At 31.0% G+C, this 71,037-nt stretch overlaps 3 protein-coding genes and 2 non-coding genes across 5 annotated transcripts; 2 read left to right on the forward strand and 3 right to left on the reverse strand.

Annotated features, from left to right (window-relative positions):
• Positions 1-24,053: 24,053 nt before the first annotated feature.
• On the reverse strand, positions 24,054-24,127 carry TRNAN-GUU. The gene has a single exon. It is a non-coding gene; the product is annotated as a tRNA-Asn (tRNA).
• A 7,044-nt stretch (positions 24,128-31,171) lies between these two features.
• On the reverse strand, positions 31,172-31,245 carry TRNAN-GUU. Its single transcript has one exon. It is a non-coding gene; the product is annotated as a tRNA-Asn (tRNA).
• A 1,208-nt stretch (positions 31,246-32,453) lies between these two features.
• Positions 32,454-32,999, reverse strand: LOC124915940 (putative invertase inhibitor). Its single transcript, XM_047456681.1, has one exon. It carries the CDS (start codon positions 32,997-32,999, stop codon positions 32,454-32,456), a length of 546 nt encoding a protein of 181 aa, XP_047312637.1.
• A 16,275-nt stretch (positions 33,000-49,274) lies between these two features.
• Positions 49,275-60,269, forward strand: LOC124915942 (protein ARABIDILLO 1-like). The gene is made up of 14 exons (XM_047456682.1): positions 49,275-50,543; positions 50,614-50,790; positions 50,870-50,950; positions 51,112-51,243; positions 51,464-51,591; positions 51,863-51,950; positions 53,756-53,850; positions 53,943-54,006; positions 54,101-54,303; positions 54,375-54,536; positions 54,625-54,709; positions 54,771-54,920; positions 58,210-58,403; positions 59,864-60,269. Exons 1-14 carry the CDS (start codon positions 49,275-49,277, stop codon positions 60,267-60,269), a joined length of 3,234 nt encoding a protein of 1,077 aa, XP_047312638.1.
• A 3,264-nt stretch (positions 60,270-63,533) lies between these two features.
• Positions 63,534-64,620, forward strand: LOC124915943 (leucine-rich repeat protein 1-like). Its single transcript, XM_047456683.1, has 6 exons — positions 63,534-63,748; positions 63,832-63,903; positions 64,026-64,169; positions 64,258-64,329; positions 64,423-64,494; positions 64,584-64,620. The coding sequence occupies exons 1-6, from the start codon at positions 63,534-63,536 to the stop codon at positions 64,618-64,620; spliced, it is 612 nt and encodes a 203-aa protein (XP_047312639.1).
• The last annotated feature ends 6,417 nt before the right edge of the window (positions 64,621-71,037 follow it).

The raw sequence follows: 71,037 nt of genomic DNA on the forward strand, positions 1-71,037 counted from the left end.
AAAAGTGACCTCGTTGTTATACAAGGGACGAAGTCTTTTTTGTATAACAGTGATGTCACTTTTGTATAACAACGATGTCACTTTCGCTGCACTAGTCGCTCCCCAAAGTAGTACCCCCTGTCATTTCTCAAAAAAAAAAATATAAGAAAGAGAAAAATATTTTCTCTTTTTACCCAATCAAATAAATGACCTATAATTTAAATGACCTATAACAAAAATTTAATATAAACATAATAAATTTAGTAGGGATAGTACATAATTCAAACTAGAACAAGTGAGATCTTAAAACAATCTAAATTATTAGGTGAGAAGGCTAAATCAAATATTATTGCATAAATAAATATAAAATAGGATTTCAATATTTTAAATTTATTTGTGATTGAGATTAATGAACTTGAACTTAACTGCCGGCTTCCAGAGAAGATGGGCAGGGCATAAATTCTTAATTTCTTATCATATTAATTTTTATTCATTCTTATATATAAAAAAGAAATATGGGTCCCATTTATTTAATCTAATTAACTCAATTTTAAACCATCTGTCATCACTTTAAATTAAATGAGTTAATTATATACAAGTTTGTGATACGTCACTTACTATTATTTAATCATCATTTACAAATACAAGCACATGAAATTATTATATTGTGCAAAGTCAGATTTCAATTATGATTAAGCATGTTTGTTAAGTTAAGCAACATATTTATAAATCTTTTGCGCTCTTTATATGTGTTTAATTATAACTAGGGTAAATTAAAAGTAGCACGTTATAACATCTAATTATATTGGATCATAATTTATAAACAAAATATAATATATAAATATATATATATTTATATAAATATTTCATGTATATTAAAATATGATTAAAATCATTTAAACACAACGATAAAAATATTACATAAGAAAATAAAATAAAAATCACACAACATAAAAATAAGAAAAATATAATAATAATAATATTATAAATGATATGCATCTAACAACTATGATCATTGAAAGTTCGACGGTATAATCGACCAAAAAATAATCGAGATCATTGAAAGCTCGATGGCATAATTGACTAGAAAATAATCGAAATAATTACCAAAATATGTAAATATGTCATATTAGTTGTCTCAATACAAACTCTTCAAACAACTAGCCAAGTACTGAGGCCATCGTCTAATTAATCTCAGTCATGATCCAAAAAAAATACTTATATACCAGTAACCCGACAATACAAAAGTAGGCGAGTCATATCCTTATGACACATATGTGCTTGAACGAAAAAATAAGAATGGAATGAAAAACATTTATATATTTGAAAATATTTCAAATATTGATTTAAATTAAATAATATTATGAAAAATTATACAAACATCTATATATCTAGTAACGATTTTTTCTTTTAAAATCAAATGATTCCAGCGGATAGTTGAAAGGTGTGGCTAAGGGCTATGTGGAGAAGCTTAACTTTTGGTAATGATAATATCACCATGTTCTTCTAATATATGTATTATTTATTAATCCATGACCAATAAATTAATGATAATGTGTTATATATATATAATGAAGAATCTAAGTGTTAGATTGGACCCTATCTAGCTAGCTTTCAAAAGCAAAACCTATAGAAAAAATAATAGAACCCTAGCTAGCTAATCAAATTCATATCTTTAAGCTTCAAAATTTTCAGCCAAGTGCAAAGAATGAAGGATGGGTGGAGAAAGAGAAAGTAGATAAAAAAAACTAAAAGTTTTTTAAGCTTTTGATCAATTAATGTATATGGGAGTGTTCTTCTTTTTGGGACATTAACTTAATTACTATGACCTAAGTCTTTAATACTCTTTCCCTACCCCATGAATTTTCATCTATCTATTTTGTTCCTTTCTATTCTTTATACTCTTAGATGGTCACCATGATTTGGGCATGAAATTGCAATAAATTTGTTTTGAAATGATAACACTCAATTAATCTATTTAATCACTAATATTACAATCAATTGGTAAAACTCATCGAAAATCGAAAAACAGTTAACTAAAAGTTATGACAATCGAAAAACAGTTAAGTAAAAGTTATGACACAATTTATCATAAGTTAATCAAGAAAACTAAACATTAATAAAACATTTACCAATATTTGTGATCACACAACATAAGACCATCTCCAACTGATATCAATACCCAAACTCAAAACTTCTTTTTTTCTCCAATCATACCCATATTTAAACCCAAAATGAGTTTTTTCCATTTTTTTCTCTCCTGCAAACGCATATAATGTTCATGGAACTGAATTTTTTTGGGTTTTTTAAATTTAACCCCTAGACTTATTCTATAGGTTCATTTTGTACATTAAACTTAATTTTACAATTTATTATTTTAATTTATATATATAATTTCATTCATTTATATAATATTTTTTATATAACATAAATTTATAATAATGTTAAAAAAATTATAATATAATATTTGAAAATTTATCTTCTTTTTATTTGTAAGATTAACTTTTAATTTAGTTTTTGTATAGTAATTTTTAAATTTTTAATGAATTTTTATAATTAATTTATAATTAAATTTAAAATAATAGGGTATATTAAAATATTGTGTTGTAATTTATAATATTTAAAAATATATAGGGTGATAATAAAAGGTTATAAAAGTTAATGTATGGAAGAATATTATAAGAATATATTTTTGGATTTAAGAATGAGTTTTTCGGTTGAAATATAATTACGGTTTGATTTTGATGTGACATTTACACCAAAATGAGTTTGAAAATGAGTTTTTCGATTAAAAATTGTATAAAATCAATTTATAAACTCAAGAAACATCATTTTCAATTCCAAAGAACTCAAAAAGCCGATGAGGCAGGGGAGTCTATGACGGTATTCCTATTGTTTCGTCTTTTTAGAGCATAATAACATTTCAGTCAAGTTTATATGTTCCCTATCAACACGGGATCAATATTTTGCAATGTATTTGATCTGTTTACAATGTATTTATTCTGAAACTTTCAGATTAAGCCTTGTAAGCATATCTTTCAAAGTAAGAAGAAAATAATTACAATAAAAAATAAATAAAGAAGGAAAATAATTTATTATATGAGACCATATACATTAATTAATTAACTATTTGAGAGATAATTATTATGAGAAGGTTTATGAGTTTGAAACAAACATATACCTTATTTACAGTGAATTATTATTATCTTCCCATTTCAAAATATCAAGTATGCAATTTTGTTTCGATAAAAAAATACTTCTCATTAAATAAACTAGCATGGATATAAAAAATATTATTTATATATAAATATTTTAAATAAAAATAATATTATTCAAAATTTTGAATTTGTTTTATTTTATAAAAAGTTTAGGTATATTTTTAAATTCATAAGTATATAAAGTTTGAAAATCATCTAAAAAAATATAATGCATACGTATCAATCATATAAATTCACAATATTAATTAGGTGAGAAAAAATAATTTAGATTTCTTTTATCAAACATTAATTTTGGAAACTGTTGAATATTAATTGTTATTATACAAAAAAAAAAAAAAAAAAAAATCTTGCTACATGGTCACTATTAGTTTCTCTCCTTCTAAATTTTCTATTAATAGATTTGATATATGGTTACTCGAGACTTTTGATAGAAACTGCACTATCTCAAATGTTTGTCTTAACAATAGTTTTAAGGTGAAATCTATAGAAGAATATAAACCACCATTTGTTTGATAAAGTGTATCAACATAGTCTAAATGATGTTTGAGACTATTTTAATTGCAAGAATGATGAGGGTGTTTACCCAACTAAAACTTCTCCAAGAGTGCGTTGGACACCACAGAACACTAGCTGGATAAAGATCAACTATGATTCCTCTTTTCTTATAGACGGATCCAAAGCGTCTTCTAAAATCATTATTTAGGATTATTGTCAAAGTCTTTGACCATAATTTCAGATGTGTTAGATTCGAGTAACCATGTAAACTAATAACATTAGAGAAAGCAAGAGAAAAAAATACAAAATATAACGAGGTTCGGCCAAATTTACTACGTCCTCGGGAGTTTCATCAAATATTATTATTTAACTCTTAGGGTTAAACCCTACATTACATGGTATTTATAAAGTAGTAATTAGGTCACAAAGACTAAACTACGTACTCTAGAACAATTCTATTAACTCTAAAATTAATTAACATGTGTATATATAACCCACATATACAATAATCTCCACCTTGATGAATATTCCATCTCATAGAAGATAAATCATATACATCCACCTTCGAGAAATTCAAGCCTTCTTAGAAGATAATATTATAGAGTTTTAGACACCCTAAGTGGGCTGGCCTACCACCATTCTTTAGTTACTTGAGACATTCAACAAGCCCAAACAATGTATGAACTTGTCGGTAGTAACTGACTTCGTCAACATATCAACTGCATTTTCACTAGTACGAACCTTCTATTACAATATCTCACCAGATGCGATCAACTCCCTGATCTTGCGAAATATCACATCAATATGCTTCGTTCTAGTATGGTACACCAGATTCTTCGCCATAAAGTAAAGTAACTGTCATAAAGTAATTGAACTCCACCTTGCTCAATACCTAGTTCCTTTAATAGACCATTAGGCCACAATGTTTCTTTAGCAAATTCAACTATTGCCATGTATTCTACTTCAGTTGTTGATAGTGCCACAATACACTGAAGTGTTGATTTCCAACATATAGGGCCCCACAAAGAGTAAACAAAAACCCGGTTGTAGACCTTATACCATCCATATCACCATCATTGTCTGAATCCACACATCCAATAACTACATAATCAACTCGTTGAACATAAAAAACAATACCAGAACTTGAAATGCCCTTCAGATACCTGAAGATCCATTTGATTGCTTCACAATGTTGCTTACCCAATTTTTTCATAAACGTACTAACTTGACTCACAACTTGAGCTAAATCTGGCTATGTACAAACCATCATATACATCAAACAACCATCTACACTTACATATGAAACATTTGTCATGTCTTCAATATCCTTGCTCATCTTCGGATATACATCCGGTCTCTCATAAACGTGCACTTCCCTTATGCATCCAGTCGCTTCACTATTGTTTAGAAGAAAACTTAAAATGATTTTCCAAAGGAGTGGACACTGGCTTTAAATTGCTCATCCCAAATCTGTCTAGTACTTTCTCAACATAGTCCTATTGAGATAATCATAGTTTTCTTGAGCTTCTATCCCAGTGAATTTCAATTCCAAGAATTATTTTCACAGCACCTAAGTCTTTCATATCAAACTCCCGGCCCAACAAGCTTTCAAGCTAACAATATCATGCATATGTTGTGCAACAATTAACATATCATCCACATAAAGTAACAGAAAAATAAAAGACCCATCATCAAGGTTTTTGACATAAACAAAACAATCATACTAGCATCTCCTATAACTAGTTTTAATCACGTAGGAGTCAAATTGTTTGTACCACTGTCTTGGAGACTGTTATAACCCATATAACGATTACTTAAGACCTAGTATATCTAGAATTTTTTCGCTATTTTCTTAAACATGAAACCTTAAGGTCATGAGAAGGTTTCTATTATCTCAAACTTTGTGTTTATAAGTAGGCTTTCATTATTTTGGATTAAATGAAATATTGACAACCTAAACCAAATTCTCATCTCAGCGTGAATCCCGGTCAGCATGCCTAGGCCTTCACCTTTGTCAACGACGTAATTCTTCAGTCATCACGACTAAGTAGTCAACAAAACATAAGGTGTACTTACGATCAATGCATTACAAGTTTATTATTGATTGTCATTACAGGCTGTACTCCTCAAAAAGTACACCTCAAATTCATTGAACAAGTAAAATTATCAAGAGACACTACCTTACAAATACTCACGGAATTTCTACATGCAAAAATAATTATTGAATGACATTTTGTTATAATCCTTAGAGGGATTCAAACAAAAATTGGTTCTTCTATTCAATTTACGATGTTATGCTTACATGTGTTATTGTTCCTAGAGGTATTTTGCAGGAATGAGACATCATCATACGATGCCTCAGGCATATGGTATCAAGTAAGAAAGGCAAAGTTGAAATACAAATCTCAAGATTGTATCTTCTCTCTCTTGGCATTATAATTTATGTTTTAACAAATTAGGTGTCTAAGAGGGGCATTCTATAGACACCACATATTTGCACCCTTAAAATTAAAATAAATATGCCCGTTAGTACGATGGTCATATTTGATTGCTAAGCCGGGTGACCAAAAATAGAAGCACTATTTCAAAATCAGCCTAGTTTGCCCTTTTGAACTTGGTCTAAATGCAAATGTTTGAAAATACTCAAGATTTGGATGAATCATTACTGTCTAATTGACTAGTTCAGAGATCATAAATTTTGAGTATAATATTGATATTTGACAAAATGTAAATAACAACTATTTTAATGCTTGTTTTCCCCCCAAAATTTCATTTTTTATAAATAGTTAGCATTCACTTAATACGTTTAAATCAACGGGTTTGAAAAATTATAAATTTTGAGTGTAATGTTGTTATTGACAATTTTGTACAGAAGGTGTTCAAAGAGCCAAAATATCAAAAACTAAGTCAAATTGGATGGTTTGAGGCTTGGTCAATGCAAGTCAACCATGCCAAGAACATTCAAACATGCGAAGATGAAATCATCATGACGTCAGCGGAAGATATATTTGAAAGACCCATATGTGTTCTTCACATTATATGCTCCTACTGAAGGAAGAACAACCATGATCCTTAACTTCTAAAAATTGTCCACACCTCAATACTTGATGGTTTTGGATGGTTTTGGATGTTTTGGAAAGCTTGAAGAGTCCTTTACAAAGTTTATTTAGCTCGATCTTGGGTTGGAGCTCTTGATCGTGAGGAATCATCGATACAAGACAATGTGTCCAAAATATGATCAAAGTAGACATACTTTCGATTTAAAATTCATAAATTGAGCCAAATAGCCTAAAAAATTGATTCTACCTACAGTTAGAAAGCTGAGACATGTCCTAATCAAATGCAATCGGTCTTAGGCTGACATTTAACGTTCAAAAAGGTTAACACATCTGCACAAGTCAATGCAAGTGCATTATATTTATTCTAAGGGCGATCTGAAGCTAAATGCGACTTCAAAAATTCAAATCTTTGATTTACTCAAAAATTTAGTGCAAATGATATATAATTAGAAATATCTTTGAGTTAAGTTTCCAAAGACACAAAGAAGCGTTCACGATTCAACCTATAGCCCAAGGTAGGTTTCATGTAAGCCATCATGTTCAATTTGGGGTCAATAACGTTTTATCGGGTAATGAATGGACCTATGACATGTATTAACATTGATAAGCAACATGAGAGTTATAGCTAACTGACTCACCTTTCTAACAAACCCAAGCTCAGCTATTGGCATGGTTTGAGTCGTCCAAGATGGCTCGACAAAGTTTATATTTTCACAAAGTGATGGTAAACGAAACTTCACAAAAGGCTAACTTTGAAAAATAACAACTTGGGCTACAAGGCATGAAACCGGGTGATTAAAGTTGGAGATTGAAGCTTGACATATCACATACACAGGCCACTCGACTAAAACTCACCCCAAGGCCTAAGTCAACTGCCTAGTCGACTCGCTGAGTCGGTATCCAATGAAATTGACTTACCTAAAATGCCGAAGGGTATTTAAAGGTCATGGGTTTCACAAATTAAGGGAGGTGGATCATTTTTGTAGAATCCAGTGAAAGAATACTTGAGATCTTCTCCATTGAGAGCGAAAGGCCAAGGTAGCACCGAACATGCGATTTCCGTTGAACAAGTTCGTCTTCTCTCTAGACTTATGCCGCAAGTGATCTGAGGTCTCAGTTGTCTCTTCTGTTGAGAAAAACACTGACAGAAACACAAAAGAAGAAAACAACCGAAAGAACACACTAACAAAATTTGATAACGAAGTTCGGCCAAAATGTTGCACATGTCTCCGAGCACCAAGGCTATCAATTAATAAGAAGAAAATATACAAATATTGGGTGCAATAAACCAAAGAGGGGAGAGTTTCTTTTATATACTAAGAAACTTCCCCAACTCCCATCATTTTCCGATGTGGGATTTATTCTAATTGTGAATATAATTTCTTTTATATACTAAGAAACTTCAAGGAACGGTCATATTCTTAATCAAATTCAACCTTTTGTGCAGGAAAAAAAAGAACGGTCATATTCTTAATTGGCCGGTCAAATCGTTGACCGATCTCCTTAGAAGACCGGCTCGGCTCAATTCAATATCTTCCTTTGATTGGTCGTTATTCTTCAGTAGGACCGGTCAACCGATGATGTCCGGTTGGTTCAATCTCGTGAAAATTCTAAGCCAACGTACATTTCCAACGGGCAGATTATTCAAAGACAAAATCAAAAATATGCAAATATTGGCAGTTGACATTTTGGTGCAAATAGATCTCTTTGGGAATGTGCAGAAGGAATATCTTAAAGGTTCAGACTGTGCCATTTCCATTTTGATACAAGTCTGTTGTTCAAACTGCAGGTATCAGAAGACTGTCAAGTGTGTAGTTATCCATTTTGGTATAAGTCCAAAAGCAAATTTCTAGGAGCAGGTAACTATCAAAACCCCAAGAATGATAAAGTCAAGTAAAGACAAATCAGGCTGACTGTCTCATTCCTTGGGAAGCTTCAACCTCATTTAATGCAATGCTGCTCCTTTTGACTAACAAATCAGAGAGAGAAATATGATCGTTGTCATATTTCAACTATAAAATGAGAAGTTAAAGAAAGCAGCAAAACAGTTACTTGACTTTTAAAAATCAAGTTACAGAGCTATCAAGTGAGAAACCAATTAACTCTTTCAGAAGTGTTGAGTGTTATTTGCATACTTTTCAGTGTATTACAATTCTTATTCTGTGTGAAGAATTGTAAGTCAAATATCAAGTAGTAAATAAGCCTTGATCATTTGACAGATTGTACTGTGTTTAAATATTCCTAGTGAATATCATTCTCGTTGATAGAGAAGAAAGGGTGACGTATGAGCTTTATCTCTGAACATCCATAAAATCCTTATGTTGTGTTCTTTCCTTCTTTTCGGTCATTTCATTATTCGAACCGACTTCCATTTATTCCGGACCGATCCTTCTCCATTCTTATTTCTATCTGATCTATGTGTGTTACTTCAAGCTGAAACAAACTACTTCCGCACTTGAACCCGGTTCAAGAGTTTGTGACAGTTTGTGTAGTGTTGAAACCAGTGTTAATTTCTAACCGGATTAGTACCAACCGTTGTGAGTTTGTAAGCGTTCTCCTTTAGCTGAACCCCGGTCCCCTATCGACAATTCCGATACTAACAATAATCAAGGTGCTTAAGCCCTTCGTAGAGAGAATGAGAAATAACCTAGTAGACCCTTTCGATTTTTCTGCTAATAAACAAAACAGACGATTGAGTTTTTTATTTTATTTTTCTAGATATGTGTGAAGATTCTGTTTGTCTATTATAAATAAATATAATGATGAATATTAACCTTACCTAATTACCACTTTATTGCAAATCATATATTATTATTGAATATTAGTCTTACCTAGCTACTACTGTACTTAATTTTGCAAAAAAAATAATATTATTATTGAAATTTTATAAGACCTTTGAGAGCGGATAAATTAAAAAAAAAAATTATTTAGTTAAAAGGAAAAAAGCTTAATATATAAAGATAAAATAATAGAGATAATTTTATTTTATTAAAATTGAGATAATTTTAATAAATATTGCCCTCATGCTTCTTGATATTCTCTAGACTAATTAAGTTACCGCCGTTAAGAGTGAGGTAATTTTATTTTATTAAAATAGAGATAATTTTAATAAATATTGCCCTCATGATTCTTGATATTCCCTAGACTAATTAAGTTATCGCCTTAAGAGTGGAGGTTAATTTTAATAAATATTGCCCTCATGCTTCTTGATATTCTCTAGACTAATTAAGTTACCGCCATTGGTGGAGGTTCGATATATAAGCTCACAATATTGCTTCTTTCTTATATCTATTTTTAATTAATTTCTTTTTTCATTTCTCTCTATTTATCTATATATATTTTTTTTCTTAATTATATTTTTTTTATTTTATCTCTTTATAATTTTTTTTTTATAAAATTATTAGTTATTGTATTATTAATGTTAAAATTATTATATATTTAATTTATTAATTAATTAATTCTCTCTTAATATATATATATATATTTTTAAAATATATAATTAAAATTATATTTATAAAATTATTAATTATTGTTTAGGGGAGAGGAGAGGAGAGGAGAGGAGAGGAGAGGGAGAGAAAGAAGTGAGGTTTTTTATTTATCTTAATTTTACCAGAATAATAATATTTTGTTGGGTGGTTTGTTTTTTTTGTTGTGCGATTATTTATTTTATATTTTATAAAATTAATTTATAATTATAAATTCAAAAATATATATCATTCATCATAGACTATAACAATAAGAGTTGAATATTTACCCTAATATACTTTATCGTACTTTTATTTTAGTAAAACTTGATTTCAGTATTGATTTCGGCATTATAGCCTTTGATACTATAAAAAAAATATTACTTACTCAATATATTTTTATATTTTTTTTTAGAGATTAACAAAAATAAAAATAAAATTTAATTACAAAAATTAGAGTTTACATTACTATAACACTAACTAAGATATAATGCATTGCACGGATTTAGTTATTCTTGCTAGAAACTAATGTCAATCAAGTCAGTATCACCACATCTTCTTACTAATGAAAAATAATCATTAAAATCATTAGCTAATCAACTTTCCTTCATTATTTAGATTCACTAGTCAAAGAAAATGTCTATAAATGTCTCATCATAATCTAAATAAACAATCTTATAAATTCAGTGCAGTAGATGGTGAACATAATAAGCTGAAATTGAAATGAAATTCTTTGACAGGATTATGATTTTAAAGACAAAGCTTTTGTAAACAGAAACCAATTGCTTAATCTGAAACAGATGCAAATTCTATAAGCTAATAGTATTATCAATGACTTTATTTCAAGGTTTTCCTATGCTAAACAAATCCAGCTTCTCTATTTTCAAATAAGGATTCATTAATGTAAGCTATATTTACAATAAATTTTTTAAGGAGTTTGAACTTTGTTATCCACTCCATTTCATAAGTAATGATAGAAGTTTCTTATTTTTGGTCAAAAGAAAAGTTAATATCATTTCTGTCAAAGATACCTAGCAAACTTACACAAACAAATGACATGTAGAAAGACATAAACATTACCAAAACAATAGAATCACTAAACGACTTAAGTTTCCGTAAATATAAGTTTATACGACGGATTCACAAAGTAAAACTCACAATCGTTATCATATACAAGATTTGATAGCTCGGATCACAGACAAATGAAACAAATATTATTAGATTTTGAGAAAAACTGAAATAGAAAACTTACCTTGCTGGACAAGATGAATAGTCAGAGAGCTGAGACGATTGAGAAATTAAAATAGTAAAAAATAGATGATAATGGTGAAAATGAAAAGTGAAATTAATTATACCCAAACTTTTCACATAATCAAGGTGCTTAAGCCCTTCGTAGAGAGAATGAGAAATAACCTAGCAGACCCTTTCGACTTTTCTGTTAATAAATGAAACAGACGATTGAGTTTTTTTATTTTTTTTTCTAGATATGTGTGAAGATTCTGTTTGTCTATTATAAATAAATATAATGATGAATATTAACCTTACCTAATTACCACTTTATTGCAACATAAATATTATTATTGAATATTAGTCTTACCTAGCTACTACTGTACTTTATTTTCCAAAAATAAAATATTATTATTGAAATTTTATAAGACCTTTGAGAGAGGATAAATTAAAAAAAAAAATATATATATATATATATATATAGTATTGAGTAATGATAGAAAACGCGAATCTGGGGCTGCGAAAGTGCACGGAAATAGAATATTCATTTTTAAACACGGAATATTCTCTCTCCTCTAACTAATTATTTTTTTTATACTTCTACCGATTAATTTATCCTTATTATCACGATTAATTATTTCATTAATTTTTTCTCTCGTTTAACTGGTAAAATAACTCAACACTTTACAATAAACTCACACATTAAATATTTTAATAATATATTTAAATAATAATAATGTGTTGGATTTATTAATTATTTTCTTTTTTCACTAAACCCTAATCTCTAAATCCTAAATTCTAAACCCTAAATCTTAAACCCTAAATCCTAATTAATATCATTGTTTAGTTAAATTATGAATTTATCTATTTTTTTTTATATATTTTTATGACTTTTCAATTCATTTATTTATCAAATATTTTTTATTTATTCTTTATGCACATTTTTTTCTTATTATCTTTTAATTGACTTATTAATTATTTTCTCTCCACACAGGTGACTAATTATTAATAAATTAATTTTTTTTCACTCATCTTTGATAAATTCATAATTCAACTAAACTAACTTTAATATTAATTAATATTAATAGAGATATTAATTAGGGTTTAAAATTTAGAGTTTATGATTTAAATAAATTAATTAGTGAGATAAATTAATTGATTAGTGAGAGAGAAAGAGAGATAAATTAATTAATTCGTAGAAGAGATAAATTAATTAATAAGAGGGAAGAGAATATTCCGTGTCGGACTTTCGCGTCCCCAGGTTCTCGTTCCCTATCATTACTCATATATATATGCATCATTGTTAATTTGGATATATATGAGAGTAAATGGATACTTGAGTAGGATTGTGGGTTGACCCGCCCATAAACTTAAAACGGTTAAAAATAAAATTAAAAACGCTATATAGGTATGGTTCGAACTTGCAACATAACAAAACAAGTACAACCTTTTAACCAACTAAGCTATTAACACTTTATATTTTAAATTCAACCCAAAATTTGATAAACGCATGACATTTTAACAGTTCAACTTTTTAATTAACTAATATATATATATATATATATATAATGATACTTAATTTTTAAAGTGTCCGGATTGTCGGGTTGAGAGCTGTGGTTAATTTGGATATATGTGAGAGTAAATAGATACTTGGATCGGATTGTGGGTTGACCCGCCTATAAAAATATTATCGTAATATTTTTTTCACGATTTTTTATATTATTACTCGTGCAAATGCACGGGATACATGCTAGTTTAGTTAAAAGAAAAAAAAGCTTAATATATAAAGAATAGAGATAATTTTATTTTATTAAAATAGAGATAATTTTAATAAATATTATTCGGGCAAATTACTTGGGGGTGACCCTCTAATTACTCTGATCGCTCACTTTTAGCCTTCAAATTACTTTTTGAAATAAATCGCCCTTCAACTTTCAGAAAGGTCACTAAATGACCATTCCGTCAACTTTTTGGTTAAACATAACTACTTAATCTTAAAATATTATTTTTTATATATTATCTTTAATATTATTTTTTATATTTGAATTAATAAACCGCTTATATATAATATTATATATATTAGTATTAATTTTTATATTTATATAATTATTAAATATTTTATATAATATATAGATAATATATATTATTTATTTTTATCTATATTTATATAAAATAAAGTTTAAAATAATTTATATAATATATATATATAATTTATATACATTATCTTTAATCATTAATTTATATATAATATATATTTTAAAAATAATTTAAGGGTTAAAAATATTTGAGTAATGGGAAGATTATCATTACTTTTAACTCTCAAATTATTTTTTTAAATATATATTATATAAATATATATAATTAATAATTAAAGATAATATATATATATATATAAATTATTTTTAAACTTTGTTTTATAAATATAAAAATATATATGTATTATATATATATATAAATAAATAATATATATAAGAGATTTAATAATGATATAAATATAAAAATTAATGATAATATATATATATAATATTATATATTTAAGATATTTAATAATTATATATATAAATATAAAAATAAGATTAAAGATGATATATAAAAAAAAATATTTTAAGTTTAAACGGTTATGTTTAACCAAAAAGTTGAGGAATGGCCATCGATGATCATTCTAAAAATTGAAGGGATAATTTGTTTCAAAAATTAATTTAAGGACTAAAAATGAGTCATTGAATTAATTAAAATTCGCTCAGATCTCATATTATCCTCATGCTTGTTGATATTCTCTGGACTAATTAAGTTACCACCATTAAGAGTGGAGGTAATTTTATTTTATTAAGATAGAGATAATTTTAATAAATATTGCCCTTATGCTTTTTAATATTCCCTACAGGAGAGGGAGAGATATAGAGAGAGATGAGGTTTTTTATTTATCTTAATTTTGCCAGAATAATAATATTTTGCTGGATGGTTTGTTTTTTTTCTTGTGTAGCCATGTAACGTAGTAACATTGTACGATTATTTATTTTATATTTTATAAAATAAATTTATAATTATAAATTCAAAAATATATATCATTCATCGTAGACTATAACAATAAGAGGAATATTTACCCTAATATACTAATTTCGAACCAGTCAGACGACAAATTCTGTGTGTTGCGCACTACATATTTAATATGTTATCTTATTGTTTTTATAATATATGTTTAATTTCAATATTTATTATTAATTTTTAATTAATTTAAATTAATTATATATATATAAATAATAATAGTATTCTACCATTTATTTAAAATAAACTATTGAATTTAATGTAGGAAATAATTTTAAATAAACATATTTAAAATTTTGATTTAACTTTTCAAATTATATGATTCTAAATGAGCCTAATGAATAGGGTCATAATTTTTTCTCCCGGGTCAAAAATTTCGGTACAAAAAAAAATACATACTTTATCTTACTTTTATTTTAGTAAAACTTGATTTTAGTATGATTTCATCATTATACTGTTTGATACTATAAAAAAAAAATACTTAATATTTTTTTATATTTTTTTTTAGAGATTAACAAAAAAAATAAAAATAAAATTTAGTTACAAAAATTAGAGTTTACATTAATAAACACTAACTAAGATATCATGCGTTGCACGGTTATATTTATAAAATAAAGATAAAGAAGATAAAAATAAAACATAAATTTTATCACAATAAAAATAGAAACAACTAAAAACACACACACATTTCACATGCTTTAGAATGTATCTTTCACAATACTTTCTTTTTAAATGTAGAAAGTTAATACAATTTCCATAATCACAATACATTTCAATTTAAGATATTTTTAATGAAAATCGAACAGGTAACATTTGATGTCTTAACTCAATTCTTAACATTTGAGCTATCATAATTAATTTAACTAGGTAGTGACTCAAGCTTTAAGGTGAGTATTGACCGAGTGTCCTGTGTAGATAACAGATCCAACTACATTATCCAACTTGAATCATTCCAAATCATTGAGTGTGGACGAAGTTATAATTTTCAAAGTCAAGCCTTTTTCAGTCTCATTTTCAGTCACTTTGTGAAAACATAAACTTTGTCGAGCTCTAGCAAATAACTCAGACCACCATTGAGGTTGAGCTCTGTGGTTCAAGTTATGAATTTTAATCCGAAGGTATGTCTGATTTGACCCTATTTTGGACACCTTATCTTGCATCGACAATTCCTCATGATAAAGAGCTTCAATCCAAGATCGGGTTAAACAAACTTTGTAGAGGACTTTTAAACTTTTTTAAAACATCCAAAGCCATCAAGTATTGAGGCCTGGGCGATTTTTACAAGTTTGGTAGTTTTGTTGATTTTCCTTTAACCGAATATCGCCAATTGAAGAACATACTTGGGTAATATCAAATAAGATTTTTGCTGACGTCACGATGACATCGTCTCCGCATGTTTGAATGGTCTTTGGCGCGATTAATTTGCGTTGACCAAACATTAAACCGCCCAGTTTGACTCGGTTTTCATCTTTTGACTCTTTGGACACCGTCTATACAAAATTGTCAACATCAATATTATACTCAAAATTAATAATTTTTCGAACTGGTTGATCTAAACGTATCAAGTCTCCCAAATTCCAACTATTTATGAAAAATGGCTTTTGGAGCATAGAACATGCATTAAAATAGTTGTTCTGTACATTATGTCAAATAAAAATTTTATACTAAAAATTAATGATTTTCCGAACTAGTCAATTTGAAGGTATCAATTCATCCATATTTTGAACATTTTCAGAAATCAACATTTGGACCAAGTTCAAAGGGAAAACCAGGCCAGTTTTGAAATGATGTTTTGTTTTTGGTCTCTTGATATAGTAATCAAGTATGATCACCATATTAGACCGTGTAGATTTATTTTAATTTTACGGGTGTAAAAATGAGGTATTTATACTTTGTAATTCAATTGTGGAAATAAATACAATTCATCTTCTTCTTGCTTGATTATTAGTTCATTTGTGTAATTGAGCGAATCTTGAGTGTATTATTATTCTGTAGTTGATACTTGAGTGATTAATTGTATTCAATAAATGTTCGTATGATAATAGAATTTTTGAAAATTTTGGCATGAAAATTTTATTAACGAATGACCGCCCCGCCGTTCTTAAGCTCGGTGTCAAGGACGACATCTCTAATACAAACTAAATAGCCCTCTAACTCACCTAGACAAAGTTAAGTTCATCTTAGACCTGGTTTTCTTTGGATTTTTTAAAAAACCCATCCAAAATCAATTTTCCAATCAATCACTTCTTAACAATCACATTACTCATTTCATTAACCAAAATACTAAAATACCTTCTATTTTAATTTTTATTTTTATTTTATTCATATATATATATATAAATACCCTTTAAGTCTTTTTACTAAAAATAATCATCATCTCCTCAAAATTATCATCAATCATTACTTTTTTCCCTTTCTAAGTTTTTCCGAACAAGGCCTTAATGCTTGAATTGTTTTATATAACATTTTGTTAATATAATCATATAGTCATTTGTCTTCTTCGATTGAATCTGATTCATAAACTAGATCATGAGGATTCTAATGATAGCTAGGTTCCTCAAAGGAAGGCTTAGTTTATGTACCCTCTTGTCGAGCATTCCTGTGTACTTAATTTGAAGAAAAACAATTTGTGGTCATTCCCATGGCCTAGATCTAAATTAATCCCCAAGTCTATATATAAATATTTCTCTTTTGATAATTAAATAATGGCTTATGTGTCAGTCAAATAATTAACATGTCAGGTCAATTCCATTATGTGATCCACGTAGTCTAATCATCCCATGACCCAAATCTCTCTCTATAAAACGGTATGGTCACATTCCGTCCCGGTTCACCAATAAAATAAACAAGACCTTGTTCGTTTGTTCGTCTGGGGTTATTTAACCCAACCCACTTCAACATCTTTTCACTCATTTTTTATCAATCACATCATTCAATTCATTACTCAAAATACTAAAATACCTTTTATTTTAAATTACTATTTATTATTTTCAATAACATTTAAATAATTTTACTAAAAATATTCTCACTATCTCAAAATCATCTCTAATCATTATTTATTTTCCCCCTCTAAGTTATTAGAATAACCCCAATCCAAACAAGGCCCAAGTGTCTTGGTTTATTTTAAAACCTTAGGACCTATTTGTCTTGGATCATTTTATTTTTTTTTATAATAATTTAAGTTATTTTTATACTTTTCAAGTTTCATTTAATTTTCTAAAAGTCTGAAAAAATAGAAGATGATTTAGAATAATTTTCTTTACCAAAATAAATATTTTCACTATTCTATGTCTTGTTTGTGATATTTTTTTCAAATTATGGGAGCTCGGATTTTGAGTTCTCCAATTCCAAATTTTTTGACTTGTAATAGGTAATTAACACGTCTAACGCTTTTACTTCCATTCTCGTCTAATACTCTAGTCTAATACTCTATATATCTAGACGTATATTTAGGAATGGAACATGTATAGTCCCTTAGACGTAGATTAAAATTTTAAACACATTATTATGTTTTGATCTCTTTTAAATTGTAATAAATTTTCAAATTTTAAAAGGCCAATTGTTTCAGAATACTGTCATTTTGGACAAACGTCTGGGCTATAGCGTCAAACCTCTTTTTCATATATCACCAAGTACCGAACCATCAAACGAATTTCAGAAAATTATTTTATTTTATAATTTGTAGATAGTAAACTAGATGGTGACTCTTAAAAGTCAAAAATCAATCTAATTCAACTATTTTCGAATAATGAGCATATTAGATAGTCTAGGAAATAAACTCGAGTGTAGTTTACAATTTTAGTCCCTCATCCACACGAGATTTGAGCGAAAAGTTAGTGTAAACACTAAAAATCTACATCCCAATTTATAATATCAAAATACTTATTTTAACTTATTTTTAAATAAATAAAATCAAAATAATTAACCTCAATGCCAAAAACCAATTAAAACAATTAATTAGGCTAAATAGTGAGATAATTAAAGTATAATTAATTAAGAAAAATGGTCAAAATAATAATAATAAAATTATTTGAGATTAATGTTGTATTAATTTATTTAAAAATAATTTTAGAAAAATTAAGGGACAAAAATAAATAATTTAGAATGAATGGTTGTATCCATTTCATCTAAAATAATTATTTATTTAACCATAAAATATAAAAAATAAAATAATTTGTTAAAAATTTGTCATATTTATTTTAATATTTTGTGTATTTAAAAGAGATAAAAATTAAAGCCAAAATGATGAAAGAAAAATCAATTTTAAACAAAACCTTAAGGTTTTAAAATAAAATTAAATCTGTAATCGGGTGTAGCCGAAAATAGAAGAAAAGATTGCAGGAGGAGCCGCGACCATCAGATGGACACTAGATTCTCATCCAACGCATCAAAGCGCTCCATGTTACCGGTTATAACCAAGGAGAAGCGAGTGCGCGAGCCTGTAGATTGGCTAACGCCTGTTAGCTAAAACGATAACAGAACGCCCATACGCAATGACGCTTGTACGGAACGCCAACGGAACGCTCAAACACGCTCAAAACGACGTCGTTCTGAGCGCCACATTCGTCTCCAACTCGACGCCAAAGGGATAAGGACGAAGACCCGTCTTAAATTTCTTCATTTTGGAACTCCCTCGTTAGTCAATCATTTTGGTTTATTTAAAACCTAAAATGACCACCCTATAATGTGATTATTTCTCCCTATCAAAATAGGGATGATTCATCTCTATTCCGTCGACTTAAGCCAAGAACAATCAAAAGCCATTAATGGTTTTTTTGGCCGATTCGGGTCACTAGAATCCTCCACCGACTCAGGGCATCTATAAATAGACCCTTGAGTCGTTCCCAAGCAAGAGAACACAAATTCCACTCTCAAATCACAATTTACAGTTAATTTGCCATTAAAGCTCAAAGCTTCTAGATTTTTCAAAAAATATGTTTGAAGCCTTTAAAGCTTCGATCTGAGCATCACTAAAGCTTTCCTAAGGTCTAAAAGTGTTCTCCAATCGTTGGTAAGGATTCAATCACATTCTAATTCATATTCACAGTTTGAATTTGAAATTTTTATATTTCAAATTGCATAAGTTTGTATGCTTGCTGTTTATGGTGTTTTATGGATAGAAACCGATCTTAGGATCATTTAGAATATATATGTATAGGATATAACTGATCAATCGATCTAAAAAACAAAAACTCAAATTTGAATTTTCAAAATAAAAACGGGTTTGCTGTTCTTGGGTTAATTTTGTTGAATCATAGCCATAAAGCTTCCTAAAACGATTGTAATGATATAGGGCAACTATTTGAATCATGTTTTTATCAAAATTATTTTTTTTTTCAAAATAATTGAAATATTTGAGTTCTTAATTTGGCCAAAACAAACCGATATTATTCTTGTTTTGGTACCAATCAAGTATATGTAGTATAAGAAAGCTATTAGATAGCTCCTTACACTTTAAAACACCTTTAAAATCAAAAACCCGATTTTTGATCACAAACTGTTTTGTACAAATTGATCATCATTCTGGTCAATTGGTACCTTGAGATGATGATCAACATTTCCTGGGAGCTTTGTGAAACTATCCAAACTCTTAGATCAAAGAATTAGAGCTAAACAAATATGAATTTAGAAACTATCTGTATATGATAGAACTGATCAATCGATCTAAATAACAAAAACTCAAATTTAAAATTTCAAAATAAAAATGGGTTTGCTGTTCTTGGGTTAATTTTATTGAATCACAGCCAAAAAACTTCTCAACATGATTGTAATGATGTTAGACAACTATTTGAATAAGGTTTTATCAAATTCAAAATTTTCAAAATAATTGAAAATTTTGTGTTCTTGATTTGGTAAAAATAATCATCCATTGATCTTGTTTTGGTACCAATTAAGTATATATATAATAAGGAAGCTATTAAATAGCTCCTTACACTTCAAAATATCTTTAAAATAAACCCCGATTTTTTATCACAAACTATTTTGAAAATGATCATCATCCCGGTTGATTGATACCTTGAGATGATGATCAACATTTCCTGAGAGTTTTTTGAAACTACCCAAGCTCTGAGATCAAAGAATCAGAGCTAAAAAAATATGAATCTAGAAACTATCTGTGTAGGATAGAACTGATCAACCGATCTAAATAACAAAAACTCAAATTTAAATTTTCAAAATAAAAATGGGTTTTATGTTCTTGGGTTAATTTTTTTGAATCATAGCCATAAAGCTTCCCAAAATTATTGTAATGATGTTGAGAAACTATTTTAATCATGTTTTATCAAAATCAAAATTTCAAAATAATTGAAATTTTTTAGTTTTTGATTTGGTCAAAACAAACTGCCAATATTCTTGTTTTGGTACCAATAAAGTATATGTAGTATAAGGAATCTATTAGATAGCTCCTTACACTTCAAAACAACTTTAAAAATATAAAACTCAATTTTTGATCACAAACTGTTTTGAACAAATTGATCATCATCTCGGTCGATTGATACCTTGAGATGATGATCAACATGTTTCTAGGAGCTTTGTGAAGCTACCCAAGCTCTTAGATCAAATAATCAAAGCTAAAAAATGAATTTTAAAACATGCACTTTTATGTTCTTGAGGACCGAGGCTTGTTAGCCTAGGACCGAGAGGTCCGACCGATGTTCTTGAGCTAGGACCGAGAGATCCAACGAGGATTCTCACTTAGGACCGAGAGGTCCGACCTTGGGACTGAGAATCCCAAACCTAGCACTAAGTGGTCTAAGTCTGGGACCGGGACTCCTGAATCTTAGGATCGAGAGGTATAACCTTGGGACCGAGAATCCCAAGCTTGGGACTAAGATTCCCAAACATGGGTCTGAGAGCTCCCGAGCCCAAGACCGAGAGACTTAGACAAGAGCTTGCCAAAGACCGAGAGGTTTATACACCTCAACCGAGAAACTTAGCCAATGGCTAACCCATGACCGATATGTTTATACACCTAGATTGGTAAATCTCAGCCAAGGACCGAGAGTCCTTAACACCTTGACCGAGGGTCCCCAGACCTCGACCGATAAAAATAAACCCGAGACTTAAGACTCAAGTCCTAAGGCCGGTTTGGTTCCCGTTTTCAAAATTCAAAATTATTTTTATAATTTTGGGATTCCAAATCATTTTCTAATATCCCGAAAAATTAGAAAATGCATTTAAATTATTTTGACTAAAGCCTATTTTGTGTTTATTTCTAAACCTTAACACCCTTAAAATGACTAATGTTCTTCAGGTATAATCCTCCATAGTTATCATCGACAACATGTACCAACATTTAAATATTGTTGTTTCAATATTTTAAATAACGTGAAAACCTAGAAGCATGACTAGGACCGGAAGAATAATTGGTTAAAACTCAAATGTTATAAAACTGATTTTCTAAATCCAACTTTATAAGTAGAGACCGTTTTTAAAATGGGTATGGAAGATGAAGCGCAAAAGCCCTTTCTCGAGTATCATCAAACTACGAACTAAAAAAAACTTTGGTCAATACATTTGTATATGTATGCTAACTTTTATTGATTTAAAAAAAATCAATTGACGACTCTCTTTTAAAATAAATAATCTTTTAAATTAATTATGTTTAACTAATTTAAACCAAAAGATTTCTAAAAAACAAATTGTGAGTTAACTATTGTAAATCCTTAGATTATTTAAAATTAAACCCCAAAATTAATTATTTTTAATTAATTTCAAAAGTTGTCAGGAATCATTGAAATCTTTTAAAAAAATATTTTACTTTAAAATAAAATTCCTGACACGTAAACCGATGTTGAATTTCTCGAACCTCGAGTTTTTCACGAAAACCTAATACAAAGGGTTTTTCCGGGGTTACAATTAGGCATTGAACTAATAATTGCTCAACGAGCCGATTTCCGGACATATCAAATCGATCGGGACTATACGGGCCAATTCTAATTTTTTAAACACCATTATTTAAACTTGCTCTTAAGTTACCTTTTATCTAGTCTTTAATTCTATGTCTCTCTTCATTTGTGAAGAGTTATAGAGGGAGGAAAGAACCTGACTTTCTTTATAATCATAATTAGCTAGAAAATACTAGAGTAACTTATGGTGCTTGTTAAACTTCAAGACATGTTTGGTTGGAGCAATATCACAACGTGTGCTCATCTTTTTTATTAGTCATGGATATGTCTTAAACAAATAAATCAAGTGAAACGAGAAGAGACAAATCGAAAGCTTGTCACAAAAGAAGGAAGAATGAGAGACAATAGACCTTTAATACAAATATACATAATTTAAGTTTTTACTAAAGGATAATATATGTTTCCAAGCAATTTTTCTGAACAAAGTGAAAATAATTTTTTATATATTTTGTGTGGACAAGAGACGCTCATTAAATAGATAAGAACACAAAACCTATAGTATCATACAAGAAAAAATGTATGGTAAGTATAAGAGCTTAGATCTCATGCTAGACCTACAAATATATAATAACGAATGTGGAATGTCAATCATTATAACAAGATACTCATTATGTGAGTAAGTTGTTAGTGTGAGACGAGTGTAAGGACGAAGAATAAAATTTATTCACTAGGATAGAATATCAAGACCCCACTATCATATTCGTCAACTTCAATCATCGCGTTCTTAAAATTAAGTATAATTCACTTGGAATAGACTATCAAGACTCCACTATCATATTCGTCAACTTCAAATATCATTACATTATTAATAAGAATCGAGTTAGTAATGTTTAAAATGGACAAAATAACCTTCTTAAAATTTAGAATAATTCACCTGAAATAGGCTATTAAGACTCCACTATCATATTCGTCAACTTCAAATATCATTGCATTCTTAATAAGAATCGAGTTAGTAATGTTGAAAATAGATAAAATAACTCTCTATTAATCGTCAACGATAATTCTCATATCAGTTCATTGTAGATATAATTTGATGATCTAAAATCTTAGATAAAGATCTAACGAAACTAACCAACAGAGATATTCCAGCTCATGCTAGACAAAACTAACATATTATAATTCAAAGAGATAAACTCATCTCCTACAAATATATAATAACGACTATGGAATGTCTATAATTACAACATCATACTAAATATGTATATATGAGTAAATTGTTAGTTTGAGACGAGTGTAAGGACGTAAAACAAAATTTAGTCACTAGGATAGACTATCAAGACCCAATATCATATTCGTTAACTTCAATCATTGTGTTCTTAAAATTAATTATAATTCACTTGGGATAGGATATCAAAACTCCACTATCATATTCATCAACTTCAAATATCATCGAGTTAGTAATGTTGAAAATGGACAAAATAACCCTCTTAAAATTAAGTATAATTCACCTGGGATAAGCTATCAAGACTCCACTATCATATTCGTCAACTTTAAATATCATTGCATTCTTTATAAGAATCGAGTTATTAATTTTGAAAATGGACAAAATAACTCTCTTTATTATTTTTCAATGTTAATTCTCATATCAGTTCATAGTAGATATAATATGATGATCTGAAATCCTAGATAACAATTTAACGAAACAAAAAAGAAGTTAAATGCTAGAAGGAGGGCTTAAACCTCCAACCTTGTGCTTAACAGCCACACACTCTAACCAAATGAGCTATTCCAGCTAATGTTAAATAAAACAAACATATTTTATTTCTAAGAGATAAACTTATCTCCTACAAATATATAATAACGAATGTGGAATGTCGATCTTTACAACATCATACTAAATGTGTATATATGAGTAAGTTGTTAGTTTAAGAAGAGTGTAAGAACGTAAAACAAAATTTAGTCACTAGGATAGACTATCAAGACCCCACTATTATATTCGTCAACTTCAATCATTGTGTTCTTAGAATCATGTATAATTCACTTGGTATAGGCTATCAAGACTCCACTATGTTAGAAAAATTAAGTAAGTTAATTTTAAACCGGCCAACGATTACAAGTTTAAATAATTATTATAAATAATCAAAAAGGGAAAAATTGTTAGAAAAAAATTGTTAGAACTTATTAAAAGTTTAATGAATAGATCAAACTAAGTCCAAATATATATGTTAAAACACTAAGTTATATCAAGTATATTTATTGGTTTAAATATAAAAGAAGGTGCTGTAGCGTAATGGTAAACACTCTTGCTTGTCACACAGGTGACCAGGGATTGTATCTCACCGGCTGCAAATAATATTTAAATTTTTGTTATCTCAGGGAAGCTGAGCAAAATACCGAAATTTCCATGTAGGCGATATCGGCTCGGTAGATGATATCGGTTTGGTAGATTGACCAGTAGTCCAACTTCGGTTCGGAAATGGAGATCGGTCAAACCGACTCGGTCAAATTGGCTCGGTCAACCGGCACTTAATGAAGCATGGCGGGTCATAAATGAGTTCCGGTTATTAAATGAGCTGCTCCGGTCATAAATGAGTTCCGGTTATTAAATGAGCTGCTTCGGTCATAAATAAGTTCCGATCATTTAATTGCCCTCAGCTCCGACTAATAAATACCTTCAGCATTCTCAGGTTTGAGATGAAATCTGGACAGGTTCAACCTTTGTGCAAAAATCCGAACGGTTCAAGTTCAGGACCGGTTGAGTTGCAAACCGAAAGTGTCTGGCTAGTTCAACCCATCGAAAATCCTAAGAGCTAACGTACATCTTCAACGGGCAGATTATTCAAAAGATGTGAATATCTTGAAGATAACGTGTTAAGACAAACAAAATATTCCTTGTGAATATGTAAAAGAAGAAACCAGGTATGGGGCAAGATAATGATTACCTGACCTTACCCAAGATCACAAGAAATCTTCTGAAACAGGCAGCTGCTTAGTGCATGTCTTCCATGTGTCCAAAATGGCAAGGCGTGAACGCCACCTTATCTGAACCGACACGGCTTCAGATGACCAATCCCTTGGAGAGAGAAAAGTATGACCGTTGTCATATTTCTCATATAAATAGAAGTCCAAGACAACGAAGAACATAAAGATTTCTACAGATTCACAACCAGATAAATTTTTCGCGCGACCCTGAATATTGATTGAAATCCTTAAAATTATTTGAAATCTGATTTTGAGAAACTTTTTGTATTTTACCTTGTGTAAAAGTATTACATCATTGTGTGAGTGGTGTAACCGACGAGCGGTAAATAAGACTTGATCGGAGTGTGTTTGTTGAATATTCCATAAGTGAATATCCTTCTCACTGTTTGAGAAGAAGGTTGACGTAGGAGATTCAACTCCGAACATCCATAAAAACCTGTCTTGTGTTCTTCATTTTATTTTCCGGCTTATTTACTCTAATCAACCGAACCGAAATATACATTATCTCAACCAAAATAACTTATACTCTCCTCAGCCAAATTGGCTTTCCCCTCATTCAAACCGATTTCTTCTAATACCTTCCAAACCGAACTGTGTGAGTTGCTTCAGATTGAAACAAACATTTCCGCACTTGAACTCGGTTCAAGAGTCTGTGACAATCTGTGTAGTGTTAAGAGCGGTTCTAATCTTTAACCGGATTAGTTCCAATTGTTGTGTGTTTTGATGTGTAAGCGATCCAACCTTCAGCCGAACCCCGGTCCCCTATCGGCGATCCCGATCCTAACACACTATTATATTCGTTAACTTCAAATATCATTGGATTCTTAATAAGAATCAAGTTAGTAATGTTGAAAATGGATAAAGTAACCTTATCTATTAATTGTCAATGCTAATTCTCATATCAGTTCATAATAGGTATAATATGATGATCTAAAATCTTAGACAAAGATCTAACGAAACAAAAAAGAAGTAAAACACTAGAAATAGGGGCTTGAACAGACTTTGTGGTTAACAGGCACATGCTCAGACCAACAGAGCTATTCCATTTCATGCTAGACAAAACTAACATATAATAATTCGAAGAGATAAACTCATCCCCAACAAATATATAATAAGGACTGTGGAATGAATTTAGTCACTAGGATAGACTATCAAGACCCCACTATCATATTCGTTAACGTCAATCATTGTGTTCTTAAAATTAAGTATAATTCACTTGGGATAGGATATCAAGACTCCACTATCATATTCGTCAACTTCAAATATCATTACATTTTAAAAAAGAATCGAGTAAGTAATGTTGAAAATTGACAAAATAACTCTCTTAAAATTAAGTATAATTCACTTGGGATAGGCTATCAAGACTCCACTATCATATTCGTCAACTTTAAATATCATTGCATTCTCAATAAGAATCGAGTTAGTTATGTTGAAAATTGACAAAATAACTCCCTTTATTAATCGTCAATGTTAATTCTCATATTTAGAAGGAGGGCTTCAACCTCCAAACTTGTGGTTAACAGTCACACGCTCTAACCAACTGAGATATTCCAGCTAATGCTAAATTAATCAAAAATATTTTATTTCAAAGAGTTAAACTCATCTCCTACAAATATATAATAACGAATGTGGAAGGTCGATCATTAAAACATCATACTAAATATGTAAATATGAGTAAGTTGTTAGTTTGAGATGAATGTAAAGACGTAAAACAAAATTTAGTCCCTAGGATAGACTATCAAGACCTCACTATTATATTCATCAACTTTAATCATTCTGTTCTTAGAATCATGTATAATTTACTTGGGATAGGCTATCAAGACTCCACTATCATATTTTCCAACTTCAAATATCATTGGAATCTTAAAATGAATCGAGTTAGTAATGTTGAAAATGGATAAAATAACTCTTTTTATTAATCGTCAATGCTAATTCTCATATTAGTTCATAGTAGATATAATTTGATTTTCTGAAATCCTAGATAACAATCTTATGAATCAAAAAAGAAGTTAAACGTTAGAAGGATGGATTAAACCTTCGACCTTGTGGTTAACAACCACACGTACTAACAAAGCTATTCCAGTTAATGCTAAACAAAATTAACATAATTTTAATTTGAAGAGATAAACTCATCTCCTACAAATATATAATAACGAATGTGGAATGTCGTTTATAACAACATCATACTAAATATGTATATATGATTAAGTTTTTAGTTTGAGACGAGTGTAAGGACGTAAAAGAAATTTTTTTCACTAGGATAGACTATCAAGACCATGTTAGAATCTTTTGTCTAAATATTTATTGATTAAATCTATATTCTTAATACTCTATATCTATAAAATTAAGAAAACATAAGTTGTGGAAATATAACTAAATCTGAAATGAAGAACGGTTCATTAAGTCGTTCTTTGTTATTCTTCAGATCTTCTCTTGATCTTGGATCTTCTTATTCTGGATATGGACTTGGATTAGAATGTATAATGTGGGTGGGGTTTAAGTCTTTAAACCCTCTATTGATATCCCTTGAGTGTTCTTGAGAGATGAACAACCTCTTCTTTTTGTCTGATGAGAGAAACATAATAGGTATGCTATATATATGGGTTGGGACTTAGTCCTAATATACTAATTTATAATTCGGCCAATCAACGAAATAATAAATGATATTTCTGCTTCCATACAAATATGTCCCCTTATTTATTATAGAGGTCTAAATAAGCCCATAATCTTTATACTTTAATATATCACTTTAAAAGGGGCTTTAATCTTTATATATATATATATATATATATATATTGAATAAAGGAGAACTGGCATGACACCCCACAACCATGGCCCCCTTCTAAAACTCAAAGCGCTTTCATATGAAAACGAATCCGTGATGTTTTGGTCTCTTAAACCGAATCTTACCACTGAACTACCTTGGTGGGATGGACTTTTATCTTTATACGATAATAATTAATACACAATTATTAAATAATATATGTACCCAAATATTGAAAATAATTCCAACAGACCCCACTATAATATTCATAAACTTCAATCATTGTGTTCTTAGAATCAAGTATAATTCACTTGGGATAGGCTATCAAGACTCCACTATCATATTCGTCAACTTCAAATATCATTGCATTCTAAATAATAATCGAGTTAGTAATGTTGAAAATGGATAAAATAACCCTTTTTATTAATTGTCAATGCTAATTCTCATATCAATTCATAGTAGATATAATTTGATGATCTAAAATCCTAGATAACAATCTAACGAAACAAAAAAGATGTAAAACTCTAGAAGGAGGGCTTGAATGTGGAATGTCGATCAATACAAGATCATACTAAATATGTTATATATGAGTAAATTGTTAATGTGAGATGAGTGTAAGGACGTAAAACAAAATTTATTCACTATGACTATGACAGACTATCAAGACCCCATTATTATATTCGTCAACTTCAATTATTGTGGTCTTACAATCAAGTTCTTACAATCAAGTATAATTCACTTGGGATTGGATATCAAGACTCCACTATCATATTCATCAACTTCAAATATCATTGAATTCTTAATAAGAATCGAGTTAGTAATGTTGAAAATGGATAAAATAACCCTCTTTATTAATCGTCAATGCTAATTCTCATATCAGTTCATAGGAAGGTTAGAGTTTTTAGTTTACCCTGTTCTATAATAGTTAGAGTTTCTAGTGTACCGTATTCTGTTATTTCTCTATTTTATTGTTGTGTTATTCTATTCATCAAAATGGGAAGAAATAAAAGCAATAAGAATACGGAATTCATAAAATTTGTGATGGAAGGAGTAAGGGAGGTAGCTGAAAAAGAAATCGATAGGATTGCTGAAGATATTATCCATGAAAAGTAGGAATGCAGCAAAAGTAAAGAACCAATTACTGATATAAATTATGAAGAATGTGTAGCAGGAAAACAGGGGGAAAATGAAGGAAAATGGAATGTTGGGTATAATGAAAGAGCAAACCTCTTTGGACTTAAAAATCAAATCACAAAGCTATTGATGCATGCAAAAAAATGAGAGATTGTTCTCAACAAAGAGAAAATACAGCAAATAACCGTCCAATTAAATATACATTATCTTAAAGATTGGAACCTACTGAAGAAGGAAAAATACGAAAAGATAATAAACTAGGCAGTGAAAACAATGAGGGATCTAATGAAGTCCCCCAAATCAAAGAGCTATACTATTAGGAGCAATTCCAACTTGAAGGTAAATGAAGTCTGAAAAAAGAATGCAGAAAAGAAAGCAAAAGATCATGCATACAAATGTCAAATCTACTTGGGTGAGTTTAAAACAAAAGTTGATATTCTCAACTCCCCTTTTGAATTTAAATTGCCCACTAAAGTGGAGGAGAAATACGTCAAAGAATTGGAAAATGTAGTTGTTGGGAACTACATAGGAAAGAACCGTGTATCTTTCCCAGACACTAAGGAATCACTAATGAAACAATGGGAGCAGAAAAGACTGGAGAAGGTTTCTACAAACATTAATGATCTCTATTTTCTACAATTCAAAAAGGGAACGAACTTGGATGATATTATGAAAATTGGGCATACTTATATTGGATCAAACTTTATGAAAGTTGAGAGATGGTTTGAAGAATTGAGCCTTCTAAGCAAGCCAAAGGAAACAGCCCAAATATGGTTCAAACTTAGGAACATCCCAACACACATGTATAATGCAGAAGCTCTAAGTCACTTTGCTAGTCTATTAGGGAAAAAATTATATATGAACCCAATTATAGAGAAAGGAGAACACCTTACTTTTGATAGAATAAGCAATGAAGTACATCCTATAAGTACACTGCAAAAGAACATGACAATTGTTGATAAGAAGGGAAAACCCACAATAATAAAAATCTCATATGAATGGAGGCCAAACAGGTGTGCTTTCTGCAATACTTTCCAACATGTTAGTACTAAATATGTAAAAGAAATTGAGGAAGAACAGAAAATAATGAAAGCCATGAAGAAAAAAAACAGGAAAATGAAACGGAAGAATCAAGAATGGAAGAGCATATTGTGGAAGTCAAGGATAGTGATAAAAAAGACAAAAATGAGGAAAATATAGAGGAGGAAAGTAAGAAGGATTTTGAGAAAAATGAAATTAGTGAAGGAAAGAAAGTAAAGGGAATTAAGGTGAAGAGATAAAGGAAATTTTCTATAATGCGAAAGATCAGAATGGAAATGGAAGATGAATCTCGAGTTGTTGTTGAGTAAACTCAAGAGGAAGATACCCAAAATTTTAAAGCTGAAAAAGAGAATTCTAAAGTCGATAAACAAGATTCCAAAACCAATGTAGAGTCTGAAGCTGAAGTCGAGGATAATGAAGACAAGAACACATAAATTCAAGTTGAAAATAACAAAGATAAAAGCCCTGAAACTCTTAGAAATAATTCTTTCTATCAAATCAAAATGGGCTCATACAAAGAGAGAATTCAAAATGAGAAACAACAATATTCATCTCCATCTTCAATACAACCTCCTTTCATCGTTAGAGGAACGGGAAAAGAAAGAGGAAGGGGAAGAAGGCCTCTCAAGGAAAACGGATGGTATGGGAAAATGCTAGGCTGTGATAATTAAGTTTGAATGTCGTCTTTTCTGTTTGTAATCTTTATTTTTATAGAATGTATGAATGTTATCAATTAGTTTTTTTAGGGTTTTTTGATTGTAATCCTTAATCATAACTAGGGTTTGTGTAGTTTGATTTCTAACACTCCCACTCTAGGGATTTTAATGAAATGGTTCTAACCATTTTCCAAAAAAAGATATAATATGATGATCTGAAATCCTAGATAACAATTTAACGAAACAAAAAAGAAGTTAAACGCTAGAAGGAGGGCTTGAACCTCCGACCTTGTGGTTAACAGCCACACGCTCTAACCAACTGAGCTATTCCAGCTAATGTTAAATTTAACAATATTTAAATATGAGTAAGTTGTTAGTATGAGACGAGTGTAAGGACGTAAAACAAAATTTAGTCACTAGAATAGACCAAGACCATGTTAGAATCTTTTGTCTAAATCTTTATTAATTAAGTATATATTTTTAATACTGTATGTCGATAAATTGAGACAAACATAAGTTGTGGAAACATACCTGAATCTGAAATGAAGAACAATTCATTAAGTCGTTCTTCATTTTTCTTCGGATCTTCTCCTAATCTTGGATTTTTTGTTCTGGATCTGTACATAGATTAGAATGTCTGATGTGGGTGGGGTTTAAGTATTTCAACCCTCTATCGATAGCCCTGAAATGTTCTTGAGAGATAAATCACCTCTACTTTTTATCCGATGAGAGAAACATAAAAGGTGGACTATCTATATGGGTTGGGGACCTAGCCCTAATATACCCATTTATTATTCGTCCCATCAACGAAATAATAAATGGTATTTCTAGTTCTATAAAAATATGTCCCATATTTATTATAGATGTCCATATAAGCCTATAATATTTATACTTTAATATATCATTTTGATTTGGTACACAATTACTAAACAATATATGTACCCAAATATTGGAAATAATTCCAATAGACCCCACTATCATATTCGGAAACTTCATTCATTGTGTGCTTAGAATCAAGTATAATTACTTGGGTTAAACTATCAAAACTCCACTATCATATTCGTCAATTTCAAATATCATTAAATTCTTAAAATGAATCGAGTTAGTAATGTTGAAAATGGATAAAATAACCCTCTTTATTAATATTATATAAACATTATTTATATTATATTGATTCTTAATAAACAAAAACAAACATGTTATTAAAATATAGTGCAGATTGATAAAGTTTAATAATCTAAAGTGACTGTTCATCAACTCAAAATATTAATTAAAAAAAAACAATAACCACAACTCAAATAAAATTTTCGATTACAAAACTTGATCTCATACATATCAATAAAATAAAACAAAATTTATTTAAAATAAACTAATTTATTAAGTTTCTAAATGATCTAATCAAATCCAAAATTGAGAATGGATTTATTCAATATTCAAATCAATGAATCAAGCTTATAGTGTGATCATTCGATCCACATTTATTAACCTAATCTCTTCAATCCATCCAAAGGTGGGAGGGATAACAAAAATAGACGTTTGCGATCAACGCTTGATGCCATTAACCAAATCGTTGATGGCGATCGCATTGCCATAAAGCTGTAGAAGAACTTCATTCCTAGATTTCAACGGAGAGACTGTACCTGGAACAAGTGTAAATTTATCCTCACAAATCTTAGGATCCGCCATTGCCGCCAACAAATTACCCTTAACCTCACCATATGATTTCTTCTCGCAAACTGTTAACGCCTTCTCCGTGTAAAGTACAGCATCGGTGTAACTATTGCTGCAATCGAATACAGTTTGACTCATGAATCCTGATTTCATCGTTGCATGAATCTTCTTAGCGTAAGCCTGTGTATCGGTAAGATTTTTATATACAGCATTCACTGCTACACATAGTACTCCTCCTAGATCAGTTGAAACGCTCTTCCCGGCGGCGCTGTTAAGAGATTCAATACATAGAGTGTTGTGTGGAGCGCCGGAGCATGCCTTTTGGACAACTAACTTAAAGTCGTCGGCTTTGGATCCCTTGATTGCAAGGAAGAAGAAGATGATAGCTGTACATATCAAATTAGTCTTCATCATCATTATCGTATGATTGATTGAAATACTGTGAAGATCTGTGTTTGTTGATGCTAATAATAATAATAATGATGTGAAGTATAGAAGATCGATTGTACTTAAATAATCAATTTATCTGTGCATGAATCGCCATTGATCGATGATGAGCAAGATCAGGATGCCCTCCCCACCTCACTCTCTACGGTTATGCTATTTCTGGATGAATGAATCAAATGAATATGAATGAATGGCTTTGCAAGAAAATCTCACTTTCTAAACTAGAATACAAAATACAACACAAAAAACATAAGATTATATTAAAATATTTTGATTATTAATTTATTAGTTTAGAGGAAGTTATTTATAGAAAAATTTAACAATGTCTTAATAGTTTGAATGGTCAATATTAGAATCTTCTAACAATCCCGCTGGATTTGTGTCCTTATTTCGTCTCACCCAAATGATGTTCCTTTACTAATAAATAAATTAAATATATAACATTACTTATTTTTTATATTACTTATTTTTCATATTCTATGAGAGTTTTGAATTGATTTCTTTATAATAATATAAATTTTCAGTATTTTATAATATATATAATATAAAAAAGTTCGTTTGTATAATTTTATTAAAGAATTATTTTATTTTTTAAGAGAATATGTTTTACGATATCTCGTGGGAATTTTTCAAAACCGAAGGGGGAGGGATACATTAGGGACACATTTCTAATTCTCTTATCAACGTCGACATTCCCTTATCAAAGTCCAATATTTTTAATTATCAACGTCGATATTCCCCTAAAGTCGTCGCTAATAATCTTTGCTCTCTGGTTTTTGTCACATTTTTTATTCTCTTATATACGTCGACATTTCCTTAACGTCGTCGCTGATATTGTTAATTATCAATGATGGCGTTCCCCTAACGACGTCGCTAATAATCCTTGCTTCGGGTTTTTAGCATTTTTTTTTATTTTTATTAAACCTATTTCATATTTTGTTCTACTACTATTGACAAAAAAATCATTCATAAATAAAAATCAATTCTAAATTATAAAAATCTCAAATCATATTAATAAAAAATCTCAAATTGCATGTCAATAAATACTGATCGGGGGAGGAGGGATCATCCTAGACATAAGTGCATGTATAGACTCTTATTGTGCACGCATCTACGCCTGTAGAGCGTCATATTGTGCGCGCATCTGCCCCTCTAGAGCGTCATATTGTGCACGTATATGCACCTATAGAACGTCATGTTGTGCGCATCTACGCACTCTCGTCTCCCAGGCTCTTATTTTCCTCGTGCAATGCTTGCCTCTCTTGACGTTGTGACACCGGTGAGCTGTTGATGCTCGAGTAAAAACTTCCCTGTTGATCTGCTCTGAAATGCGTTGGACATACTCCCAATCCCATCCTAGTCACCCTCCTTGTCCCTGTGCTCCAAAAGCAGCCTCAAAGACTTCAAACAGCGATATATCATGGTTTACTTCTAGTTGCTCGCGCGTCACATTCTACAATTATTTACAACACTATTAGTAATTTTAAACGTAAACATGCCAACTAAAACAATAGAAATGATTAAAACTTACGACAACCCGTTGAACATGCGGAGAAGCCATAAGTATGTAAGAAAATTTCTGCATAACTAGGGGTGTGTACAATATCCCTCTCGTGTACAAATAACATACATACCATCTGTTAGATATTATGAAAATTTAATACTCATACTAAGACTTACCATATGTTGCTCCACTTGCAAAAATGGTTTGCTGCCGGTGTGGTGGGTGTATACGACTTTCGCTCTGTTGCCGGTGTTGGTCGTACTTTTTTTTCTTCTGTAATTATAAGATAGTTATAATTGTTAGTTAAAAGTCTATTAAAAATTTAATGAATTAAAAATGACTATTATACCTGAAATTCATTCTTGAAGTAGTGATGGTTAAAGAGATAATTCCAATCATCGTAGTCGAATTCAGGAGGAGGGTTTAATCTGATTATTTCCTCGTCGCCATTTTGTGGTTGAATGTAGTCTCTTTTGTTCGTATATCTCTACCTATCCATGTTTTCTTCACAAGTGTCATCATCCTATCTCTATAGGTGTCAATGTGACGATGTGAAGACTCAAAAGTATCTTGAAAAATAACAACATATTTTAGGATTATAAAAGCTTCAAATTATAAGATAACACGTTAAAAAAATATCAAACTCACGGAGATAAACCGCCATATATGATCTAAATTGGCATGTGAGAAATTAGACCAATTTCTTAGACAATGTGGCACCACCGTTGTATTCCAGACAATGGTGGTGCCGATATGCCTCTACGAGTAGCTGGTGTTATCACAAGTGGGCTTTCCATCCACCTCTCTAATTTCTCAGCTTTTCTTCTGCACAATTGGCAGTTTCTCGAGAACTGTGTTTTTGTTCTTCCCTCGTCCTCTCCTCCTCGATGAAGACCCTATAAAAAAATAGTGAACGATATTTGTTAAAATTTCTGTAATCATTTAAATATTACGTATAAGTTGTTATTAACTACATGTAGTCTCAAGAATAGAGGAATCCTCCTCTAGGGTGATAGACACCTCGGGAATGGTGGAATATGGATCATCCCGCCTCAACAAGAATATGCATTTGCGCCTCTATAACATTTATGCTATTGTCGTAACAATTAGGACTAGGGTCCGAATGAGCAATAAATGATGAATTCAATACCTCAAACAACAAAGAAGACCCTCTTTTTTTAGTATTTTGGTTATATCTGATAGAATCAGTACACCCATGCTCTTGCTGCAACAATCAAGATTAGAATTCGAGTGAGAAACATGTGGTAATTTCAATATCTCAACCAACAAAAGTACTTTGCTCGTTTGTATTTTGTTTTTATTTTTATCAAATCCATGAGCTTCAAAACATCTTTGTTTTTTAGAAAAATGAAATAACATTGCTCAATTTGTGGCTTCAATTCGGTCTCAATGTATTTTTTTCCTCAAAATTTCCTTTAGAAATTAACTCTTCTTAAATATTTATTAAACAAGAGATGTAATTCAAACTGATGTCTCTTAATTGAATTTTAATGAAATGATCACATTAAAATAATGATCTTGACTATACTTTTACTTGTTTCCTAAAATCCTTATTTTTTGTTTATTATAAAAGGGGTCAAAGCCTCGTTCTTAATTACAAAACATAAAAGATTTATAAATATTCGAATGAATTTGAGAACAGGTTGCCTACTATAACCCCCGGAAAACTTATGGTCCCAGAAAAGCTCGAGGTTCGAGAAAGTTTTATCCTCGGGTTGCATGTCAAGAAATCTCTCTTTAAAATAAAATATTATTTTTAAATATTTTAAACGAATACTTAAAATTTAAAATTAATTATATAAAATAATTAATTTGGGGTTCAAATTTTAAATAATCTAGGGATTTAAGATAATCAAATAAAAATTTAATTTTATGAAAAATACGTGTTTTAAATTAATTAAAATTAATTAATTTAAAAGATTATTTATTTTAAACTGAGTCGCCAATTGATTTTTTGAAATCAATAAAAGGTGTACGAGTACAAACATATTTTCACTAGAGTTTTTTTAAGTTCGTAGTTTGGTGATACTCGGAAAAGGGCTTTCACGCTTCATCCTCAGTACCTATTTTAATAACGGTCTCTACTTATAAATTTGACTTTTAAAAATCGGTTTTATAACGTTTATTTTAATCAATTATTCTTCATGTCTTAAACTTGCTTAGGTTTAAGCGTATTTAAAAATTGTAAAAACAATTATTTAAATGCTGGTACCTGTTGCTGATGATGACTAGAGAGAAAATACCTGAAGAACATCAATTTTTAAGGCTTTATGATTAAAAATAAATCATAAACGAGCCTTAATCAAATTATGTTTGGTGGAAATATTTCAAAAACATTTTAAAATCATTTTTTTTGAGATTTATAAAAATTGGTTTGAGGTTTCAAAATTAAAAAAATAAATTTTGAATTTTAAAATTGGAACCAAATAGGCCATAAGACCGGTGTCTAGGGAGGAAAGTACCTTAAGAACATCAACTTTCAAGGCTTTATGCTTAAAAATAAATCATAAATGAGCCTTAATCAAATAATGTTTTGTGGAAATATCCCAAAAATATTTTAAAATCATTTTATATTTTTTTGGAATTTATAAAAAATGATTTGAGGTTTCAAAATTAAAAAAATAATTTTTGAATTTTAAAATTGGAACCAAACAGGCCATAAGACCGGTTTCCTCGATTTTGGTTTTGTTTTATTAGTCAAGGCTAAGAGCCCTCGGTTGAATCCTTAGTCGTGGTGCTAAGGCCTCTCGATCTTTGACTAGGATTTTCGGTCAAGGTGTCAAAATCACTAGTCCTGGGTTAGCTCGGGGCTAATTTCATTGGTCCCATGTCTAAGAATTCTTTGTCTTGTGCGAGATTCCTCGGTCATAAGTTAAAATTCTTTATCGGATGTGAAAATTCTCGGTCGGACCTCTCTATTGTGTTTGGAATTTTCTCGGTCGAACCTTTCGGTCCTGGTCGAAAATTCTTGATCATGGCTTAGATTTTTTGGTCAGACCTCTTAGTCCTAATCGAAGATCCTCGGTCCTAGTCGAACCTATTGGTCCTCAAGAACATCAAAATTGCAATTTTTTTCATTTTTGATGGAGGCTTGGATTCTTTGATCCAATGGCCTAGGTAGCTTCACAAAGCTCCCAAGAACATTATGAATATCATCCCAATGTGTCAATCGACTTGGGTGATGCTCAATTCATTCAAAACAATTTGTGGACCAAAATTGGGTTTTCGTTTTTAAGTTATAATGAAGTGCATGGAGATTGTCAAAAGCTTCCTTATACTTCATATTATTGATTGGTATCAAAACATGAACATTAGTTGTTCATTTGTACCAATTCAAGAACTTGAAATTTTCATTTATTTTGATAGTCTTGGTTTTGATCAAACATGATCGGAATGGATTAAACATGATTCATATAAGTTCCTAACAGCATTAGAAATATGTTGGAAAGCTTTTTGTGTAAATATTCTTGAGGATTAGGTCAAGAACAAAAAACCCGATTTTTAATTTTTCGGAATTGAAATTTGGGATTTTCTATATAAGCTTGATTGATTCTAACTTTAACATAAAGCTTATAAATGATTCTAGTATTGATTTTCAATAAAAAATTCAAGAACTAGACATCATACAAGCGTATGAAAACTGAAATATACAAATTTCAATTTTAAACTGAAAATATGAATTAAAGGATAATTGAAAGCTTACCAAGTGTTGGAGAACACTCCTAGGACCTTAAGGAAGTTTTGGGGATGCTTGGATCCGAGCTTTAAGGCCTTACACGAAAATTCCAAAAATTCAGAAGCTTCAAGCTTAATTGGCGGATTTTCTGAAACTTGTGATTGAGGGCTTGAGATTTTATGAAACGTGTGATCAAGGAAGGGAATTTATAGCTTCCTGAAGTCAGTTTGAGGATCAAGTTAACCTAAATTAGCCAAAAAGCCATCAATGGTCGTTTGGTTGTTCTTCCGGTTAGTTGCCGATATAGGTCGTAATTACAATCCTATAAGTAGGGGAAATGATCAAAGTAGTGTGATCATTTCACTTTTTGAATCATCCTAAATGGTTAAGAAATGAAAGAGTTCGATCTTTGAAAAATAAAAAATGGTTGTTGTTCTTATCTCCCGGTGATCGTGATGAAGACCAAAGCCACAGGCAAAACAACGTCGTTTTGGGCATATTTGGTGAATGAGAAGCGTTCCGTAAGCATTCCATCAGCGCGCGGACGTTCCGTGCGTTGGAGGAGATGGCGTTGGAGCGACCGTTTGGTGTTTTGCTATTTCGCACATGCGTCTTCTTCTGCTACAACGGGCGACGCGGGCTGCTCATGGGCGTTAGATGACAATTCAACACACATTTGATGATTGTAATTCATGTTGCATCAATTCCTTTGGGTTTCGGCTGCACTTGATTATCGATTTTTTTATTTAAACCTTAAGGGTTTATTTGAAATTGATTTTCATCTATCTTTTTTGCTTGATTTTAAATCTTTAAAATATACAAAATATTTAAAATAAATATGAAAAATATTTTGCCAATATTTATTTTGTATATTTTTGGTTTAAATAAATAATTTTTAGGGATAAAATGGGTAATGATCAAGCATTGTTTTTGCACAAAACAGATCAAGGTTGTAACTTACTTTTACTTTATGTAGATGACATGATAATTATTAAGGATGACACAAATGGAATTCGCAATCTCAAGAATTTTCTACATCAACAATTTGAAATGAAAGATCTTGGACATTTAAGTTACTTCTTGGGGTTTGAAGTATCTTCCGATGAATCTGGTTATTTTTTTATCACAAGCTAAGTATGCAATTGATCTTATATCTTGAGCCGATATTACTGAAACAAAAGTTGTTAGCACACCCTTTCACACCCTTTGAATCCACGAAGCACTTATCTGCTACTGATGCTACTCCAATAAATGATGAAACACTTTATCGATAACTAGTTGGTAGTCTTATATACCTTACTATCACTCAGCTAAATATTGCATATGATGTCCATATTATGAGTAAATTTATGTAATCTACTTGTACTACTCACTTCTCTATCGTTCTTCGCATATTACGTTACATTATAAGAACTTTATTTAATGGATTATATTTTGCTCACTCTTCTCCTCTAGATTACGAGCATACTCTAATACTGATTGGGCAGAAGATCCAACTGATTTCAAGATTTTAGACCAATTTCCTGCTGCAATGTGATTTATAAAATAATTTCAAAAATCATTTCTAATTGTTTTAAAAATGTAATAGGAAAAATAATAAATCTTAATCAATCTGCATTCATCCCCGGGAGGACAATCTCTCATAATATTCTTCTAATGTAGAGCCTATTAAAAGGCTACGGGAAAAAGAAAATATCCCCGAGAGTGCTTTCAAAATAGATATCAAGAAAGCTTTCGACTCTGTTAGATGGGAAGCCATTCGAGACTTTCTGGTTGTTTCTGCTTTTTCTATGATTTTTATCGATTGGATTATGCAATGCGTTTCATCATCCTGCTTTGTTGTTAGCGTCAATGGAGTCCACAGAGGCTATTTCAAGGGTGAAACGGGGTAAGGCAAGGGGACCCTCTCTCTTCTTACCTTTTCGTAGCTATCATGATGATCTTTGAGAGCATCTTCACGATGTTCCGAAAGAATCGTCCATACATCTTTCACCCATTCTGTGGGGTAGAGGAGGTAACACATTTATGCTTTGCTGACGATTTGTTCATTCTAGCGCACGCAGACGTTGATTCCATTAAAACTATTAGGGTTGCACTAATATTCTTTTCTAAGATAACAGGTTTAACTATTAATGAAAGCAAAGTCTGGCATTTTATGGAGGCGTGAAGGACGAAACAAAACAAGACATATTCAACATCATAGGCATCAATGAAGGCAGTTTTCCCATAAGGTACTTAGGAATTCCGTTAACTGCGAAGAAGATCGAGATCTCACACTGCAAGCCGCTGATTGAAAAGGTAAAAAACACGATATCTAATTGGGCAGCAAAAAAACTTTCTTATACAGGGAGGATCGAACTTATCAAAACCGTGGTTATGGGCATAGTTGGCTACTGAGTGTAGCAAATGGTAATTCCGAAGAAGGTAATGAAGGAACTCGACACGCTGATGAGAAACTTTATATGGGGTAGTAGTGGAAGAGGAGGAAAGAAAGTCAAATGGACCGCTCTCTGTAAACCGAAGGATGATGGAGGCATCAACTTGAAGAACTATATCGAGTGGGCTTTGGAGCGTAATCAGGAGTCACTATGGATCAAATGAGTGCATACGAGGTTTATGAAACACGAAACCAGTATCTGGACCTGCAAAATTCACGAAGGTATGAGCTGGTCTTTGAAAAAGATTCTTAAACTAAGAAGCGATATTTCAGATCTTTATGACATCCGACTAGGGGACGAGAATTGCACTATATTCTGGCACGACCTCTGGTTCGAAAACCAGCCTATCATCGACAAGGAGGAGTTTCAAAATACCCGTATCAGAAGGGACTGCGCAAAAGCGAAAATCAGAGACATCAAAGACGGGAATTGGAACTTGCTCTTGAGAAGAATTCCAGAAGGGAAGAGGATACTTGATCATATAAGTAACATACAACTACACTACAAACCGGATATTCATGAATAGAAAGCTGAGGACAATAGGAAGCTGGTATTGAAGAAAATATGGGAGGTAATCCGGGAAAAAGCGCAGAAAGTAGAATGGGCTTCTCTTGTATGGTCAATGAAAATTATCCCTCGATACCAGTTCATCCTATGGCTCGCCTTCTGGGAAAGACTCAGCACTCGTGATCGTATCAGCAAGTATATAAGCATCCCGGACGCGAGCTGTCTTCTATGCATAGGAAATGAAGAAACCATAGATCACCTATTCGGGAGCTGTTGTATTGCTTTAGAGAGCTTTGGGACATATTCTATAAAAGCCTGGAGCTGATTAGTTTCCCGAGCGAATGGAAAGAAATCAAAGAAGCAGCCCTACTCAAAGCCAAGGGAAATAGATTTGCAACAAGCGTGTTCAAGTGCAACTTTGGAGTAGTGGTGTATAACATTTGGCAAGAACGAAATGCAAGGGTATATGGCAGAACCCTCAGGAGCGTTGACGAGTTATGAAAAGATATTGTATCGGATTGCAGCGCCCTTTCGAGAACGTGAAGAGGAATTCCAAGCACGGAGTAGAACTTGAATAACTGTAGGAACTGGAGTTTACCGTTTTTTAAACCCACTAGAATTGAAAGCATTGTAAATAGATAATTAATTTATGTTTTTAGCTTTTTAGCTTTTATTAAGACTGTTACGACTTCAAAATCATTCTAGGCCTGTCGAGAATGATCTCTTAAACTCATGGTTTTTTTTCCCGTTTTTGGGAATTTTTAATGAAATGACGCTAAGTCGTTTTTCCCAAAAGGATGTCAGCCACTTGTTGTTCGGTTGAGACGTACTCCAACCGGATGTGTTTCTGCTGAACATGTTCCCAGATGAAGTGGTGTCTGATATCAATATGCTTCGTTCTTAAGTGCAACACTAGATTGTATGTAATCGCTATGGCACTAGTGTTGTCACAAAAGATTGGAGATTCTTCGACATTTATTCTGAAATCCCTTAGTTGCTGTTGGATCCAGAGGAGTTGAGCACAGCAGCTTCCGGCTACTAGATACTCTGCCTCTGCTGTTGAAGTGACAACTAATGTTTGCTTTTTTCTATACCAAGAGACGAGCCGGTCTTCTAGAAATTAGCGTGTTTCGCTCGTGCTATTTCGGTCAATTTTGCAGCCTGCATAGTCTGCATCAGAGTAATTTATGAGATTGAAACTTGAGTCTTTTGGATACCATAGTCCCACGTCTTGAGTCCCTTTCAGATATTTCAGGATCCTTTTGGCCGCGATATAATGTGATTGTTTTAATTGGCTTGGAATCTTCCGCATACTCCGACCGCGAACAGAATGTCCGGTCGACTAGCTGTTAGATAGAGAAGTGATCCAATGATTCCTCGATAGGCTGTTATATCTACTATTTGACCGTCCTCGTCTTTATCCAGTTTTACTAATGAGCCCATTGGAGTAGCCGCTTCGGCACAAGTGTCCATTCCAAATTTCTTAAGTAGTTCGGCTGTGTATTTGGGTTGGCTTATGAATGTACCGGTGTCAATTTGCCGAACCTGCAGACCTAGGAAGTAACTCACTTCCCCCATCACACTCATATCAAATCTGTCAGTCATTAACTTTGAGAATTTGTTACATAATTTCGGATCGGTTGAACCAAAAATGATATCATCCACATATATTTGAACAAGTAGAATGTGTTCCTTTTTCTCAAATTTGAAAAGTGTTTTTCAACCGAGCCTATTGTAAATTTGTGATCAAACAAGAATTCAGTTAAGGTATCATACCATGCTCTTGGAGCCTGTTTTAAACCATAAAGAGATTTATCAAGCCGGTATACGTGACTTATTAGTTCAGGATTCTTAAAACCGGGAGGTTGATCAACAAATATCTCTTCACTTAGTTTGCCGTTTAGAATAGCAATTTTAACATCCATTTGAAAGACTTTAAAATTTTTTAAAGCCGCAAATGCCAAAAATATTCTAATAGCTTCAAGTCTAGCCACAAGGGCAAATGATTCTTCAAAATCAATGTCTTCTTGTTTGTATTCTTGAGCCACTAGGTGCCAGACTTTATTTCTCTCAAACTGGTTTAACTCTTCTTGCATTGCTAAAATCTAATCGAGATCTAGCAATACTTCATCCACCTTTTTCGGCTCAATTTGCGATATGAAAGCTGAGTTTTTATACTCTTCCAAATTTTGTTGCCTAGTTCGGACGGGTAAAGAGAGGTTACCTATTTCAAGTTCAAGAGGATGATTTCTATTCCTTCTGAGGTTCATTCTGGTAGTGTCTTCCAAGCGCCCGGTTAGCTGATCAAGGTTAGACGGATCGGTAGGCTGACCCGAGTCAATCCGACTGATATCCTCAGTGGACACTAAGGCGTCAACTTCCTGCGGTAAAACAACTTGATCAGGCTGAGTCTCAGCATTAACCGTTTGATCATTGACATACCGTCTATAAACCGGAACCTCATCTTCATCATCAGAATAAATATTGAAATTTTCCGTTCAGTTATGAAGATCGAAGGGTATTGCAGTATTACGTTCAACCGATTCATCAAAAACAACATGTGAAGTTTCTTCAACAGGTAATGTTCTAGTATTATAAACTCTATATGTTTTACTTACGGCTGAATAGCCCAACATTATTCCGTCATCGGATTTAACATCAAACGCGGTCAAATAACTTTTGCCGTTGATGTGAACATAACACTTACAGCCAAAGATCCTAAGATATCGGATGTTAGGAACTTTGTCATGGTATATTTCAAAAGGTGTTTTAGTAAAACGTTTGGTAATTAAAGACCGGTTTTGAGTATAACATGCAATATTAATAGCTTCAGCCTAAAACTTTTGAGCAATGCCCGAATCGGCTATCATGGACCTTGCGTCTTCCTTGAGAGTTCGGTTTCTTCTCTCAGCCAGGCCATTTTTTGAGGTGTTTTGGTACTAGAAAACCCGTGTCTAATCCCAGAATCATCAAGAAAAGTAGTTAAAGTACTATTTGTAGATGTTTCATATTCTGTTTCCGGTTAGTAGAATATCTCACCTTGAAGATTCTTAACTAAGCATGCATGTTTATGAAATTCAACCGTGTACCCTATGTCACACATTTAACTAATGCTTAATAGGTTAAAATGCAAGTTTTTCTACTAAAAGCACATTGTTTATAGACAGATTGCCATGGACAATCTTACCTTTCCCACATCTCTACCTTTTAAGTTGTCGCCGAAAGTTATCATTGCTCCGGCTTCATAGATGATATCGGCTAATAGTCTACTGTTTCCGGTCATGTGTCTTGAACACCCGATGTCCAAGTACCATTTCGAGTTTTCTAACCGCTTGCTCCTCCTGACCTACAAAAAAGAAATATTTACACATTTCTGGTACCCACATTCAGTTGGGTCCGTGGTTGATTAGTCCCTTTGAGATCTAGACTTTAATAAGTCGGATAACTTTCCTAGTAATGGTTTTAATCAATTTTCCAGTACTTGGTTTGACAACTTCTTGTTTGCCGAATAGTACCTTATGTTGTCGTGATGGTGATGGTGTATTAGTTCTATATGAACGTGTGTCGGTTTTTCTGTTTGCTGACCGGTTGGCTTTCCTTCTCTTAGGATGAAGGCATTTCTCTAATTCGGTTGGACCTACATAATTTATTTCTTTTTCTAGTTTTGAATCACGTTCTGCCTCATTGTCGGTTAAAGAGCTCTTGACAAATCTTACAAAGGGAAGATTGTCTTTTGTGAGTTTCATCCCGTTGGGAGAGTTCTGGTTGGCGGATCTGTCGTTTTTGTATCCGAGAACAAATTTGCATTTGGGATGTCTTTTATATTTACACATCTAATTCACCGCTTCACGAGATCTTTCCCAAGCAGCCGTGATATATTTTGTTCTTTCATCTTCTTCAATTATCGATTGAATTGTCTCCTTGAGCTTCTCATTCTCTAAGGATAGTTCAGCCGATTCATATACTGTGGTTTCTCTTGGCTCACCAGCGACACCATTTGACTCTCCGGTTTCATGGATTGACCGAGTCGGTATATAACCAGACAAGTTTCTGAACTCAGCGACCATGTCGTTGAGTGCAGTAACTAAATCTTCTTTAGTAAATTCTTCAGATGAGAAATCAAATACCTCTTCTTCATGTGCCATGAAGCATGTAACTCTTTCTTCGTCATTTTCGGTGTCGGAGTAAGCCCAATTGCTTCCACCGTCAGATGCTATGAGTACTTTCTAGATCTCATTCCATTCACCGGTTTTGGTTCGCTGCCGGTCATTCCTTTGATATTCATTTCTCTGGTTGTCGTTTCTTTGATAGTCATTTCTCTGGTAGTTGTTTCTATGGTAGTTGCTCACCGGTTTCCGGTCGTCTCGTCTTGGCCTTCTGCATTCCGACTTGTAATGACCAAAACCGTCATAGTTAAAACATCTTACATTGGATATGTCGGCATAATTATAGTTGAAGTTGTTGTTCGAAGGTTGATTCTTCTTCATGAATCTCCCGAATTTATGTGCTAGCATGGCCATCACGTCTTCACTGATCTGGTCAACGCTTTTGACGGGAACCGGAGCGGTTGATACAAGAACCGCTGGCTCCACCGATGTCACTAGAGCTCTGGTTGATATTGATGTTGCTGCTTCGTCTTCGATCCGAGATTTCATCTCGAATTCATAAGCTTTCAGGTCCTCAAATACATCGTGTAGTTTCATCTGCCCGAGGTTGCTTGATTCCCTCATCACCATGGTTTTTATGTCCCATGCACTTGGTAGAGATCTCAAGGCTCACAATGATCTTCCGGTTTTCATATCTCCTTCAAGTGTGTACAGCTCGTTGACCACACTGGTGAATCGGTCACTAAATTCCTTCATGTTTTCTCCTGGGTTCATCTTGATGTTCTCATACTTTTGAGTTGCCACCAAGAGTTTGTTTTCCTTAGTTCTTTCGTTTCCTTCATTAACTTGAATGATAGTTTCCCAGGCTTCCTTTGCATTTTGACAATCTTTGATTTTGTTGAACGTGTTATCGTATATAGCTTTGAAGATGTGTCTCATGCAATGGTTGTCCAGGTTATTTCTTCTTCTATCTTCAACCGTCCATGAGTTACTCTCCTTTTCAATTTTTATCGGTCCATATTTTAGGATGGTTTTCATCTCATCATCCAGTGTTATCAGATGTAGATACATCTGAGCCTTCTAGTCGCTGAATGCCTCGCTATTTAGCATCGGTGGCTTATCGTTGTGGGTCATGCTTCCCATCTTATTTTTGTTGTTTGAGTGTTAAGAACCTTGCTTTGATATCATTTGTTAGGATCGGGATGGCCGATAAGGGACCGGGGTCTGGCTAATCGGTAATCGCTTACAACACAACACAAACTAGAACTAATCCGGTTAAAGATTAGAACCGCTCTTAACACTACACAAATTGTCACAGACTCTTGAACCGAGTTCAAGTGCGGAAATGTCCGTTTCAATCTGAAGCAACTCACACAATTCGGTTTAGAAGGTATTTAGGAGATATCGGTTTAAGGAGGAAGTCGGTTCGGTTTAGGAAGTTATTAGTTATTTCGATTGAGATTTTAGATGTTTCGGTTCAGTTAGAGTAGGTAAGCCGGAATATGAAGATGAAGAACACGAGACAGGATTTTTTGGATATTCGGAGTTTAATCTCCTACGTCACCCTTCTTCTCAAACAGTGAGAAGGATATTCACTAACTGAAATATTACACAACACACTACACAATCCGAACGAGTCTTATTTACTGTTCGTCGGTTACACCACTCACACAGGGATGTAATACTTTTACACTTGGTAAAATACACAGATTTCTTCTTAGAACAATTTCACTTTAAGAACAGAGTAGCTATATGAACTCAGGATATTCTTCGGGCTTGATTATATGAGAAGCTTGCTTGATTCTTGTTCGCGCGCATTATATCGTTTTTATATGAACTTTTCGTGGTGATTTCACGCGTATGTATCTTCGGCACTATGAGCTTCTATTTATATGGAAAATATGACAACGATCATAATTTTCTCTCTCCGCTGGATTGGTCATCTGAAGCCGCGTCGGTCAGGTTCAGATTGCATGCACGCTTTGCCATTTAGGACAAATGGCAGACATGCATTAGCCGACCACCTATTTCAGAGATTTGCTTGAGATCTTGGATAATTTAATCATCATATTTTTTGTTGCATACTTCTGACTCGGATCACGGACCCTTCTTAGGTTCATCATTCAAGAGATTCATTACGTCATCTTTCACAGATTTCATCGATTTGAGTATTTTCCCGTTGGCCTTAAGATCTTCGATTTTTAAGCCAGCCGGAAATATTCTTCGTTCGCTTTTTAATTTGAGCCGATCCGGTTTAGGGAAGTAGCACCGTTTTTCTTGATTGTCCGGATCTTTTTGAGATAAGATGTCTCAACCGGTCCGGTGCGGTTACCTGCAAAAGAAACATTGAGACCGATTAAGTTCTTTTGTCCGGTTAAAGTTAACTTACTTAGTTTTTCTAACACAAGTGTATATGACAGAACCCACAGGAGCGTTGAAGAGTTATGAAAAGATATTGTATCGGATTACAGCGCCCTCGCGGGAACGAGAACAAGAATTTCAAGCACGGAGCAGAACTGGAATATCTGTAGGAACTAGAATTTACCGTTTTTTAAACTAACTAGAATTGAAAGTATTGTAATCAGATAATTCATTTACGTTTTTAGTTTTTTTAGCTTTTATTTAGAATGTTACGACTTCAAAATATTCTAGACCTGTCTAGAAAGATCTCTTAAACTCGTGTTTTTTTTCCCATTTTTGGGAATTTTTAATGAATGACGACTAAGTCTTTTTTCAAAAAAAAAAAAGAAGCTTAATTGACTATATATATTAAATTCATTTTATGTGACATTTAATTTTTTTTTTTAAATATTGCAGCTATGGCAACAATACAAGTATCAACCAGCCTTGCTAATGAAGCATATGAAGATGTAGCATATAATAAAAGCTATGTTTCAGTGTTAATGGAACAATATTTATTTCTGTAAGTTTGTCAATTATGTTGAATTTCAAATAATTAAAACTCCATGGAAATTAGTTTCTAAGAGGGTTGAAGGTTTCACGTATGAAGGAGTTTTGTGGGTCTGTCTGGTTGTGTATTCTCAATAAAATCTGTATTAAAAAAAATTATTCAATAATACCAAATTAATATAATTCATAATCAATCCTACATTTAATTCAAATATTTTTATATATTTAAAAAAATAATAAAAAACAAAGAAACTAGTTATAAGATATAATTTATTAAAGTATAAGGAAGATTATGTGTTTTTTATTTATTTATGTAATTCCATACTAAAATAAAAATATGTAAAAAAAATAATATAAAATAAAGGAAATTTAAATTAACCTGGACATCAGTTTGTTTGATTTTTAAGGTTATTTGAAAAAATATGAATTATAAATTTTAATTTAATTAAAGTGTAGACATTTAAATTAAAATATTATTTTTATTTTGAAATTTTAGTTTTGTATAAAATAAATAGAAATATTTTGATCATAACTTAATTATTAAAAACATATAATATAATGAAAGATTATTTTAAAATAATCAAATAATTCAAACTAAAAAAATAATAATATAGAAATCCAGATGTACCTACTATAGGCCATTTTGAAATTCTATAAAATTATAAAGGAAATTATATTATTACATTTACTTTTTTCCCTACATTACCTTTATTTTATTTATAATAATTACATTTCAATTATTTTTCTAATAAGTAACTTTCCTATATTATTTTTTATTTCCTAATAAATTCATTTCCTTCTTTTTCTCTTGTTTGCTAATAATTATATTTTCCTCATTTTCCCTGCTATTTCCAGTTTGACTTTATTATTTTGTTTCAAATTTTAACAATATAATTCTATGGCTCAAACAGTATAATCCAAACAAGGCCATAATTATGGTTGGATTGTTGTAATCTAGTGAGATTACAAATAAATGAAAAGATGGATTATTTGTTATTGCTACATGAACTACACAAAAACCATTTTCAGCAGAATCTAAACGGCAGTACCCATTGCTCTAATTGTGCATGATTTGGTTCAGATATGAACAAGAGAGTCCTCCGAACAATCACAAATGACAAATCTAAGGAGATTTCAACAAACAACAACGAAATTCAAGGAGATAGGAGCTGGAATTCAACCATAGACTGGACTCAACTTCCAGGTGATATAATTATTCATCTGTTTTCTCTTCTGAATTATCGCGACAGGGCGAATTTATCTTCTGTTTGCCAAAATTGGTGGTCTCTCGGTGCTTCACCATGTTTATGGTTGTCACTGGATCTTCAAGCCCACAAATTTGATATCTCCACAGCCCCCTCTCTTGCATTTAGATGTTCTTCCCTTCAGAAACTTTGTTTTGATGGAGAAGAATCTGCTGAGGCGATAATCAGTCTCAAAGTAAGGACTTTGATTGAGATAAGAGGTAACTTTTATGGGAGAGTCAACGACGTAACTTTATCTATAATTGTAGATATGAATAAGTTACTTGAAGTCATCGAATTCAATTCAGGCTACTATAATGGAATCAGTAGTGAAGGAATCAAATCAATTGCTATGTGCTGTCTTAATCTCAAGAAGCTTTGGCTTTCAGACGTGAAAGATGTTAACTCAATAGCGATTAATGCTCTAAGTAACAATTGTCGCAATTTGGTAGATATCGCATTTACGGATTGTGGAAGAGTGGACGAGATAGCACTGACAAAACTTCTATCAGTTAAATTTCTCTCAATTGCTGGAACAAAAAAGTTGGATTCAAATCTAGTTATAGAGCATTGGATTAAGTTTGCAAAGTTGTTAGCTTTGGATATTTCAAGAACACCTATTAGTGCAAATGCTATTGATAGGTTACTTTCCTATTCTCCAACTTTAAAGGTCTTATGTGCTCTTTACTGCCCGAAATTGGAAGTAGATGTGAATTTTAGCCCTAGAAATGAAATGGGTATAAAGTTGATATCCATGCTAACTTGCATACCGAAATTGTTGGATTCTCAAGATATCTTGATCATGCCATGGATTGAACAAGTTTTATCGCGTTCGCTTCTTCATTTAGCAGCAATGAATTATCTCTCCATGAATTACTTTTGGATTAAAGAAGGTCTAACTTTAATGACTAATTTCTTAAAAAGTTCAGAAGAGGATGTACAGAAAAGGGCGATTAGAGGAATTGCATTATATGTAACAACTCCTTTTGATGGAGAAGTTGATTATGCTACACATGATCAAAGAATAGAGGCAATACTAGATGGAATGGCAAGCATTTTAAATTTAGTAAAATCATCAAGTGAAGGAGTTCAATTAGAAGTGATGAAGGTATGTTTGGAATATAATGATGATTTCAATATTTATATTTTCACATGTTTTCATTATATTTGTTTTATAGGGAATAAATATGCTGTTTTCGAATGAAAATTTTGTAATTGTGACCTTCGAAGAAGGGGTTAAAGTTATAATGAAATTGCTGGAGTCTACGAATAAATCTATCATTGAGGAGGCTAGTAATGGATTAAGGTATTTGCGTGAAGGAGTGCGCGAAGAAATGTTAGAGAATGAATATAAGGTTCTATTTTCATAATAATTCTTTAGTTTGACAATTATTTTGACCGATTCTAAATTGTTTATAACATTTTTTTTTGTAGAATATTATTTACGAGTGCGGTGGTTTAGAAATATTGAAAAACCTTCTACAAAGATGGACTTCTTTAAGCGAAAATGTGTTGGTAAATTTTTCATCTTGTTCATTTATTTCACTTTATTTTATTTTATATTTTACAACTCACAAGAATCTACACTTAAACTATGGCATTCTTGGAAAGAACTAACTTGAAATAAATTTTTATTTTTTTCTTCTCTATTTTCTTATGAATGATCTTCTTTACAGGGAAATGTTGTTGGTACACTAGCATGTATGACATCAGATGAAAAAATAAGCATAGAAATTACAAGAAATGGCTGCTTAAATGCCCTTGTGACTATTACTCAAGAGTGCTTGTTTGTTGGAGTATTGGAGCTGGTAAGACAATTGATGTCTTTTTAAACTTGTTTTCTAATAAATATTAAGGTAATATAAAATTTATTTTCAAAAGAAAGAATCTCAATTAAACAATTTAACCCAAAGGCACATTTCAGGTACAAAATGATTGCATTCATAATAAACCTTAAACAAAAAAGTTAAAAAGTTTCTTAATTTGACATTGCGTGCTTATTAATTTATATATATGTTTTTTTTGTAGATTGCTTTTGTCTTTGCTAACTTGACAAGAATGGTACATACAAATGAAAAAAGTATAATAGTTGGACACAAATTATGTGTCTTTCAAGGACTCGTAGGATTCATTCGTTCACAAGATAAACATATCTGGTATGTAGTATAATCGTTTCTTTTGAACGTTACTTGGTTTAAATATTTGGAACTCTAATATATCTTTGCAATATGAAAAAGTACTCAATTAATAAGAGTGAATTCATAATTTGAAATTTGGATAACCTCGTTAAAATAATTATTATTACATATTATACAAACTCAATCTAAAAGAATTACGTACCAACAAATATAGTAAAGTCAAATGCTAAATAAATTAGTTTATAAAATCACTAACAAAGTATTATTGTAAATGTTATTCTTGATGTAGTGAAAAAACTGTTGAGGCACTTAATAACTTGTCATTTGATGAACGGAACCGGGAAGAAATTGTAGCGGTTGATGGCATTGAAGCTCTGGTAAGTATTTTCTTTTATGACGAAATGTTCATTACTTCCTGTTAAAGTTATATATATTTCTTTTCTTATTATGTTTACTAAACTTAAATAATAAAGTGTTTAATAAAAAAACATCATGAAATATATCAATTCAAGTTCTTTTGTCAATTAATTCAAAGTCACAATTTTCATTTAACCCAAAAAGTTACAAAGTGGAAAATTCTACCACTAGGCGTGGTCAATCATAAATAAGGTAAACAATTAAGTTTTCACGTTGAATTGACTACAACTAGAATAACATGATAAACCTACCAATAAATAGCTCGAAAAAACTTTAACCACAATTCCTTTTGACAAACTTAAATCATTCTTAATCAAAATGGAACAACTTTGAACAGGATGAATGGTTTAAAGATACAAAAAGGAATGAAGTCAAATTAGATTGGAATCCTTTGGTTTCAACAAAGGCCGGAAGGGAGTAGGGTGGGGCCAAAAATAATTCACGTTTAATTTTTCTTTTTTTTCTTCTAATTTCTCATTGAATTTCAACATGGGATTCTCTATATTTAATCGAGCTCAATTTATCTCAAACTCAATCCTGATCATGTCACTTCAAAGAAAAATTGGAAGAATAAAAAACCGAGTGTGAAACTTTGCTCAATTAATACTTGAAAAGTAGAATAATCCAATTAACTTTTGGGAGAATTTCTCTGTAAGGTTTTATCTAAATTCTTTTTGACAAATATAAATAACTCTCAATTCGAATAGAACAACTTTAAATAGAAAGTATGTCAATGAAATACCTTTTAGTGCTACAAATATTTTTTTCTTTTTCCTAATTTCTCCTTGCATTTCAATGCGGGTTTTCCCAAGTGTAGCCGAACTCAATTTATATCAAGCTTAGTCCTTGTCTCATCACCTCCAGAAACGACAAAACTAACTTAAGAAATATTGAAAGAATGAAAAACTAAGAGCTCACCAATTAACAACTTTTTAGAGAAATTTTCTCTATATTTTATCTGCAAACCTCAATCGGAAGACCAATGTGTATGGCCTAAATCTATCCAAAGGAATGAAGCTAGAATGGAATAGATATGATGAAATCCCCCTCGGTCTAAGCATACTTAAAGATTGTGGTGTCACAAATAATTATTTTTGCTAATTTCTCCTTACATTTCAATGTGGGTTTCTCCACGGAACACATTTTATATCAAGCTCAATCCTCGTCTCATCGTTTCTAGAAACGACAAGACAAACTCAAGAGAAAAAAAAACGATCTCTCTCCAATTAATGCATAGGCTGTAGAATAATCCAATTAGATTTTTTTGGAAAGTTCCATCTAAAGTTTTATCCATAATTCTTTATGACAAATTTAAATCGCTCTCAATTAAAAGACCTTAGTGTATGTCCTAAAAGGGGATGAAACCAAAATGGATTAAATATGATGGAATTCTCTTCGATCTTAGCATACCCAAAGATGGTGGTGCCACAAATAATTCTTTTTTATTGTTAATTTCTCATTGAATTTCAATGCGAGTTTCCCCCAAGTATAACCAATCTCGCGTTATATCAAGCTCAGTCATAATATAATTACTTCCAAAAACGACAAAAAACTCAATAGCTAGATTTGAAAATAGTCTAGGAATACCAAATTCACTTTTGTTTCCACTCTTATGAGCTGTGTCTCACTATTTAGGGTTTGTTTCTTGTTCCGTGTATTTTCTCCATTAAGGAATTAAATTAAAATAAATTTACGTATATTTATTGTCATTAGTTGTTTTTTTAATAATTTTAGTTTATACTAAAAACAAGTGTCAATTTTACAGGTTTATTTAGCAAAGGAAACTACCAATTATTCATGGAAAAAATGGAAGAGAGTTAGTGGGGTTGAGAATTTGGACGAGAGCTCAAAACCTAATAAGTAAAGTGAAAATTAAGTTGATTTCAACACTTATTTTGGGTTGAATATACTATTTTTAATTTCATTTAACAATTTAATTATTTTCATGACAGCATTGCTATAGGACAAATTAGACATTTTGGAAGTCAAGTGTCTGATGCACTCTCTATTAAGGATGTAAGTAAATATGTTAATTATTTAGAAAAAAATAATTGTATAACATTTTTAATTTGAGCTACATTTAATGAAATAATTGAATGGTTTTGCTCAGGATATACATGTGACTATAATGAGAACTCTTTGGAATCTCGTATTCAAGCCTGATATTGCTCTTCGTTTAGTTGAAAAAAAAGGGATTCAAGTTCTTGTTCGCATTTGTTTGGTTTCCGGATCTGAACTAGCACGATTCTTGGCTGTTTTAGTAATGGCTTACATTTTTCATATCCTTCCGGGAGGATGCACATACACTATAAGGTACTAGTTTAATCTTCTTTTTTATTTATTATATGTTTGCAACATTTATAATAATATGTTCTTATGTTTAGAAATCCGACTTTAAGGATTGGAATGAAGCATATTGAAGATTTTATTAACAGTTTCTTGGAAGATGAAACCCTGAAATGTGATTATTTATCTTTAAGAACCATCGATTTGAAAAGAATTGTCCAATTTGCTCGTATAAAGAATGTGTATCAATTGGAATGCAGGTATTTAATGGAACTATTATTTTCATAAAAATGCTATAATTTCAAGTTTTAACTTTATCTATTTTTTTAAATTTTTTATTTTGTTTAGTGAGGATGAAATTGCACGTTTTGTTAACATGTTAAGAAGTTCTTCTTCCCCGATTAAGTCTTGTGCTATATTCGCTCTAATGCAGGTAATTTGAGAACTACATATTTTGAATTTTTTTTTTTGCTAAATGTTTTTTTTTGTCTTAGTTTACTGCATCAGGTTACAAGAATAGAGGTTACAAGAATAGAGAGCATCATATTGATCTTATAATTAAAGACAAGGAAACGATTAGGATTTTGCGTTCAACATCAAAATGTTCTAGTGCATCTTTTGCAGCCAAAACTTTCTCCAAAATCGTACTTCGCAATTTGAAATATTATTGGTAAACAATCATCTTCCTTCCAGATCATTTCTTAGTTAATGACATGTTTTAAAGCTGATTAGTGAATCAACAATTACTTGTGCATGAACATTCAGATGCCTGTAATTTTTTTATATGGATTTTGCTGTCTAAATTGTTTTAGAATTTTAAGAATGGTCAAAACAGTTTATCTTTTCTTAAGTTATATAATATATTAGGTAAATAACTATTCATTAAATTCTCAAAAATAAAATCCTAAATTATTTATAGCTATTGATTTATTCATTTATAATTTATTTTTGTTAAAATTGTACACATTTTCAGTTTGTTCTCTGTTAGATTATTTTTTCAGCTCCTCAATTTTCTTTGCATATTAGTTTGAGTCTATATTTTGATTCCTCTAACTAATTCCCAATATTTTAATTTAAGTTCTTTCATTTTGATTCCAATTTCTCTATAGATTTTTAAATATTTCGACATAGTACATGACATTTTTAAGTCTACAATGTCTATTTAATATTCAACATTTAATAATTAATCAAAATATAGACACATACAAAAATTTACTAAGTTCACAAATATTTTAAAAAAATTTCATAGCAACCTACATCATAAACAAATAATTAACTAAACAAAGTTTTACAACATTAAATAAATAATAGAAACAAAATAAATGTCAAAATATTTGTTTACCAAAATCAGAAAAACACCATAAATCTTATTTACTGCATGCTATTTTTAGTATATTTTTTAACTTTCAGTTTTAAATCGATTTATTCATTTTCATTCTAAGTAACAATAAAAACAAGAATTAATTCAGACCATGAATTCAAAAATTGAATTCTTTTAACATTTTAACTAATAAATATGATTCATAAAAAAACATATTCATGCATCAAACTCCCAAATTAGAATGAAGGCTCATTTCTGAGTTAGACATGTAATTATTTAATAGTACGTAAATTAAAGCTAAATTCGGTAGATATTCTATTGAAATCTGAATTTGATAAATATTCTATTGAAATCCAAGTGTATATAGATTTGGCGTTAAAAATCATGACAATACCGAATATTAAATTGGTAGGCAATTTAGTGGGTAATGCCGACCACATATTTTAGCAACGAGTTTACTTATTAAATAATAACCAATTTTTTTTTTCTACGAGAAATTAATTTTTTATGAGTACTATCCCTTTTTTTATTGTAGTAAAATTAGATTAAATTTATTTTCTGGACTTTATTTGGGATTATAATTTTTCAAAGGCTTTTATTAAAATTATTTAATCCACTTTTGATAGACAACCAATTTAATTTGTTGTCCAATTAAAATTATATTTATTATTATTATATTTATTATTTTTAATATAAGATACTAGCATGATTCTCTATGGGTTTTAGACCAACTTTAATTAAGACTAGAGGTGTTCATCGGTTCGGTTTTCGGGTTATTCGAGATTTCGGTTCGGGTTCTTCAAATTTTTATTTTCTTAATCAAATTTGAAAATCGAACCGATTTAAATAAATTCGAATTCGGTTCGAATTCGGTCAGATATTCGGTTTAGACCAAATATACATCACCTACCCATAAGATAATTTTTTTAAAAAGAGTTAACAAAATAAATAATTTGTTAAAGAAATCTTATCTACTTCAATTATAAAAAAATATAAATCACGCAAACTTAGCTTATTACTAACACCAATATATATTTGATAATTGAACGACAAAAGTAATACAATGTAGACGACGACAATATATGGCGGTTGAGAGGTGTGAACAGCTAGAGAAATGGGAAAATAAATGAGGGATTATGTATTTAATGTAGGGATCTAGTAGAAGGCCTATGATAATTTATTATATAATATGTAATAAGTTATATAATATATAATAAAAATAAATAATAAAAATAAATTCGGTTTTCGGTTTGGTTTTCGAGTTGGAACCTAAACTCGAAAACTAAACTGAAATCCGTATTTGAATTCGAATCGGTTTAAAATTTAATTCGAAAACCGAGAATGTAATTCGAATTCGGTTTATTAGAATTTGGTGAATTTGAATTCGGTCTGATATTCAGTTTAGACCAAATATTGAACCCCCCTTAAGACGTTTTAAGTGAGAATCTAATTTATTTAAGTATGGTTGGTTCTATTATTTTATTTATGAAATTCTAGTAATATTTATTGTTGTCTAGGACATATTTTTTTACCATATATTAAAATTATGTCAATAATTCTAAAGTTGGATTGACCAAATCTTAATGTCATATCTTTATTCTCACTTAAGCATCCAAACTTTTTTTTTATAATATTTACTCTTTAAAATTAACATTACCCGTATATAGTCTATGCAATTTTATTTTTCATTATTTTGAATTGAAAAACTATATATATATATATATATATATATATATATATATATATATATATTACATTTTAAAGTTAAAATTGAAAAAATAATAATTTAATTGGTTAACTATTTCTTTTGGTATAGATTTATGGGAGAAACCACTCATCAAATTATAATAATTAGTTATCTCATTTCTTTTTATTTAGGCTAAATTGGTAGAGTTAAGAAATATTTTTTTTTCATTTTAGGTCTTTAATTTATGGCTTTATTCTCATTCTTCGCATATTTGTCAAACTTGTATAAAAAGGAACTTCTAGATACTATAACAAATATATAAAATTCAATCCAAACATTCTTTTTTATATAGTATTAGAGTAATAAACGATCCTCTTCTCCTTTTTTTTGTCAACACAAGATGTCGCTCTTTTTTTTGTTTTACCTATTATAGCCACTGACAACTCTTTCTCTATTAACAACTCTCATGAGCCATCAAAACCCTTTAGTTGCATCACCCTCAGTAGTGTCACCAAATTTATTCCCTCCAATTATCTCACTTGAAAACTTCAAGTTGAAGTTCTCCTCGATGGATATGATCTTCTCAAATATTCAGATGGATCTTTTCCTGCACCGGCGACAACGGTCTCCACCACCCTTGAATCTTTGGTGACAACGGTCTCCAAATCATGCTTATCAAACCTGGCGTCGACATGACTGTCTTATATACGATGCTCCCCTCACCACACTCTCCCTTGTAGTGGCATCCCTGGTATCTCAAACAAAGTCACATCATCTCTAGCTCAAACAAAGTCACATCATCTCTAGACACTTCTCCAGTGCACATATGCCAAGGCATCCCGCAACCACCTCAAGTATTTAAAGAGTGTCTCCATACAACATCCAAATGTACCCAATCCATACCAGCTACATGCATTCTATGAAGCAAGTTGCAGATCTCCTTGCCTCCTTTGGCTCTACTTTCTCCGTTGAAGACATGACTGATCATGTCTTGCGTAACCTCGACAATAATTATAGAGCTATCATTGATGGAGTCGATGCAAGGGACACTACCGTTCCATTTGATGACCTCATTGAGAAACTTCTCATTCAAGAACTCTCCCTTATTGCTATTCAACGGTGGGCTCCTGCTCCCATAACATCCTTGAATGCACAAACTTGACCCAACTATTATGACAAAACTCAGCCTAGGCAATTTTCTACATCATCCACTTCACGCCCTAACAATCGCAAACATTGCTGTCAGTGGTGCAATGTCAGGGGTCATGTTTTATCTCAATATCACACCTTCAAGAAGCAAAATCCTAGTGTCCCGCCACCTCCTCGTGATTTTTTTTCTAACCCTAGATAGGTTCAGGTCCATGCTACAACCACTGGTACATCTCAAAATAATTTTATGGTTGATAATGGCGCGACACATCATGTCACCAATATTGATGGGTAACCCTAGACTCACTATTGATGGGTAATGGTTCAAGTTTAAATATCTCTCATTTTGGAACACTTTTACGTAATTACTTATCCCTCAAATACTTTGTGTGTACCTTCAATGCAACAAAAAATATTTATATTTCCCAGCTTACCAAACAAACAAACTATGCTGTTATTTTCTAGGAAAAAAATGGAACAACGGATTAAGTATGTATCCCGTAAACACACTTAACCATTTAACCAAGCGCAGAACTTGCCGTCTGACGGGCTTAAATCCAGGAACTTAGTGTTGTATCCACCTCTTATTGTCGAAAGGCTAGAAGAGGGGATAAATATGACAACGTATTAAGTATGTAACCCACAAACACACTTAATCAATTAACCAGACATATACCGTCTAACGGGCTCAAACCCAGGATCTTAGGGTTAATATCCACCTCTTTTTACCACTAGGCTAAAAGAGGGGATTAAAAATGTGGCAACGGATTAAGTATGTAGCCCGCAAAACACTTAACCATTTAACCAGACGCATAACTTGTTGCCTGATGGGATCAAACACACTTTATGTTGTTGTTTTCTTGAAAACCTCTTTTCATGTAAAGAACTTGTAGACGAGCCAAACAACCCAAAAAGGACCGGGCCAAATTTATTTCGTCACAATATCAAATTTTTTTACACGGATAATAATGGAGAATATATTGATCTTCGTCCCTTTTTAAGCACCCATGGTATAAGCCATCATACCACTCCACCTCATACACCTAAACATAATGGAATTTCTAAACGATGGAATCGACACATTGCCGAAACCAGTCTCTCTCTTCTCCATCACTTGGGTTTGTCCCTTACATATTGGTCTCACGCCATGACAACAACCACTTATCTCATCAATCGACTCCCAATATCAATTCTTGGGTACTAGTCACTCTATTCCAAATTATTCAAAATTTCCCCGGATTATCATAATTATTTTCCTTATATTAAACCATATGCTAACCATAAACTTGCACCAAAGTCTATTATGTGTGATTTTATAGATTACTCGGCCAATCAACATGCATACATAGGTCTTGATCCAACCACTATAAGGATCTACACCTCTCGCTATGTCAAATTTGTTGAATCTGAATTCACATACAACTCCCTAGTCCCTCAAACCAGTCCGAGTATAGAGCGACGCCAAGGCCAACTTCAGCTCTCCATACTCCATCCCATAAACCAACCCATGGTCAGTACCCCCTAAATCCCCTAGAGGAGGTCTTGGCTCCCCCACCATTCTCTGGCCACTACGAGTCCCCTTCCTCACCATCCGCACAATGTTTTGTGCCACAATCTCAACCTGCTATCAACCCTCATAGGAAACCCCAACCCAATGGGGGTGGCATCATCATCCGATCTAAAAACAACATTGTTAAACCCATCAAGAAGCTTAATCTTCATGTCCAACCCTCTTTTCAACTCGAATTCAACAACATCACCCAAGCTCTCTGCGACCTTGATTGGCGCTCAACTATACAAGCTGAGTTTGACGCCTTACACCGCAACAACACTTGAGAACTTTTCATTTAGTTGTCTACTCAAAATTAGGTTGGCTGCAAATGGATTTTTCGAAACAAAAGACACCAAAATGGCTTGATTGATCGGTACAAGGCTCGACTAGTCGCCAAAGGTTTTCACCAACGCCAAAGTTGGGACTATATAGAGACATTTAGTCCGGTTGTTAAATCGGTCACCATTAGCATTGTCCTCACACTTGCAGTTCATCAAAGATGGTCCATACGCAGACTTGATGTCAACTATACATTTCTTCAAGGGACGCTCAAATAGGACGCATTAATGCTGCATCTCCTAGTTTTATAAACAAAACTTTCCATGATCATGTTTGCCTCCTCAAATAGGTAATATATGGCCTAAAGCAAGCCCCTTGTGCCTGATATACGGAGCTTCAAATGTTTCTCATGTATCTTGGCTTTGTCAATTCAACTACATATGCATTTCTCTTCATATACCAAAAATTAGGTTCCACACTCTAATTATTAGTATATGTTGATGAAATTATTGCCACTAGAAGTTCATTTATAGAGCTATCCAACCTTATTTCCAACATTGCTGCTCAGGTTTCTCTAAAGAATCTTGTATATCTTACCTATTTCTTGGGCGTCAAAGTAATTCCTTCTGTCACAGGACTCTTTCTTTCACAAAGGAAATACATCACTGATCTACTCCATAAATTCGTTATCACTAACATGAAATCAGCATCCACTCCCTTGTTTACCAATGCTCAATTACTCAAAGATTCTGGTGATCTCTTACCTTCCCCAACTGAGTATCGTGCACTTATGAGAAGTCTTCAATACTTAATTATTACTCACCTGGACATTGTCTTAAGTACCAACAAACTTGCGCAGTTCATGCACCACCCCAGAATGACAGATTGGTCTTCACTCAAATGGGTATTTCGTTATTTAGTGGGCTCTTACGACAAAGGAAATTTCATCTTGGCAACTTCTCCGCTAACCCTTCATGCTTACTGAGATGTAGATTGGGCGGGTGATAAGGATGATTGTATCTCCACCACTAGTTACTTGATGAATCTCGGTAGCACTCTCATCTCTTGGAGCTCTCGGAAACAACGTTATTTTGCTCATTCCTCAACCGAAGCCGAATACAAAGCCTTAGCTGACACAACCATTGAGCTTCTATAGGTCTTATCCTTGTTCATTAAACTTGGTCACCTGCCCACAGTCAAACCACTTATCTATTGTGACAATCTTGGTTCCACATAATTCAATGCTAATTTTGTTTTCCACTCTCGTATGAAACATATAACATAGCCTATCATTTTGTTCGTGAAAATATTCTAAAAGACAAGTTTCACATATCTTTTGTGTCTATTGATGATCAACTTGTTGATATACTCACAAAATCACTACTTTGAGCTCGGTTTGACTCCTTAATGTCCAATTTGCATCTCTCTTCCAGATCATCCTACTTGCGGAGGATATCAATTATAATAATTAGTTATCTAATTTCTTTTTATTTAGACTAAATTAGCAGAGTTAGGAAACATAATTTTCTCCTAAATTCTAAGTCCTTAATTTATGGCATTATTTTCCTTCTTCTCATATTTGTATAAATAGGGATGCAATAAATATAAAAAATTTATTCTAAACATTCTTTCTTACATCGCTCCTCAAATTAAAGTGAGTTCTTGTTGGTTTCTCTTTCTTTTATTGTTATATTTAATTTAATCTATAATTATCTTAAAAAGTTTTAAATTTCTCTAAATAGTAAGCGTTACAACTTTTAAATGCTTGGCCTTGAATTATGGTGTTTATTTAAAATTAGTATGAGTCTCATGCATGGTACAATTTCGATGTATATAACAAATAAATATTTTCGACAAAAATCTATGTAGATAAGTTTTTTATAATAAAAATACAAAAAGATCCGATAAATCAATAATTAAAAATTATACAAATACCAATATTTTATAGAATAAAATAAATATTATCAATTAACATGAATTGAGGAAATGTTTTATAACACACAAACTGTCTTTCTCAAGTGAGTGGACAAAATCTTGAGGAACATTTTCTTTTTTTAAAACGCTGAGTTACTATTCTAAAGAAGATTGAGAATATCCATTTTTTATTACCCCTAAACTAGAAGAGGAGTTGTCAACCACTTTAGGAGAAATAATCCAAATATCCAGTTTGATTTTGTCATATCTAACACTATATCTTACCTTTAGTAAAAATGTTTGATTATTTCCTTCCATACCATAAACAAAAATCTGGTATAAATTAATAATATGTGGTAAAATCCATAAATCACACAGAATAATAAACTATCATTCATTTTGTATTAATTATTTATCAAAATATCTTAAACAAAATTTTTGTACAAATTAATATCATATTGTAAGTCAATCAATCACACACAATATGAATTATAATCAATTTTATATTAATCATTTCTCAAGAAAAATATTCATTTTGTAACAATCAACTAAATATAATAGAAAAATAGATAAAAGAAAATAAACAAACCAAACCAAACATTCACAAATTTGCTAGAAAAATTATTTGAAAATATAAGACACAAAGCAACCAGTCACAACATGTTTTTCCTATATAAAGTAAGAATAACAAATCATATACAACTCCTAAACAACTAAATCACATCACTTTCATTCCTCAAACTTGATTTCTACAAATAAATTAAGGTCCGCACATTTTCGATCTTATACAATAATATGTTTACTTGACACTCATTTTTTACGACGTCCAAAATTTCGACACAATAAAGTTTTATTTTATAAAATTTATAATAGGCTCATTGCACGATACTAGAAATAAATAATTGACTCGGAAATGTGACTGCATCAACCAAATTTCAAATTAATTAAGAAAAACGAATATTTTATAAAAATCCCAAAATAAAATAACAAAATAAAATAAATAATAAATAAATAAATGTATTGAATTAATTTCTATCATGTTGTTGTTTTTTTTGTTTTTTTTAAATGTAAAAATAAACCTCATTACTTAAAGTAGCTTTATAAATGAAAAAATAAATGCAATTTTGACCAGTCAAATTGGATCTACAAATTTAAAACTTTACCCATATTTTATATTAATGCAAATAAACATATTTTAATTTTAATTTTTTTAAAAATAAATATAGATGTAAATTAACAAAATGTTATTTTATAAATATATAAATCTTCTTTCTTACTAAAGGAAAATACAGGAACAAAGAAAAAAAAAAGCCCTATATATTGTTTTCTTTCATTCTTGTCCATAAAAAAAAATTATGGATCTTTGGGTCACATTTGGATTACTTTTGCTCTTTGTCACGGTCGCGGCGGTGGAAGCTGGTACCATTTCTGGCGATCTAGATGCACTTATGGCATTTCGTCAAGGTGTTTCAGATCCACAACATGCATTGGATAGTTGGGACGCAAATCTTGTCGACCCTTGTACATGGTTCCATATTACTTGCGACAACAATAAACGAGTCATTCGCATGTATAATGCATATTTTAAAATCAATCGATCTACATAGTTTTAAATCTTTAATAAGTTATATTCTTATCACTTCTTTCTTACAGAGATCTAATGAGGCAAGGTTTATCCGGTAACGTGTCTCCTCAACTAGGAAATATTGATAGTCTAGTATACTTGTAAGTGTGTCTTCTATATAAATGTTATATTCTATTATATGTGATTAGAGTAATATTTTATAATATAATTGAGAATAATTAAGTTTAATATATTAACATAATGTATTTCAATAATTCTATAGGGAGCTTTATGGCAACAATTTCAATGGTAATATCCCTCAAGAGCTTGGCAATTTGGTGAACCTAAGGAGCTTGGATTTATACAACAACCAATTTTCAGGAAGGATTCCTTCGTCCCTCGGAAAATTAAATCTTCTTTACTTTTTGTATGTTTATAACTTTCAGATTTGTTTTTTTTATATATCGGTTACTTGAAAAATTATATTAATCCCTCCACTCGTAATGTTTTTTAAGTCGTCTCAACAATAACCAACTAACGGGATCTATTCCTGGCGAGCTTGGTGACATTCCGACACTAGTAGCTGTGTAAGTATTACGCCAAGATAATTATTCGATACTTGATTTGCTTAAATTTATTGGCAGTTAAAATATTTACACTTTATTTAAAAAATTTTATAGGGATGTGTCGAGCAACAATCTCTGTGGGCCGGTTCCTATGGGTGGTTCATTGTCGAAAATACATTCATACAAGTATGCAAATTAAAACTTAAGTGACTATATATATTAAATTCATTTTATGTGACATTTAATTTCTTTATCTCTTTCTTGAAACATTGCAGCTATGACAACAATACAAGTATCAACAAGCCTTGCTAATGAAGCATATGAGGATGCAGCTTATAATAAAAGTTATGTTTCATTGTTAATGGAACATTAGTCATTTTTGTAATTTTATCAATTATGTTGAATTTCAAATAATGAGAACTCCATGAAAACTAATTTCTAGGAGGGTTGAAAGTTTCACATATGAAAGTGACCGTGGTTGGATTTGGTTATGTATTCTCAATAAACTTGTATCGAAAATAAATCGATAATACCAAATTAAAATTATTAATAATCAATACATTTGTATGGATTTGTTGATTCGAATATAAGTTCTGTTAATCGATTAATTCAAATATTTATATTTATTTTGAAAAAATTAAAAAATAAATCTAGTTATAAGATTTTATTTATTAAAGTACAGTAAAACCTCGATAAATTAATAACCTTAGAACTGGGAAAAATTATTAATAATTGATAAATTAATAATTTATTAATTAATTGATAAATTATTAACTTATAGAGATATTAATGAATTTTAATAAATTAAATAAATTCTTGAATGTAATTAAATTAAAAATGCATGAATTTAAATAAATTATAAATGCATGAATTTAAATAAATTAAATAAATTCATGAATATTATTAAACCTAATTCATTCATGAATTTAAACTAAATTTCTGAATATAAATAATAATTAAATAAACTCATTTATGTACCTAACTCCACTATGCATTAAGAAGGATTCAAGATAAAATACAATAGATAAACTACAATGAGACATCAATTTTAAAAGGAAACAAATTATATTACAATTTTATCATAAAAGTACATCTTAGAATAAATATGTATAATTTTGATGTAATATGAAATTATTAATTTATATATTATATGGGACTTATATGCATTAATAAAATATATTATCTTATAAATTTGACGAATTATTAATTTATCTTAATTTTCACGAATTGAGACTATAAAAACTTATTAATTAATCGAAGTTTTACTGTATAGAGAAGATTATGTGTTTGTTATTTATTTATGTAATTTCATATTAAAATAAAAATATGTAAAATATATAAAGTAAACTAAAGGAAATTTAAATTAACAAATATAATTTCTTTTGAGTTGAGGTTGAGAATTATGTTAATTATGTTAATTTTCTAAATATAAAAAACCTTTCCTCAAAGTTAGAGTGCGTTCTATTTTGTTTCTTGATCTTTTTTTATTTTATTATTTTTTATATTCTAATTTAATTTATAATTTTTTAAAAGTTATAATTTTTTCTTGATAATCAGTTTGTTCTTTTCATTACAATTTTTACGCGTTTACTTTGGTAAGATTAAGTATATTTGAAAATCAGTAATATTTAATTTGTTTAAGATTGTGCTGATTTAATATTTCATTCAAAAATTATAAAGGTTTTTAATCTTTGACAATTATTTTCTCAAATATTTAAATGAGTAATGTTTTAACAAGGCTTTTGTTGTAAGATTAAGATAATAACTTTTTTTTTCTAAAAAAACGCGTATGTGAATTTGAAGTTAAAGCTGATTTTGGATTTGTTGAGAAATCAATAAATTATTTATAAATATGTTTTTTTTGTTATGCTCGGTTACTATTGTAATTTGATGATATACAAATGCATTTAAAAATAATTTTTAATATATTCTTACTTTTAAATTAAACATTTTAAATAGTCGTATTTGTTATTATTATTTAATATATATATCCATAACAAATTAAATAATAATTTGTATGAACATTTTGTTAGGTTATGTAACTCATACTAAATAAAGTATACATTTTGGTTCATATTGGAAATATATATATATATATATATATATATATATATTTAATTTTAAAGAAATAATTGTGTATATTAAATCTTATAAAATTAAAAGAAAAATTAATAAAGTTATAATAAAGGGATATGATTATCTTCTCTCAATGTTCTATCATCCTCTATTCCTTTCACATGAATAGTACAAAACAGTCGTTTAGAAAAGAATAATAATTATTGTTTTGTCCCTTCCTATAATAAGGAATTATGGAAAAAAACATTGACAACAGACAACTCCAAGTGAGAATAAAGGTCAATCATTCAATTATACTACATTATAATAATTAAATTAAATAATGAAATTTACTTTCACAATTAAAATTTAAAAAAATTAGTTATAAAACTAATTGAATAAAAAAAATTAAATGATGCGGTCTTTTTGCTTTTAATTCCAACCAATCAAAATGAAGCATAATATTATATTAGAAAATTTGAGTTGGGTTTAATAATAAAAAATTTCAAAAAATTTTCATTCCTCATTCCGTCATTCTAAGTTCGGGTAGTAATCCAAATTAATTTTTTTTTCGCTATATCACTTCATCTTCCATAATGGTTTCACATCAACAATATTCATCTCTTCTAATTTCACCATTTTATTACGATTTATGATTTCCACTCTAAACTATTCATGATTTTTTTGCCAAAAAGAGTTCAATAAATCATCGAAATTTTACGAATCTCTATCAGAAACAAGTTTCATTATTCGCGAAAATGGTATGCTGATGCTTTTGAGGACTGACAATATTATGTTTTGTTCAATTGAAATGTTATGTCTTGTTTGGAGAACTATTATGGTTCTGTTTTATTAATATTCAGGAAACAAACAACGACGTCAACGATAATAATGAGAGGTAACTTATTTAATTAATCGGGTATATCATCATTCATATTACATCAGTTATAATGTATTGCTCTCCTTACAAGATATTTGTTGTACAACAACTCTAATGTGAAGCGCATTTTACACGACAATATTGTAAAACAACTTTAATGTAAAGCGTACTTTACACGATAACAGTTGTACAATTCTCTCTTGTAAAGCAAACTTTACACGATAACTGTTGTACAACAGATCTAATGTGAAGCGTGCTTTACATGATAGTTGTTGTACATCAACTATAATGTAAAGCACGTTTTACCCGATATCTATTGTACAACAACTCTAATTGGGAGTGTCACTAAAAAAATGTTATTTTCATTATCTAGAATTGAGAGTGAATATACGAGTTGTCGTCGTCAAATAAACTTTGATAAAAACTGTCAGAATTTACTGAATACTACCCCCTATGTATTTCAGAGTAATTTATACCACGTATGGGTAGGGAATTTGAGAAAGAAGAAGATTTCTATGAATTATATTTAACACACGCTAAAAAATTATATTTAGGATAAGGCGTTGATCAAAACACAAAGATAAATCAAGTTCAATACTAGATATAGTATTTTTTGTAGTGTAAAAGATCAAAGGGTTAAAGACGGAAAAGATGTTTATGTCAAATGTAGTTGTCCTTAATCAAAATTTAGTCATGAGGATAAAGCGGGGAGAAATAAAATGTTTAAAGTAATGGACTTTGTTAATGAACATAAACATCCTCTTGCAAATCCAATGAAATCTCACCTTTATAATACCCACTTCTAGCTTAGCAACAACAAGATGTGGATATTCCCACCCTAAGGTCCTAGGTTTGAGCCCGTCAGACGACAAGTTCTGCGTTTTGTTAAATGGTTAAGTGTGTTTGCGGACTACATTCTTAATCCGTTGTCCCACTTTTATTTTCCAAAAAATAAACCTCACCTTTATATATGTCATATGAATATATTTGCATTTGAAAGTTTACAAATTGAAATAGAATCAGATGTGGGAATCCCTCCAAATGCATCACATTCTCTTATGGAAAAATAGTAGGTGGTAGGGACAATTTATATTTTATTCTTGAAGATTACAAAAACTACTTGCAATCCAAAAGAACAAGAGATTGTATGATTGGTGATATAGGGTGTGTGTTAGAATATTTGCAAAAAATGCAATTAGATGATTTAATTTTGAATTAAGATATTCAACTTGATACTAACAATTTAATAACCAATATTTTTTGGTCTAATGTTAAGATGCAATCTAATTATGGATACTTTGGAAATGTTGTTTGTTTTTTAACACCCGGAAAACCATTGTCTCGGAAAAGCTCAAGGTTCGAGAAATTCCAACCTTGATTTGTGTGTGAAAAATATTTTTTTAATAAAACATTATTTTAAAAGATTTATAAAAAATATGTCTCGACAATATTTTGAAATTAATTATAACAATAATTAATTTTGATCAAATCCAAATAATATTTTAGATTTAAAATAACAAACTTATAATTTGATTAAGAAATATGTATTTTAAATTAATTAAAAATAATTAATTTAAAAGATTATTTATTTGAGAAAAGAGTCGACAATTGATTTTTAATTTAAAATCAATAAAATTATACGTTTACAAATGTATATTTGACTAGAGTCTCTTTTAGATTCGGTGTTTGATGATACTCGGGAAAGGCTTCCGCACTATATCCTCCATACAAATTAAAAAACAATCTCTATTTTATTTATGTTTTATTTAACCAATTATTTTTCGGGTCTTTGACATTCACATGTTTTTCTTGCATTTAATATTGTTGAAAAATATTTAAATTCTAGTACCTAAGATTGATGTCGACGATTGATGAGGAAAGTACATGCAAAATACCAGTTGAAAACATTAGGAGCTAAAAATAAATCTCAAACATTCCCTTATCAAAATATATTTTTATGAAGACATTCTAAAAATATTTTGTATTTTTTTAAAGATTTTTAGAAAATTATTATGGATTTCAAAATGAAAATAAAATAACTTTTAAAATTTCAACTAAATAGGTCTATTGTTTCCCTCGGTCATGGGCCAAAACCCTTGGACCTGGGTCGAGATCCTTTAGTCGAGGTGCGGAAGGCTCTCAGTCGGGTGCCGAAAGATCTTGGTTGAAGGTGGAAGACTCTTAATCGAGGTGCGGGAGGCTCTTGGTCAGGTGGGGGAGGCTCTTGGTCGGGTGCGGGAGCCATTCGTCAAGTACAAAATTCCTCAGTCAAGGCGCAAGGAACACTCAGTCCTTGGCTAACTCGGGCCTAAACCTAGGCTAAATTTCCTTGGTCGGATGTAGGGGAGGGTTCAACTTTTCCTCTATCATAGGCTAACCCTAGGCTAAACCTAGGTTATGTTTCCTTGGTTAGAAATCGAACTCAGGTTAGAGTCTCGGTTGTTCACTAAGAACATCAAAGGTTTGATATTTTTTATTAGGGCCTTGATCCGTTGATCCAATGGAATTGGGAGATTCACCTAGTCCAAAAGATCATTTATAACATCATCCTGATGCATCATTCGATCGGGATGATGTTCCATTTAACTCAAACAATTTTAATATAAAATGTGTTTTTAAGTTTTAAGATTTGGTGAAGTGTAAGGAGATTGTCAATAACTTCTTTTTTGCTTTATATGGTTGAATTAACCAAAACATAAACAATGACTATTTGGTTAACCAAATCAAGAACTGGAATTTTTATTTTTTATAAAAAAATATAGTTTTTGATCAAATGATTGGGATGACTTGAAATTGACTTAAATATGTTCCTAACATTCTCAGAAACATGTTAGGAATGTTTCTGAGATTCTGTTCTTGAGTAATAATTCCAGAACACAAACATAATTTTCAAAAAATTTAAAATCAAAATTAAATATTTCTGATTTAGGTTGATTGATTCGATTTTGTTTTGACAAAAAGATTACAAATGATCCATGATCGTTTTTCAATCAAGAAATTAGATAATTAAGCAGAAATGAAATTAATCGAATTGAAATTTAAAAAATTCAATTGAAACTTCTAAATCAAAATACAGTATGATTGAAAGTTTAATGTGAGTTGGAGAACACTCCTTAACTCTTTTAGAAACTTCTTAAATTCCTAGATTAGAGTTCTACATCTTTACACAAAATTTTCAAAATTTTATAAAAAGCTTGAACATCTTCAATGGCAGATTTTTGTTCGAGATTGATTGAGGGTTTGAGGGTGGATCACTTGCCTTGGGTTTACTTAGAGGAGGCTATTTATATCATCCCAAGGTCGGTTGATTGATCAAGTGGCTTTGATTTAGTCAAAAGACCATCAATGTTCTTTGATCTTCGACCAATTGCCCGTATATGCAATGATATTGACTCAAGGTTTAGGGGAAATGATCACCAAAGTAAGGTGATCATTTCATCTTTTGAAGAAAGTCAAATGGTGGAGAAACGACAAAGTTCCATGTTTGAAAAATCAAAGACGGAAGTTGTTTTTATCTTGTTCATCATCGCGAGGAAGAAGTCAAACCATGAGAAATAATGTCCTTTTGGATAAAAAAGCGGACATTGGGCATTACGTTATCATCCCATTGGCGATGGGTGATCTGCGTGCGTCAAGGTTGACGTCATTAGAGGTGTTCGTCTGTTGTCCTCTACTACGTTGAAGCATCTTGCATTCTTTGTAGCGGGCTATATGGATGAATATTGGGCGTTGGATGATAATCTAGTGCTCATCCGATGATTGTGAGGTCTACTACATTGATCTCTTCGGATTTC

This window comes from Impatiens glandulifera, chromosome 9, assembly GCF_907164915.1.
Source record: "Impatiens glandulifera chromosome 9, dImpGla2.1, whole genome shotgun sequence".
NCBI classification, from domain to species: Eukaryota; Viridiplantae; Streptophyta; class Magnoliopsida; order Ericales; family Balsaminaceae; genus Impatiens; species Impatiens glandulifera.

Excerpts from the sequence above, each read along its gene's own strand:
- LOC124915940 (XM_047456681.1), bottom strand. The coding sequence starts at position 32,999 with ATGATGATGAAGACTAATTTGATATGTACAGCTATCATCTTCTTCTTC.
- LOC124915942 (XM_047456682.1), top strand. The coding sequence starts at position 49,275 with ATGAACAAGAGAGTCCTCCGAACAATCACAAATGACAAATCTAAGGAG. Across the intron at positions 50,544-50,613 it reads TTCAATTAGAAGTGATGAAG|GGAATAAATATGCTGTTTTC; the intron begins GTATGTTTGGAA and ends TTTGTTTTATAG. Across the intron at positions 53,851-53,942 it reads GAGAGCTCAAAACCTAATAA|CATTGCTATAGGACAAATTA; the intron begins GTAAAGTGAAAA and ends TTTTCATGACAG.
- LOC124915943 (XM_047456683.1), top strand. The coding sequence starts at position 63,534 with ATGGATCTTTGGGTCACATTTGGATTACTTTTGCTCTTTGTCACGGTC. Across the intron at positions 63,749-63,831 it reads AATAAACGAGTCATTCGCAT|AGATCTAATGAGGCAAGGTT; the intron begins GTATAATGCATA and ends TCTTTCTTACAG. Across the intron at positions 64,330-64,422 it reads ATTCCGACACTAGTAGCTGT|GGATGTGTCGAGCAACAATC; the intron begins GTAAGTATTACG and ends AAAATTTTATAG.